The sequence below is a fragment of the Hordeum vulgare genome, chromosome 5H (assembly GCF_904849725.1).
Source record: "Hordeum vulgare subsp. vulgare chromosome 5H, MorexV3_pseudomolecules_assembly, whole genome shotgun sequence".
Lineage (NCBI taxonomy): Eukaryota > Viridiplantae > Streptophyta > Magnoliopsida > Poales > Poaceae > Hordeum > Hordeum vulgare.
This window is the reverse complement of record NC_058522.1, coordinates 21713038-21785126: the sequence shown is the minus strand read 5'-3', so window position 1 is coordinate 21785126 and position 72089 is coordinate 21713038.

Here is a 72089-nt window from a genome sequence, read left to right as displayed (position 1 = left end):
GGACCACGCTGCACAACACCGTGGAGAATGTCACCGAGCATCAAGCCGTGTGCGCCTTCATGGCAGGCACTCGATATAGGGAGCACATACTCAAGTTTGGCCGACTGGGGGACCTGTCCCTCAGTCGTGCCATGGAGATCACTAATCGATATGCAAACGACAAAGAAGAAGACCGCCTCCGTAGCGGCAAGGGACGAGCCGGTGATGGCCCTCACTCGGGGGGTAACGCGTGGAAGAAGTAGAAGCAGAAAGCCGATACATCATGCAAGGCCGAAGTTGCTGTTGTCATAGGGCAAGGCCAAAACAAATCCAATCAAAATAAAAAGAAGGATTGGGCAGCGAAGAAGAAAACCGAGCCGAAGAGTGACCTCTTGGACCAGCCGTGCCAGATCCACACCAAGAGGGACGATGACGGGAATCCCATCTATCCCAAGCATTCTGCTCGAGACTGTCTCCTGCTTCGGCAAGAGATGGGTGGAAAACCCTCCGGGGAAAAGGACAACAATGATGACCAGGAGGATGCCTATGGGTATCCGAATGTCGAGAAGGTCCTCATGATCTTCGTCGATGTTGAGAGCAAGAGCCGATTGAAGGTCATCGACCGGGAGGTAAACATGGTAGTTCCGACTGTCACAAAGAATCTCGATTGGAGAAGAAGCCCGCCGCATTTGATTAGTCCGAGCATCCGGCCAACATCGCCACCCCTGGGCGGCAGGCGTTGGTTGTCGATCCGACTATCAATGGGGTCCTCACTCCCCGCTGATTTGCATTGGTTTCCCTCCAAGCTTAAAGGGTGATGTAGCATAATGACGACAAGTATTTCACGTAGTTATGAAACCAAGGTATGAATCCAGTAAGAAGATCCACAACACTATGTAAGAGGTACCTCCACACAAATAACAAATCCTCGCAACCCAACGCGTGTAGGGGTTGTCAATCCCTCGTGGGTAAGGTAAAAGATAGATTGATAGATGCAAATAAAAGTGATAGCAAATAAAACACAACAAGGTATTTTTGGGTTTTTTCATATTATAGAACTGAAAAAGAGCAATTAAAAAAGAAACACAGATAGCAAAGTAGAGATTGCAAATAGATGATATGAAATAGACCCGGGGGCGTAGGTTTGACTAGTGGATTCTCTCGAGAAAATAGAAAATGGTGGGTAGACAAATTATTGTTGGGCAATTGATAGAAGAGCAAATAATTATGACGATATTCAAGACAATGATCATGTATATAGGCATCACATCCAAGCAAGACAAGTAGACCGACTTCTGCCTGCATCTACTTCTATTACTCTACACATCGACCGCTATCCAACATGCATCTAGTGTATTGAGTTCATGGAGAATCGGAGTAATGCCTTAAGAACGATGATATGTTGTAGACAAGACCTATTCATGTAGGAATAGACCCAATCGGTTTATCCTTGATAGCAACGATACATGCGTGTCATGCCTCTTTCTGTCACTCAGATTGAACACCGCAAGATCGAACCCATCACAAAGCACCTCTTCCATTGCAAGATAAAAGTTCAAGTTGGTTAGAAAAAACCAAATATCATAGAGGAAATACGAGTCTATAAAAATCAGTGAATATAATTTCATAGATCTGATCATAAACTCACAATTCATCGGATCCCAACAAACACACCGCAAAAGAATGAGTTACATCATATGGATCTCTAAGAGACCATTGTATTGAGAAGAAAAACGAGAGAGAAAGAGCCATCTAGCTACTGCCTATGGACTCGTAGGTCTGATATGAACTACTCACACATCATCGAAGGACCACCAATGAGTATGATGAACCCCTTCGTGATCGTGTTCCTCTCCGGAACAGGCTCTAGATTGGATTTTGTGGCTTCTAGAACTTGCGGCGGCTAAAATGGTTATTCATCGACTCCTCTAGGGTTTTTGGAATACTGTTTTATTTATAGAGCTCAGAGGTGGTGGAGGAGGCGCCCAAGACCCCCACTAGACACCAGGCCACTGGGCGCGGCCTGGTGCCTAGTGGGCTGCCTAGGCCTCGTCTCGTGATCATCCTTGGCTCCCAAGTTTCCTTCTGGTCCAAAAAATCTTCGTAAAGTTTCGTAGCATTTGGACTTCATATGATATTGATTTTCAGTGAAGGAAAAAACAACAAAAATAGCAACTAGCACTAGGCACTATGTCAATAGATTAGTCCCAAAAAATGATTTAAAGTTTCTATAAACTGATCATAAAACATCCAAGAATGATAATATAACACGATGGAACAATAAAAAGTATAGATACGTTGGAGATGTATCAGGTCTGACTACGTAAGGTCCTCATGGATGGCGCCAGTGGCCTCAACATCGTTTATGTTGACACGCTGAAGGCGAATGACATCCCGTTGTCCAACTAAGCAAGAGCAACATGCATTTCCATGGGGTCATTGCCGAGAAGAACGACGAGTCACTCGGCCAGATCTCCCTCAACGTCGTATTCGGTGGCAAATAAATTACAAAAAGAAGCGACTGACCTTTGAGGTGGTGGACTTCCAAAGCGCTTATCACGCCATCCTGGGTAGGCCCGCCTACGCACATTTCATGGCGAGATCATTTTACGTGTACCTTAAGCTCAAGATGCCAGGACCAAGAGGCGTGATTACGGTGACCCACAATCAGAAGATCGCCAAGGGGTGCCTCTAGCAGGGCTCCAGAATTGCCAACGAGCAAGTCCTTGCAGTCGAGATGGATACAAGAGGACAGTGGACGCTGCTGATTTGCTCAAGTCGAAGCGGCCGGCTACTGAGTCCATTTTTCGGTCAGCTGGAGAGAACAAGCAGGGGCACATTCACCCCAATGACCCGAGTGCCTCGGCGACAAAAATCTCCACATGACTGAGTGAAAAATAGGAAGCCGAGCTCATCCAGTTCCTCCGTGAGAACTTGCACATGTTTGCATGGAAGCCGTCTCACATGCAGGGTGGTCCTAGGGAGCTGGCTGAGCACCGCCTCCGAATGGACTCCAAGGTCAAGCCCGTCAAGGAACACTTGCGTCATTCGTCCCTGGAAAAACGCAAGGCGGTTGGCGAGGAGATCACTTGGCCCCTAGTTGTTGAGTTCATTCGCAAGGTTTACCACTCTGAGTTGCTCGCGAATGTGGTCATGGTGCCCAAGAAGAACAATTCACTCCGAATGTGTGCTGACTTCAAGCATCTCAATCGGGTCCGCCCGAAAGATCATTTCTCCCTACCTCGCATAGATCAGATTCTAGACTCTACTTCCCGATGTGAACACATGCCATTCCTGGATGCGTACTATGGGTACCACCAGATCCGAATGTATGGGTGCGATGAAATAAAAATGGCATTCATCACCCCATTCGGGTGTTTCTGCTACATCACTATGCCATTCGGTCTCAAAAACATCGGGACTACTTTCGAGCGTATGATCTAGAAGTGCTTGCAAAAGAAAATCAGTCGGAACATGGAGGCTAACATGGATGACTTCATGGTCAAGTCTAGGAATGGTTCCGGCCTCCTAAATGACCTCATCGAAACCTTCGTGAACCTGCGCTGCTACGGGATCAAACTCAACCCAACCAAGTGCACCTTCGGCGTATGAGTCGACGGGTTACTCAGTTTGCTCGTTTCCGAACGAGGCATCGATGATAACCCTGACAAAATCGGCGCTATAGTCTAAATGAGACACTAGAGCACATACATGATGTGCAAAGGCTTACAGGTTTCCTTGAGGCCCTGACCCGTTTCATCTCAAGACTCGGTGAAATGGCATTGCCTCTTTAGCGACTGATGAAAAAAATCTGATAGGTTCGAGTGGACCAGTAAAGCGCAAATCGCATTCGATCAACTCAAGGCTTTGCTCTCCACCCAGCCAGTGTTAGGTGCTCCGGGCAGCCAGGAGCCATTACTCTTGTACATTGCATCCACTAGCCAAGTGGTTAGCAACATTCTCACAGTGGAGCGTGAGGAAGCATGCAAGGCATACAAGGTTCAAAGACCCATCTATTATATCGCAGAAGTCTTGACACCCTCCAAACAAAGGTATCCGCATTACCAAAAGTTGGTCTATGGTATCTACCTAACCATGAAAAAGGTGCTTTATTACTTCCAAGATCACTCGGTCACAGTTATCAGCGATGCTCCCCTATCAAAAATCCTGCATAACAGAGACACCACTGGTCGAGTGGCCAAATGGGAAATTGAGCTCCTCCCGTTGGACATCAAATTTGAAGCCAAAAAGAGAACAAGTCTCAGGCCCTAGTAGACTTCTTGGAGGAATGGTTAGAGCAGGAACTGTCGGCCCCTAGTGTCCCCGAGCATTGGTATATGTTCTTTGATGGATCCAAGATGCTTCACGGTTCACGGGTTGGAGTCGTTCTTGTTTCCCCCAGGGGAGACAGACTGAGCTACGTGCTCCAGATCCACTTCGATTCATCTAATAATGAGGCTGAGTACGAAGCCCTCCTGTAGAGGCTCTATATGGCCATATCACTCGGTATCCGAGGTTTGATGGTGTACGGTGACTCGGATCTCGTTGTTAATCACGTGATGAAGGAGTGGGACATTTGGAATCCCTCTATGACTGGTTATTGTAATGTAGTTAGGAAGCTGGAGAAGAATTTCAAAGGCTTGGAGTTGCACCATGTGCCCCGAGCCAAGAACCAGGCAGCGAACAACCTAGCCAAGATCGGATCCACTCGCGAGCCGTTCCAAAGGACGTGTTCCTTGAACACTTGCGCACCCCTTCAGTTAAAGAGGATCCTTTCATAGAGGATCCCGCACAAATAGTCGATCCTGCAATTCCGACTGCGATTGACGTCCCGACAGTGATTAACCTAGTCCACAAGATGTTGGTAATCACTCCTGAATGGACCCAACCTTATCCGGTGTACTTGCTCCGACAAGAACTCCCAGAAGACAAAGAGGAAGCCCACCAAATAGTTCGACTGTCTAAAGCTTTCAAAGTATTGGGAGACAGACTATACAAGAAAAATGCTACAAGAGTCAGTCAGAAATGCCTTTCCCCGGAGGAAGGGCTCCAAATCTTGCACGAGATTCACTCGGGGACCTGTGGCCACCATGCATCCTCTCGAACACTGGTTGCTAAGGCCTTTCGAGCGGGTTTTTATTGGCCCCGAGCCAATGAGGCAATGATACGTCTCCGTCGTATCTACTTTTTTGAACTCTTTTGCCCTTGTTTTGGACTCTAATTTGCATGATTTGAATGGAACTAACCCGGACTGACGCTATTTTTAGCAGAATTGCCATGGTGTTGTTTTTGTGCAGAAATAAAAGTTCTCGGAATGTCCTGAAAATTTACGGAGATTTTTTCTGGAATAAAAGAAAAATACCTGCGCAAAGATCCACTGGAGGGGGCGTGCCAGTAGGCCACAAGCCCACAGGCCGCGGTCACCCGCCTAGGCCGCGCGATGCAGGCTTGTGGGGCCCACGTGGCACCACCGCCCCCAAACTCAGCTCTATATCTTCCGTTTCGCCTGGAAAAAAAAAATCAGAGAGAAGGTTTCATCGCGTTTTGCGATACGGAGGCGCCGCCACATCTTGTTCTTCATCTGGAGGGCAGATCTAGAGTCCGTTTCGGGCTCCGGAGGGGGGAAATCGTCGCCATCGTCATCATCAACCTTTCTCCATCGACAATTCCATGATGCTCTTCATCGTTCGTGAGTAATCTCATCGTAGGCTTGCTGGACGGTGATGAGTTGGATGAGATCTATCATGTAATCGAGTTAGTTCTTGACGGGGATTGATTCCTAGTATCCACTATGTTCTAGATTGATGTTGCTACTACTTGGCTATGCTTAATGCTTGTCACTAGGGCCCGAGTGCCATGATTTCAGATCTGAACCTATTATGTTGTCACCAATATATGTGTGTTTTAGATCCTATCTTGCAAGTTGTAGTCACCTACTATGTGTTATGACCCGGCAACCCCGGAGTGACAATAGCCGGAACCACTCCCGGAGATGACCATAGTATGAGGAGTTCATGTGTTCACCGCGTGTTAATGCGTTGGTCCGGTTCTTTTAAAAAAGGAGAACCTTAATATCCCGTAGTTTCCATTAGGACCCCGCTGCCACAGGAGGGATGGACAATAGATGTCATGCAAGTTCTTTTCCCTAAGAACGTATGACTAAATACGGAATACATGCCTACATTAGATTGATGAACGGGAGCTAGTCACATATCTCTCCGTGTTATAGCTGTTACATGATGAATCACATCCGTCATACTCATCTATCACCGATCCACTGCCTACGAGTCTTTTACTACTGGTCCTCGCTACGCTACTTTGTCTAGGCTTGTCCCTTGCTACAAAAGGGATTGGGCCACTTTGCTGCTACTGTTGCTACTGCTATCACTTTGCTGCTACTGTTGCTACTGCTGTTACTTTGCTGCTGCTCCTACTGTTGTTCCTTGCTACTCCGCTGTTACTCATTGCAAGATCTTTTCCGACACTGTTGTCGGGGAAGAATAGTTGCTCATCAACGTACCTTTTTCTGGCGCCATTGATACAACAGTTAGGAATAGTCTGCCGTCAACACATCGTTTCTCGCACCGTTGCTATCATACTACTTTGCTACTGATACTTTGCTTGCAGACACTAATCTTTCAGGTGTGGTTGAATCTGACACACTCAGCTGCTAATACTTGAGAATATTCTTTCGCTTCTCCTTAGCGAACCAACAAATTTGGGTTGAATACTCTACCCTCGAAAACTGTTGCGATCCCATACGCTTGTGGGTCATCAAGGCTTTTTCTAGCGCCGTTGCTGGGGAAGCACATCTATATTCTCTGAGTCACTTGGGATTGACGTCTGCTGATCACTATGAGGAATCTGAAAGATCCAAGAACTAAAATCCTGCCTTCCACTAGGAGGAGAGGTAAGGAATTGCCATCTAGCTCTACACTTGATTCACCTTCAGTTTTGAGTAAGTTTGCAACTTCGCCTCCTGCTAGAAATCTTGATATGTCACCTGTGCTTGATGATGTTACTTCTGCTGTCCATAATGCTATGCTTGATACTATGCCTGATGATGCTATGCTTGATACTATGCCTGATGATGCTATGCTTGATACTATGACTGATGATGCTATGCTAGATACTATGCCTAATGATGCTATGCCTGATACTACTTTGCCACTTGGTGCAATCCTTGATGCACATATTGCTAGAGTTGCTGCTAGATGTGATGATGCTTCTGAAACTGCTGATACTATTGAAGTAGAACCTGCTACTATGCCTGATATTGCCTGTTATGCCTGATACGCGCTATGTTATGGAGGGAGAAATTACTGCGCAAGTGGAAAGAAAAATCTATGAACACTAGGATGAAATACGACCCGAAGTTTGCCACTTTGCCTATCTTTGTGACCGATAAGGATTATGAATTCTCCGTCGACCCTGAGTTAATAACTCTGGTCGAATCTGACCCTTTTCACGGTTATGAGTCTGAAACGGTTGTAGCCCATCTTACCAAACTGCACGATATAGCCACCCTATTCACTAGTGAGGAAAAGATCCGCCACTACTATATGCTCAAGCTGTTTCCTTTCTCGCTAAAGGATGATGCTAAGACTTGGTTCACTTCTCTTGCTCGAGGTTGTGTGCGTAACCCCCAGGATATGGTCTACTACTTCTCTAAAAAATATTTCCCTGCCCATAAGAAGCAAGCTGCTTTGCAGGAAATATACAACTTTGCTCAAGCTGAGGAAGAGAGTCTCCCACAAGCTTGGGGAGGCTCATCCAGCTACTGTGCTTTGCCTGATCACCCTCTTGAGAAGAATGAAATACCTGATATCTTCTACAATGGACTTACCGATGCTTCCAAAGACCATCTAGATAGTTGTGCCGATAGTGTTTTTAGGGAATGAACTGTAGAACAAGCTGAGATTCTACTGAATAACATCTTGTGCAATGAGAATGCTTGGACTATTCCCGAACCACCTCCTAAGCCAACTCCGAAGAAAAGAGGTATTCTATTCCTCAGTCCTGAAGATATGCAAGAAGCCAAGAAATCTATGCGAGAGAAAGGCATTAAATCTGAAGATGTCAAAAATCTACCACATATCGAAGAGATCCATGGTCTCGATAACCCGATACAGGTAGTAGAAGTAAATTCTCTGCGTAGGTTTGATGAGAGTGATATTCCTTTTGATAAACCTGCTAGCCTATGCATGCATGAATTTGATAACTTCGTTGCCAAACAAAAGAGTTTCAATGATTATGTTAGCAGACAATTGGAAAAGAATGCTCGTATGCTTAGTCATTTAAGTGCTTGTGTGGACAGAAACGTCAATGATCTTAAGCTTCTGAGTAAACATGCTTCTATGGTTACTAATCAAGTAGAACAAGTACTTAAAGCTCAGAATGACTTGCTCAATGAGTTGAATGACAATTCTATCAGAGTCGTCACTAGAGGCGGAAGAATGACCCAGGAACCTCTGCATCCTGAGGGTCATCCGAAGAGAATTGAACAAGATTCTCAAGGAGTTAGCACAGATGCACCTAGTCATCCTAGAAAGAAGAAGAAAGATGATAGGAACCTGCACGCTAGCTACCCTGTTGCTGCTACACCTGAGAGTCCAAACGATGCCTCTGTCTCTGATGCTAAAACACAATCTGGTGATGAACATGAGCCCAATGATAATATCAATAGTGATGTTCATGAACATGCTCAACCTAGCAATGATAAGGATGTGGAGATTGAACCAAGTGTTGATCTTGATAACCCACAGCCTAAGAATAGAAGATACGATAAGAATGACTTCACTGCTAGGAAGCACGGTAAAGAAAGGGAGCCATGGGTTCAAAAACCTATGCCCTTCCCTCCCAAACCATCCAAGAAAAAAGATGATGAGGATTTTGAGCGCTTCGTTGAAATGATCAGACCTGTCTTTCTGCAAATGCGTTTGACGGATATGCTCAAGATGTCTCTGTATGCTAAGTACATGAAAGATATTGTGACTAATAAGAGGAGGATACCTGATCTTGAGATCTCCGACATGCTTGCCAATTATACCTTCAAGGGTGGAACTCCCAATAAACTAGGTGATCCCGGTGTGCCCACTATACCTTGCTCCATTAAAGGTAACTACGTGAGAACTGCTTTATGCGATCTTGGAGCCGGTGTTAGTGTTATGCGTCTCTCTCTTTATCGTAGACTTGAACTGGATAAGTTGACACCCACTGAAATCTCTCTCCAAATGGCCGACAAATCAACTGCTTTCCCTATCGGCATTTGCGAGGATGTGCCTGTTGTGGTTGCTAATACCACCATCTTAACAGACTTTGTTATCTTGGATATTCCCGAGGACGATGCCATGGCTGTCATCCTCGGAAGACCCGTTTTAAACACTGCAGGGGCTGTTATAGATTGCAACAAAGGCAATGTTACTTTCCATGTCAACGGTAATGAGCATACGGTGCACTTTCCGAAGAAACAATATCGAGTACATTGCATCAATGCTATCGAAAAAACTTCATCGATTCTTATTGGGAGCTTTGAATGCCCTATTCCTCGTGTCAAGATGGAGTATGACTTGCTTGTTGGGCAAATTCACATCCCCATTGAGGTGACCTAGTGACTATCCGTAAATTCTCCATTCTCTTTTGCGATTCGAAAAGGTTTGTCGAGGAGACTTGATCAACCTCATCGGTGGATTTTCTTTGAATGACCATGAGATGGATGAATCGAGGAGTCACAAACCTCCGTTCCAAGCTTTCACTTTAGGTTGCTCAGAAGAAAAATGATAGATTTAGTTTAGTTTTCCCTGTTTTCTGTTTTAGCGTCCGGTAGAAAAGTACCCCGAAAATCAAAGTTCTCAGAACGCCGTGAAAATCAAGTATGATTTTTTCTGGATTTTTTGAAAAATTCTGGGACAAAGAGTCTGTCTGGGGGCCACACCAGTGGGACACAAGCCCTAGGAGCGCAGGCAACCCCTTGGCCGCGCCACCCAGGCTTGTGGGGCCCACATGCACCCCCTCCACTCATTATTGCTCTCATCCGCTTCTCCTACCTCCAGAAAAAATCGTTTCGCAGCTCAAACCCGTGTTCTTGCTCCTCTTGCTGGGATTTTCGATCTCTTTGCTCAAATCACCATTCTCCGAACTGTTTTGGGGAAATTACTCCTTGGTAAGTGACTCCTCCATTGGTCCAATTAGTTTTTGCTCTAGTGCCTTATACTCCGCCTATTTTTGCTGCCTTGGTGACCATGTTCTTGAGCTTTGCATGCTGATTCTAGCTGGTCCCAAGTAGTTTTGATGCGTAATATGGTCTCTAGGCACTTGTGGGAGTAGTTGCTATGAGTTTAGTTGAGCCTTGTTCCCTTTTTTCTTAGAATCACTAAAAATTTCAGAAATTTTCAGAGATAGAAAAGGGAAAAGATGAGGAGGTTCTTAAGAGGCTCGTCAAGCCGTGACCCCAAGGATGATGGGAGTGAGAAGAAGCCCAAGTATCTGGCCCCTCGAGTCGCAGGAGTTCGAGCGTGTGAGTGGCCAAGCGACGTGTTCTTACGCGCCGCTGGAATTTGTGAGGACTTTTATCACTTGGTGGAAAACGCGGGCCTTACCGCCTTCGTTGAAGATAAGTGTCCGCAATACCTCCTCCTCACTAATATCTTCGTACAAAGCTTTAACTTCTATCCGAGGAAGAATCCTCCTATGGTTGAGTTCAAACTTTATGATATCCCCCAGCGCATGTCGCTCTAGGATTTTTGCAATGTTTGCAAATTGCCTTACGTTGGGGATATTCATGAACCTCGTTCACGGGACCAGGAAGCTTTCATCGGTACTATTGTTGTAGGAGAAGAGAGAGGAGTGTCTTGCGCTAGAGCTGCTAGCATACATTTTCCCGTGCTTCGGTACTTCTCATTATTTGTGGGAAAATGTTTGATTGGCCGTGGGAAAGCCGGGTCACTTAGTTCCCCAGATCTTGCGGTCTTGCGCGAAGCCCTTTATAACGATAAAATTTATAGCTTGGGCGCTATAGTAGCTCAACGGTTGAACCTAAACCATTCTAAGGGTGTTGTCTATGGAGGTATCTACGCTACTCGTCATGCTAGACACTTTGAGATACCTATTAGACTGGAGGAGGAAGAAGAGATTCTTCTTCCCGAGAGATATCTAGATTACGATAGCATGGTTCGCCATGACTTTCTTGATAGAGATATAAATAGAAGGATGTTTTATAACCTGGTATTTAGTCAGGGTACTCGTGAGACTATTACTTTGCGTGCTCCTTCTTTGTTCAATCTTAATGCAGGCAGGTACACTATTATTCCCTCGGACATCTATGCATATTGGGGCTTGGCCCAACCACAGGTGCCCGTGCCCGAGCCGCCAGTCGAGTACCAGACGCCAGTTTATCAATGGGAGCAAGAGGAGCTCACACAGCAGTGGCATCCTCAGTCCACTCCGGAGTACCCCGGAGCTGGTTATTTCCCTCCTTGGGAGTAGACCAACTTAGGCCAAAAGCCTAAGCTTGGGGGAGTACGTGTTCTCACCAACTTTACATTCTTGCTTATGCTTTCACTTTGTTAGCCGGTGTTCACACTTTGCCACTGTATCATCCATGCTAGTTTATTTTCTTTTTCTCGTTTTCTTTTCGTGTGTGTGTCTAGTTTGAGAAAACCCAAAAATATTTCCTTTTTCTTCTTTTGCTTGTTGGGAGCTTTCCCGTGTAGATAGTTTTCTTTTTCGTTGGGTCAAGGTAGAAGATATTGGTTACACTGTTTAGTGACTCTTGCATGCATACCTGTTTAGCTTTCAAAGAGCCATATTACTTTGTCTTCTCCTTTGTGTTTGCCTGCAGATTCCAGCTTTAGTCCAATGCATGAGCACTCTTATTATTGTTCACATCGTTCGGTCGTGCAAGTGAAAGGCAATAATGACGATATATGATGAAGTGACTGAGCCTGGAAAAGCTGGTATGAACTTGATCTATTTTGTTTTTGTAAGTATGACTAGCTCATCATGCCTGATTCAGCTTTGTTGTGAGAGAAACATGTTTGCAATGACAACTTAGAGATCATAGTTGCTTATGCCATGCTTACTTAGCTAGGACCTTATAATGGTTTGTCTTGGTTGCCAACATGAATGTTGAGATGACTATGATGTAGTATGATAGGATGGTATCCTCCTTTGAATGTTTCAAGTGGCTTGACTTGGCGCATGTTCATGCATGTAGTTGAAACAAAATCAACATAGCCTCTATGATGTTCTGTTGGAAATATGCCCTAGAGGCAATAATAAATTAGTTATTATTATATTTCTTTGTTCATGATAATCGTTTATTATCCATGCTATAATTGTATTGATTGGAAACACAGTGCATGTGTGGATACATAGACAAAACACTGTCCCTGGTAAGCCTCTAGTTGACTAGCTCGTTGATCAAAGATGGTCAAGGTTTCCTGACCATAGGCAAGTGTTGTCACTTGATAACGGGATCACATCATTAGGAGAATCATGTGATGGACTAGACCCAAACTAATAGACGTAGCATGTTGATCGTGTCATTTTGTTGCTACTGTTTTCTGCGTGTCAAGTATTTGTTCCTATGACCATGAGATCATATAACTCACTGACACTGGAGGAATGCTTTGTGTGTATCAAACGTTGCAACGTAACTGGGTGACTATAAAGATGCTCTACAGGTATCTTCGAAGGTGTTCGTTGAGTTAGTATGGATCAAGACTGGGATTTGTCACTCCGTATGACGGAGAGGTATCTCGGGGCCCACTCGGTAATACAACATCACACACAAGCCTTGCAAGCAATGTGACTTAGTGTAAGTTGCGGGATCTTGTAGTACGGAACGAGTAAAGAGACTTGCCGGTAAACGAGATTGAAATAGGTATGCGGATACTGACGATCGAATCTCAGGCAAGTAACATACCGAAGGACAAAGGGAATGACATACGGGATTATATGAATCCTTGGCACTGAGGTTCAAACGATAAGATATTCATAGAATATGTAGGATCCAATATGGGCATCCAGGTCCCGCTATTGGATATTGACCGAGGAGTCTCTCGGGTCATGTCTACATAGTTCTCGAACCCGCAGGGTCTGCACACTTAAGGTTCGACGTTGTTTTATGCGTATTTGAGTTATATGGTTGCTTACCGAATGTTGTTCGGAGTCCCGGATGAGATCACGGACGTCACGAGGGTTTCCGGAATGGTCCGGTAACGAAGATTGATATATAGGATGACCTCATTTGGTTACCGGAAGGTTTTTGTGCATTACCGGAAAAGTTTCGGGCTCATCGGTAGTGTACTGGGAGTGCCGGGAGGGGTGCCGGGGACCATCAGGAGGGGTGTCACGCCCCAAGGGGTCTCATGGGCTATGGGAAGAGATAAACCAGCCCCTAGTGGGCTGGAATAAGTTCCCACTAAGGCCCATAAGGTTTGAGAAGGAAAAAACACAAGGTGGAAATAGTTTCCAAGTGGGAAGGTGGAATCCTACTCCAAGTAGGATTGGAGTAGGACTCCTCCACCTCCAATTTCGGCCAAACCTTTAGGTTTTGAGGCTGCCTCCTCCCCTCCCTCCCTCCTATATATAGTGGGGTTTTAGGGCTGATTTGAGACAACTTTTGCCACGGCAGCCCAACCACATACCTGCACGGTTTTACCTCTAGATCGCGTTTCTGCGGAGCTCGGGCGGAGCCCTGCTGAGATTAGATCACCACCAACCTCCGGAGCGCCGTCACGCTGCCGGAGAACTCATCTACCTCTCCATCTCTCTTGCTGGATCAAGAAGGCCGAGATCATCATCGAGCTGTACGTGTGCTGAACGCGGAGGTGCCGTCCGTTCGGCACTAGATCGGAGCGGATCGTGGGACGGATCGCGGGACGGTTCGTGGGACGGTTCGCGGGGCGGATCGAGGGACATGAGGATGTTCCACTACATCAACCGTGTTTCTTAACGCTTCTGCTGTGCGATCTACAAGGGTACGTAGATCGGAAATCCCCTCTCGTAGATGGACATCACCATGATAGGTCTTCGTGCGCGTAGGAAATTTTTTGTTTCCCATGCGACGTTCGCCAACATGTTCATGTTCATGGTGATTTGTGTCCTACTCATGCTTGCACTCAATGTTAGTTACTCTCAATGCATTTTGATGACTGTTGTCGCTCTCTAGTTGGTCGCTTCCCAGTCTTTTGCTAGCCTTCGCTTGTACTAAGCGGGAATACTGCTTGTGCATCCACCTCCATAAACCCAAAGTTGTTCCATATGAGTCCACCATACCTACCTATGTGCGGTATCTACGTGCCTTTCCAAGTAAATTTGCCTGTGCCACTCTCTAAACCTTCCAGAAATAATCTGTTTTGCATGCCCGAACCGCTCATGTGGTGAAAGGGGGCTATTGGTATCTTCCATGCTAGGCGTGTTATCCTCGATATGTGTTTATTCACTATCATTCACGAGAAAGGGGCCGATAATTGGAATTCCCAGTTCCATGCTCAAATCGAAAAGATAATTGCAAACAAAACTCCCCCAGGATTGATGTTGGTATGGACGGTACCCGAGGATTCGGCTAGCCGTGGAGTGTGATTGATTGGTGGTGGGGGAGTCAAAACTTTACTTTTCTGTTTGGGAACCGCCTATAGCATGTGTAGCATGGAAGATGTTTAGAACTCTTAGTCATTGCGTTGACAATGAAAGCATGCCACCCAAAATTATTATCTCTGTTTTCAAAGCTTGAGCTCTGACACCTCTGCAAATCAATGCTTCCCTCTGCGAAGGGCCTGTCTATTTATGTTCCTGTTGAGTCATCCCCCTCGTACAAAAGCACCAATTAGAGAGCACCTTTGTCATTTTTATGCTTTGCTTTTAACTGTGTTGAGTATGACTGTGACTGGATCTTCATTGCCATGAATAACAATGTTTAGTTAGCCCTTGGTCTTTGAAGGTGCTCTGCATTTATGTTTTACGGTCTCAGAAAGAGCAAGCGAGATACAATCTACTCATACTACTTCATGTTGTTTTGATTGAAGTGTTGACGTATGAGGCTTATTATTATTTGCTTGCTAGTTGATTATGCCATTGATATGAGTCTACCGTGAGACCTAGATGTCATTTGCTTATGTGGTTTGCTTGTGATCTTGCTAAAACTCTGGATATGAGTTAGACATAGTTTCAACAACAAGATCAAACAGAGTTCGTCAAAGTTTTTCTGTTGTCTCTTTCAGTGTGTCAACTGAATTGCTTGAGGACAAGCAAGGCTTTAAGCTTGGGGGAGTTGATACGTCTCCGTCGTATCTACTTTTCCGAACTCTTTTGCCCTTGTTTTGGAGTCTAATTTGCATGATTTGAATGGAACTAACCCGGACTGCCGCTGTTTTCAGCAGAATTGCCATGGTGTTGTTTTTGTGTAGAAATAAAAGTTCTCAGAATGTCCTGAAAATTTATGGAGATTTTGTCTGGAATAAAAGAAAAATACCTGCGCAAAGATCCACACGAGGGGGCGTGCCAGTGGGCCACAAGCCCACAGGTCGCGGCCACCCCCCTAGGCCGCGCCGTGCAGGCTTGTGGGGCCCACGTGGCACCACCGCCCCCAAACTCAGCTCTATATCTTCCGTTTCGCCTGGAAAAAAAATCAGAGAGAAGGTTTCATCGCATTTTGTGATATGGAGGCGCCACCACATCATGTTCTCCATTTGGAGGGCAGATCTGGAGTCCGTTTCGGGTTCCGGAGAGGGGAAATCGTCGCCATCGTCATCATCAACCTTTCTCCATCGACAATTCCACGATGATCTTCATCGTTCGTGAGTAATCTCATCGTAGGCTTGCTGGACGGTGATGAGTTGGATGAGATCTATCATGTAATCGAGTTAGTTCTTGACGATGATTGATCCCTAATATCCACTATGTTCTAGATTGATGTTGCTACTACTTGGCTATGCTTAATGCTTGTCACTAGGGCCCGAGTGCCATGATTTCAGATCTGAACCTATTATGTTGTCGCCAATATATGTGTGTTTTAGATCCTATCTTTCAAGTTGTAGTCACCTACTATGTGTTATGACCCGGCAACCCTGGAGTGACAATAGCCGGAACCACTCCCGGAGATTACCATAGTATGAGGAGTTCATGTATTCACCGCGTGTTAATGCATTGGTTCGGTTCTTTACTAAAAGGAGAGCCTTAATATCCCGTAGTTTCCATTAGGACCCCGCTGTCACGGGAGGGATGGACAATAAATGTCATGCAAGTTCTTTCCCCTAAGCACGTATGACTACATACGGAATACATGCCTACATTAGATTGATGAACGGGAGCTAGTCACATATCTCTCCGTGTTATAGCTGTTACATGATGAATCACATCCGTCATACTCATCCATCACCGATCCACTGCCTACGAGTCTTTCACTACTGGTCCTCGTTACGTTACTTTGTCTAGGCTTGTCCCTTGCTACAAAAGGGATTGGGACACTTTGCTGCTACTGTTGCTACTGCTGTCACTTTGCTGCTACTGTTGCTACAGATGTTACATTGCTGCTGCTGCTACTGTTGTTCCTTGCTACTCCGCTGTTACTCGTTGCAAGATCTTTTCCGACACTGTTGTCGGGGAAGAATTGCTGTTCGTCAACGTACCTTTTTCTGGCGCAATTGATACAAGAGTTAGGAATAGTCTGCCATCAACAGATCGTTTCTGGCACCCTTGCTATCATACCACTTTGCTACTGATACTTTGCTTGCAGACACTAATCTTTCAGGTGTGGTTGAATCTGACACACTCAGTTGATAATACTTGAGAATATTATTTCGCTTCTCCTTGGCGAACCAATAAATTTGGGTTGAATACTCTACCCTCGAAAACTGCTGCGATCCCATACGCTTGTGGGTCATCAGGCAACAAGAGACTTGGGTGAGTGCTACGGCGACAGAAATCTTCTGTTGTCTCTTGAGCTTGCATTGGTTTTTACCTTGAAGAGGAAAGGGCGATGCAGCACAGGAGCAGTAAATATTTCCTTCAGTTTGAGAACCAAGGTATCAATCCAGTAGGAGAATCTCGTCAAGTCTAGTGTACCTGCACAAACACAAAAGAGCTTGCACCCAACGCTATAAAGGGGTTGTCAATCCCTTCAAGATTGATTGCAAAGTGAGATCTGAAGGCAGAAAGTGCAACGAAGTAAAAGAGTAAGGCTGAAAATATGGTGTGAAGTAGACCCCCGGGGCCATAGTTTTCACTAGAGGCTTCTCTCAAAATAGCAAATATTACGGTGGGTGAACAAATTACTGTTGAGCAATTGATAGAACCGCGCAAAGTCATGACGATATCTAAGGCAATGATCATACATATAGGCATCACGTCCGAGACAAGTAGACTGATACTTTCTGCATCTACTACTATTACTCCACACATCGACGGCTATCCAGCATGCATCTAGTGTATTGAGTTCATGACAAACAGAGTAACGCCTTAAGCAAGATGACATGATGTAGAGGGATAATCTCAAACCAATGATGAAAACCCCATCTTTTTACCCTTGATGGAAAGAACACGATGCATGCCTCGCTACCCCTTCTGTCACTAGGTGAGGTCACCGCACGGTATGAACCCAAAACCAAGCACTTCTCCCATTGCAAGAATCATAGATCAAGCTGGCCAAACAAAACCCACAACTCGAAGAGAATTACAAGGATATGAAATCATGCATATAAGAGATCATAAGAAACTCAAATAAGATTCATAGATAAACTGATCATAAATCCACAATTCATCAGATCTCGACAAACACACCGCAAAATAGGATTACAACGTATAGATCTCCATGAAGATCATGGAAAACTTTGTATTGAAGATCCAAGAGAGAGAAGAAGCTATCTAGCTACTAGCTATGGACCATCATGCATCATCGAAGAGGTCATGGTGTTGATGAAGAAGCCCTCCGTATTCGAATTCCCCCTCCAACAGGGCACCAGAACGTGCCCTAGATGGGATCTTGCGGAGAAATAAGCTTGCAGCGGTGGAAAAGTACTTTCGATGATCTCTTGATTTTTTCGGGGATTTTAGGGAATATATAGGCGGGAGACCTATGGCAGGGGAGCCACGGGGAGCTCACAAGCCTGCTAGGCCCCCCCTAGGCCGGGCCTGGTGGGCTTGTGACCTGCTCCGAGGTTCCTTGCCTTGGTTCTCAAGTCTCCTGCGCGTCTTCTGTTATGGAAAAAATCATTCCGCAGGTTTTATTCCGCTTGGACTCCGTTTAAAATCCTCCTCTGAAAAGGGTCAAAAACATGGAAAAAACAGGAACTCGCACTTGGCACCGAGTTAATAAGTTAGTCCCAAAAAAGATATAAAAGGCATACAAAATGTCCAAAGTTTGACAAGATAATACCATGAAACCATCAAAAATTATAGATACGTTGGAGACGTATCAAGCATCGCCAAGCTTAACTCCTGCTCGTCCTCGAGTAGGGAAGTGATAAAGACTGAATTTTTGATGTGGAATGCTACCTAGCATAGTTGTCCTTTGCAACTTATTTTATGTGACATGAATGTTCAGATCCGTAAGATTCAAAACAATAGTTTGCTATTGACATGAAAACAATAATACTTCAAGAAAACTAGCAAAGTAATCATGAACTTTCAAAATAACAAGGCCAGAGAAAGTTATCCCTACAAAATCATATAGTCTGGCTATGCTCCATCATCCTCACACAACTAATGTAAATCATGCACAACCCCGTTATTCGCCAAGTAATTGTTTTCGCACTCTTACTTTCTTCAAACTTTTTATAACTATCACACAATACATGAGCGTGAGCTATGGATATAGCACTATAGGTGGAATAGAGTGTGGTGGTGGTTGGGAGACAAAAAAGGAGGAGATGGTCACATTGACTCGGCGTATCAAAGGTCTATGGAGATGCCCATTAATAGATATCAATGTGAATGAGTAGGGATTACCATACAAATGATGCACTAGAGCTATAAGTATGTGAAAGCTCAAAAGGAGAACTAGTGGGTGTGCATGCAACTTGCTTGCTCACGAAGACCTAGGGCAATTTTGAGGAAGCCCATCATTGGAATATACAAGCCAAGTTGTATAATGAAGATTCCCACTAGCATATGGTGGTGACGAAACGAGAGGCTCTCAATCATGAAGAACATGGTGCTATTATGAAGCAAAAGTGTGGAAAAAGATAGTAGCATTGTCCCTTCTCTCTTTTTCTCTCTTTTTTTATTTGGGCTCTTGGGCCTCTTTTTTCTCTTTTTTTTATTTGGGCTCTTTAGACTTTTTTTATTTCCTCACATGGGACAATGCTCTAACAATTATGATCATCACACTTTTATTTACTCACATCTCAAAAGCTCAGAATGATGATGACTCTATAGGAAATGCCTCCGGCAGTGTACCGGGATGTGCAACGATCTAGCTTGGCGTATGACGTTGAAACATCTCGCTAGCTATCTTACGATCATGCAATGGCAATATGAGAGTGATGACACAAGTCACGAGACGAAACGGTGGGAGTTGAATGGCAATATATCTCGGAATGGCTATGAAAATGCCATAGTAGGTAGGTATCATGGCGGTTTTGCGGAAGGCATATGGTGGGTTTGTGTACCGGCGAAAATTGCGTGGCACTAGAGAGGCTAGCAATGGTGGAAGGTGAAAGTGCATCTATACCATGGACTGACATTAGTCATGAAGAACTCATATACTTGTTGCGAAACTTTTTATTAGTAATCAAAACAAAGTGCTAAACGCATACTCCTAGGGGAAGGGTTGGTAGGTGTTAACCATCGCACGATCCCGACCTCAACACAAAGGATGACAATCAATAGATCAATTATGCTCCGACTTCCTAACATAGCGGTTCACCATACGTGCATGCTATGGGAATCACTAACTTCAACACAAGTATTTCTAGATTCACAACACCCTACTAACATAAATCTTAATATTACCAAATCCATATCTCAAAACTAATTGAGAGGAATCAAGACTTCTCTTTCTACTCAATGCACATGAAGATGGAGGTTTTTGTATCCTCTTTGGGTACCTATCACCTTTGGGACTACTTTCATAGCATAAGCCAACTACCAAGTCACGCACCGCCGTGCTCTAAAATATCTAAGTGAAGCACATAGAGCAAAATTATCTAGCTCAAAAGATATAAGTGAAGCACGATGAGCATTCTAGCAAAATCACGATGAGTGCAATACTATCTCAAAAGGTTTGCAGCAAGGATGATTGTGACACAACAAAAAGAAATGACTCCTAAGATACAAGACGCTCCAAGCAAAACACATATCATGTGGTGAATAAAAATATAGCCCCAAGTAATGTTACCGATGGATTGAAGACGAAAGAGGGGATGCCTTCCCGGGGCATCCCCAGGCTTAGGCTTTTTGGTGTCCTTGAATTTGGCTTGGGATTCCTTGGGCATCCCCAAGCTTGAGCTCTTTCCACTCCTTATCTCTTTGTCCATGAGAACATCACCCAAAACTTGAAAACTTCACAACACAAAACTTAAACAGAAACTCGTGATAACATTAGCACAAGAAAACAAACTACCACTTCTTAGGTACTGTAGCAATCTTGATTTCTATTTATATTGGTGTTAGGTTACTGTATTCTCACTTTTACATGGCTAGTACCCCCCGATACTATCCATAGTTTCATCAAAACAAGCAACCAACTCAACAAAAACAGAATCTGTCAAAAACAAACCAGTCTGTAGCAATCTGTATACTTCGTATACTTCTGGTACCTAAAAAATTCTGAAAAATTACTAATGCCTGAGAAAAAGGCATATCAACCAGCAGCAAAAAGAATCAACTCAAAAGCACTTTATGAATAAAAATGAAAAATAATCTCGTGAGCGAAAAGTTTCTGTCTTTTTCCAGCAGGATCAAACAACCATCACCAAGACTAGTCATAAAGGTTTTGCGTGGCTCAAACACAAAAAGAAACACAAAAGACACTATCATGACAGAATTATGATGGTGTGGACACAACAAAACATAAAGCAAAAAGCAAAGATAAATTCATTGGGTTGCCTCCCAACAAGCGCTATTGTTTAACGCCCTTAGCTAGGCATTGATAATTCAATGATGCTCACATAAAAGACAAGAATTGAAGCACAACGAGAGCATCATAAAGCATGTGAAATTCACATCTAAGTCTAACATACTTCCTATGCATAAGCATTTTATAGGAAAACATATTGTCAAGACAACCAATAGTTACCATATGCAAGGAAGAAAAAAGAGACAATAACAATCTCAACATAATGAGAGGTCATTTGGTAACATGAAGGTTTCTACCACAATATTTTCCTCTCTGATAGCAATTACATGTGGGATCATAATCAAATTCAACAATATAGCTATCACAAAGGATATTCTTTTCATGATCCACATGCATGCAAAGTTGACGATCTTCAAAAATAGTGGGATTATCATCAACTAAAGTCATGACTTCTCCAAACCCACTTCCAATATTATTGCAAACATCATAATCATTATGAGGGTTAAACAAATTTTCAAGATCATAAGAAAAATTATCACCCCGATCACGATCATTGCAACAAGTAGTGGACATAGCAAAACTAGCATCCCCAAGCTTAGGGTTTTGCATATTTTTAGCATGATTGAAACTAATAGGATTTATAGTGAAACAATTGCAATCATGCTTTTCATTCAAGGAGCCCTCGTGAATCACTTCATAAATTTCTTCATCACGATTTTCAGATTCACGCATCTCAAGCAAAACTCCATAGAGAAAGTCAAGTGCACTCAACTCACTAGCAATTGGATCAACATAATTCGATCTCTTAAAGAGATTAGCAAGTGGATGAGGATCCATATCAATAGATTTTCAGCAAGCAAAGATGCAAGCATATTGAAGGCACATGGCAACACAAGCGAACAGAAAGCAAGCGAAAGAAAAGGGCGAACGAAAAAGGCAAACAAAAAAGGCAAATGTTTTTTTTTGTAAGTTTTTGTTTTTTTCAGAAGTGGGGGAGAGGAAAATGAGAGGCAAAAAAATTAAATGCAAGAGATGAGTTTGCGACACTTACTTGGATGAGTTCTTGACTTGATCCTCCCCGGCAACGGCGCCAGAAATTCTTCTGCTACGGCGACAGAAATCTTCTGTCGTCTCTTGAGCTTGCGTTGGTTTTTCCCTTGAAGAGGAAAGGGCGATGCAGCATAGGAGCAGTAAGTATTTCCCTCAGTTTGAGAACCAACGTATCAATCCAGTAGGAGAATCTCGTCAAGTCCAGAGTACCTGCACAAACACAAAAGAGCTTGCACCCAACGCTATAAAGGGGTTGTCAATCCCTTCATGATTGATTGCAAAGTGAGATCTGAAGGCGGAAAGTGCAACGAAGTAAAAGAGTAAGGCTGAAAATATGGTGTGAAGTAGATCCCGGGGCCATAGTGTTCACTAGAGGCTTGTCTCAAAATAGCAAATATTACGGTGGGTGAACAAATTACTGTCGAGCAATTGATAGAACCGTGCAAAGTCATGACGATATCTAAGGCAATGATCATACATATAGGCATCACGTCCGAGACAAGTAGACCGATACTTTCTGCATCTACTACTATTACTCCACACATCGACCGCTATCCAGCATGCATCTAGTGTATTGAGTTCATGACGAACAGAGTAACGCCTTAAGCAAGATGACATGATGTAGAGGGATAATCTCAAACCAATGATGAAAACCCCATCTTTTTACCCTTGATGGCAACAACGCGATGCGTGCCTCGCTACCCCTTCTGTCACTGGGTGAGGTCACCGCATGGTATGAACCCAAAACCAAGCACTTCTCCCATTGCAAGAATCATAGATCAAGCTGGCCAAACAAAACCCACAACTCGAAGAGAATTACAAGGATATGAAATCATGCATATAAGAGATCATAAGAAACTCAAATAAGAGTCATAGATAAACTGATCATAAATCCACAATTCATCGGATCTCGACAAACACACCGCAAAAGAAGATTACATCGTATAGATCTCCATGAAAATCATGTAGAACTTTGTATTGAAGATCCAAGAGAGAGAAGAAGCTATCTAGCTACTAGCTATGGACCCGTAGGTCTATGGTGAACTACTCACGCATCATCGGAGAGGTCATGGTGTTGATGAAGAAGCCCTCCATATCCGAATCCCCCTCCGGCAGGGCACCAGAACGTGCCCGAGATGGGATCTTGCGGAGACAGAAGCTTGCGGCGGCGGAAAAGTACTTTCGATGATCTCTTGATTTTTTCGGGGATTTTAGGGAATATATATGCAGAAGATCTAGTGCAGGGGAGCCACGGGGAGCTCACAAGCCTGCTAGGCCCGCCCCCCTAGGCCGGGCCTGGTGGGCTTGTGACCTCCTCCGAGGTTCCCTGCCTTGGTTCTCAAGTCTCGTGCGCGTCTTCTGTTATGGAAAAAATCATTCCGCAGGTTTTATTCCGTTTGGACTCCGTTAAGATGCTCCTCTGAAAAGGGTCAAAACACGGAAAAAACAGGAACTGGCACTTGGCACTAACTTAATAAGTTAGTCCCAAAAAAGATATAAAAGGCACACAAAACGTCCAAAGTTTGACAAGATAATAACATGAAACCATAAAAAATTATAGATACGTTTGAGATGTATCAGTGAGCTATGTGTTTGATACGTACTTTTTGCATCATGGTTTTATGTTGATATTTATCGCTTTATGGGATGTTATTACACTTCACGGTACAATACTTATGCCTTTTCTCTCTTATTTTGCAAGGTGTACATGAAGAGGGAGAATGCCGGCAGTTGGAATTCTGGCATGAAAAAGGAGCAAGTTTGTGATACCTATTCTGCGCATCTCCAAAAGTCGTGAAAATCAACGAGGAATTATTTTGGAATTTATAAAAAATACTGGGCCGAAGAAGTACCAGAGGGGAGCCAGCAAGAGGCCACAAGCCTGCTAGGCGCGACCTGCCCCCCTGGCCGCGCCTAGGGGGGCTTGTGGGCTCCCTGCTGGCCCTCTGGCTCCCCTCTTTTGCTATAAGGAGGGTTTCGTTCCAAAAAAATCAGGAGGAGGCTTTCGGGAGGAATCGCCGCCGCCACGAGACGGAACTTGAGCAGAACCAATCTAGAGCTCCGGCAGGGTCGTCCTGCCGAGGAAACTTCCTTCCCGGAGGGGGGAAATCGTCGCCATCGTCATCACCAACACTCCTCTCATCGGAGGGGACTCATCACCATCAACATCTTCATCAGCACCATCTCATCTCCAAACCCCAGTTCATCTCTTGTAACCAATCTAAGTCTCGCGACTCGAATTGGTACTTGTAAGGTTGCTAGTAGTCTTAATTACTCTTTGTAGTTGATGCTAGTTGGATTACTTGGTGGAAGATTATATGTTCAGATCCTTGATTCTATTCAATACCTCTCTGGTCATGAATATTATTATGCTTTGTGAGTAGTTACTTTTGTTCCCGAGGACATGGGATAAGTCATGCTATAAGTAGTCATGTGAATTTGGTATTCGTTCGATATTTTGATGCGTTGTATGTTGTTTTTCCTCTAGTGGTGTTATGTGAACGTCGACTACATAACACTTCACCATTATTTGGGCCTAGAGGAAGGCATTGGGAAGTAGTAAGTAGATGATGGGTTGCTAGAGTGACAGAAGCTTAAACCCTAGTTTATGCGTTGCTTCGTAAGGGGCTGATTTGGATCCACTAGTTTAATGCTATGGTTAGACTTTGTCTTAATTATTCTTTCGTAGATGCGGATGCTTGCGAGAGGGGTTAATCATAAGTGGGATGTTTGTCCAAGTAAGGGAAGCACCCAAGCATCGGTCCACCCACATATCAAACTATCAAAGTAGCGAACGCGAATCATATGAACATGATGAAAACTAGCTTGACTGAAATTCCCGTGTGTCCTCGGGAGTGCTTTACCTCCTATAAGAGTTTGTCCACACGATATTTCAGATTCGGAGTTCCACACGATATTATCACCGAAAACGGTTCCAATTTCGACTCGGACGAATTTTGCAAGTTCTGCTACTCCGGGGGCACTCTAGTTAATTACGACTCCATGGCTCACTGATAACCCACAAGTATATGGGATCACAATAGTTTTCGAGGGTAGAGTATTCAACCCAAATTTATAGATTCGGCACAAGGGGAGCCAAAGAATATTTGCAGGTATTAGCAACTGAGTTGTCAATTCAACCACGAGATTTAGTATCTGGAGTACAGTGATCAGTAGCATAGTAATATGATGGTTTTGATAGCAATGGTAACAATAGCAATAGTAATGGTAATAGTGATAGCAGTTTTGTAGCAGTTGTAAGAGCAGTAGCAACAGAACTAGCTAAGGATTTTCACCCAATAGGGGTAATAAGAAGGGACATTTCATCGGAATGAGAAATTTTACAAAAGGTGAAGGAAGAAAACACTTTATTCCTCAAATCATTCGGATTCATTACAAAAAGGAAGAGATATGTTCTATGTATAGAACTTGCGGGGCACATCTGTGTTCCAGGTTCTAGGCCCTTCTGCCCCATTCTCGAAGTTGTAAAGCCGATAAGCAGCATTGTGCACGACTTTGGAGATCGCATAGGGTCCTAGCCACGGAGGTGCCAGCTTGTGGGGCTTTTGCTGGTCCAGTCGGAGGACCAGGACGCCCTCCCGAAAGGCTCGCCCTCTAACTTATTTATCATGGTAGTGCCTCACAACTTGTAGGTACAACGTAGACCGAATGAGGGCTAAGTCCCCCTCTTCTTCCTAGAGATCCAGACTATCCTGACACGCTGCCTCGGCATCAACTTCATTGTATTGCTCCACTCGGGGGGGGGGGGGATTGTGAGGTACGTCACTGTAACGCCCCGGACACACCCGCCGGCGGTCGTTACTCCTGGCGGGATCTAGACTGGCCCCACATATCAATACTAGTCTTTTCTACGTCCTTTGTCCTCACTCATGCGCACCCGGGATGAACTTCCCGGTCGGTCACCCATCCTAGAACTACTCCAAACCGAGCATGTTTAACTTGGGAGTTCTGTTTGAATGGGCTCCCGGAAAAGAAGGAATTCCTTATTGATATGAGTAGTCTATCATCCCTAATAAGCCAGGCTATCACATACACCACCACTCAGAGGAACCAACGTCCTCGTCGGGCCACAGGAGCGTTCCCTCTTGGTACAAACGTTTGTGCATCCAGTCCAGTACATGTACCATGCCGTTGTAACGCCCCGGACACACCCGCCGACGGTCGTTACTCCTGGCGGGATCTAGACTCGCCCCACATATCAATACTAGTCTTTTCTGCGCACTTTGTCCTCACTCATGCGCACCCGGGGCCGAGCATGCTTAACTTGGGAGTTCTGTTTGAATGGGCTCCCGAAAAAGAAGGAATTCCTTATTGATATGAGTAGTCTATCATCCCTAATAAGCCAGGCTATCACAGTCACTCGGCAAAACAGCTTCAGACCCATACACCATGAAGAAAGGGGTACACCTGGTGGAACGATTGAGAGTGGTTCGCATGCCCCACGGGACAGACGACCGTTCTTCAACCCAAGCTCATGTAGTGTGTTGTAGGTCCCTCATCAATCAGGGCTTCAATCCTTGCAATTTCATACCATTCGCCTGCTCTGCTTATTCATTCGACTGCGAGTGAGTGATACATCTCCATGTATCTACTTTTCCTAACGCTTTTGCTCTTGTTTTGGACTCTAATTTGCATGATTTCAATGAAGCTCACCCGGACTGACGTTGTTTTCTGTAGAACTACCATGGTGTTGTTTTTGTGCAGAAATAAAGGTTCTAGGAATGGAATGGATCTTTTTGGAGATTTTTTATGGAATAAAAAAATACTGGAACCAAGACCCACCGGAGGGGAGGCCCTAGGCGTCCACTAGGCACCAGGGCACGCGAGCCCCCTGGCACGCCCTGGTGGCTAGTGGGGCCCACGGGGATCCACTAACCCTAATTCTAGCACTATAAAATCCAAAGTACAGATAGTGGGAGCCCAAGGCTCACTCAAAGTTTAATGTGTTTTTCTGAGCATCACTCATAGGACGAAGGAACTACAACTTCCACAAATGGGTTAAGGTCAATCCCATCCGCAATCCGAGTGGCAGCCTCCATGAAGTCCGCAAACTTGGCGTTCTTCCTCTTGGCGACCTTCAGGTTCTTTAGCTTCTCTTCGTCCACTACCTTGCAATGGACGCGGACGAGCGAGAGGTCGATGTCGGCTCCGCTTGAGCTGTTGATTTCTTCCAAGAGTGCACTCGGCTGGGAACTCCCTTCACTCGATAAATGATGGCTCGCGCATCCTTGGAGAACTCCTCGCCAGGAGCGACCTCTTGGTCCATCTCCAAGATGGCCAATTCAAGCCACTTGAAGTAGACCAACACATAGTCGATGCGGTCCTCTTGTCGGAGAAGATCCAGAGGCACACAGTCTCTAAGGAAGGACACCCCTCTTTGGATTTAGCTCCTTTTCGATCTTCTCACTCTCTTTGTTGATGTCAGCACAAAATGTTGAACACAAGTGAAGGAGGAAGGACATCAAATACCACTCAAAAACTGAAAAGATATTGCAAGGAGTTACTCGGATCCGCAACATACCTTTGAGTGTTTCACTCATTTCCTTGCCAATGTTCTCGCCGAACTTCTCCAACTCAAGATTCTTGGCTGTGACCTTCTCAAACTTGCTCTCCCACTCGGTGTAATGCGTCTTTAGTGTTGGAAATATGCCCTAGAGGCAATAATAAAGTGGTTATTATTATATTTCCTAGTTCATGATAATTGTCTATTATTCATGCTATAATTGTATCAACCGGAAACCGTAATATATGTGTGAATACATAGTCCACAATGTGTCCCTAGTGAGCCCTAGTTGGCTAGCTCGTTGATCAATAGATGGTCATGGTTTCCTAATCATGGACATTGGATGTCATTGATAATGGAATCACATCATTAGGAGAATCATGTGATGGACAAGACCTAATCCTAAGCATAGCACAAGATCGTGTAGTTCGTCTGCTAAAGCTTTTCTAATGTCAAGTATCATTTCCTTAGACCATGAGATTGTGCAAATCCCAGATACCATAGGAGTGTTTTGGGTGTATCAAACATCACAACGTAACTAGGTGATTATAAAGGTGCACTACAGGTATCTCCGAAAGTATCTGTTGGGTTGGTACAAATCGAGACTGGGATTTGTTACTCCGTGTGATGGAGAGGTATCTCTGGGCCCACTCGGTAATGCATCATCATAGTGAGCTCAATGAGACTAAAGATTTAGCCACGGGATGATGTATTATGGAACGAGTAAAGAGACATATCGATAACGAGATTGAATAAGGTATGGGGATACCGACGATCGAATCTCGGGCAAGTGTCATACCCGTAGACAAATGGAATTGCATACGGGATTGATTGAATCCTCGACATCGTGGTTCATCCGATGAGATCATCGTGGAACATGTGGGAGCCAACATGGGTATCCAGATCCCTCTGTTGGTTATTGACCGGAGAGGTGTCTCGGTCATGTCTGCATGGTTCCCGAACCCGTAGGGTCTACCCACTTAAGGTTCGATGACGCTGAGTTGTAATGGGAATAGTATGTGGTTACTCAAGGTTGTTCGGAGTCACGTATGAGACCCCGGACATGATGAGGAGCTCCTAAATGGTCCGGAGGTAAAGATTCATATACAGGAAGTAAAGATTTGATCACTGAAAACATTTTGGGAATCGTCGGTATTGTACGGGGACGACCGGAAGGGTTCCGGGGGTCCACGGGAAGGGGCCACCAGCTCCGAAGGGCTACGTGGGACAAAAGTGGATGGGAACCAGCCCCTAGGTGGGCGGGTGCGCCACCCACCTTGGCCCAAGGCGCACAAGAGGGCAAGGGAGGGCTAACCCTAGGCGTGGGGGCTACCTTGGGTGGCCTAGGGCGCCGCCTCCTCCTCCTCTTGGACCGCCGCCCCTCCGATCTAAGGGTTGCTGCACCACCTAGGAAAACCCTAGGGGTGGCGCACCCTCCTCCTCCTCCCCCTATATATATGTGAGGGTTTGGGGCTGCTAGACACACAAGTTTCATGCTCCCTCGACGCAGCCCTACCTCTCCTCATCCTCGTTCTCCGTAGCGCTTGGTGAAGCCCTGCTGGAGTACCACACAGCTCCACCGTCACCACGTTGTCGTGCTGCCGGAGCTCTCCCTCAACTTCTCCTCTCACCTTTCTGGATCAAGGTGAAGGAGACGTCACCGGGCTGCACGTGTGTGGAACGCGGAGGCACCGTTGTTCGACGCTTAGATCAGAATCTTCTGCGATCTGAATCGCCACGAGTACGACTCCATCAACCGCGTTCATAGTAACGCTTCCTCTTAGTGATCTTCAAAGGTATGAAGATTCTCTACAACCTCTCTCATTGGAGGTTTCTCCTAGATAGACCAATGTATGACGTAGGATTTTTTTTGAATTACTACTACGTTCCCCAACAGTGGCATCCGAGCCAAGTTCTATGCGTAGATTCCATGCACGAGTAGAACACAAAAGTTATGGGCGATGATTTTTTCAATTGCTTGTCGTTACTAGTCCAATTTTTTTGGCGGTATTGTGGGATGAAGCGGCCCGGACCGACTTTACACGTACGCTTATGTGAGACTGGTTCCACCGCCTGACATGCACTTGTTGCATAAGGTGGTTAGTGGGTGTCTGTCTCTCCCACTTTAATTGAATTGGATTCGATGAAAAGGGTCCTCATGAAGGGTAAAGAGCATTGACATATCATAGTTGTGGCTGTCACGTAGGTAAGAAGCGTTCTTGCTAGAAACCCAAATCAGCCGCGTAAAACTTGCAACAACAATTATAGGACGTCTAACTTGCTTTTGCAGGGTATGTTATGTGATGTGGTATGGCCAAAAGGATGTGATGTTACATATGTGATGTATGAGATTGATCATGTTCTTGTAATAGGATTCACGACTTGCATGTCAATGAGTATGACAACCGGCAGGAGCCATAGGAGTTGTCTTAATTTATTGTATGAGATGCAACGCCATGCGATTACTTTACTTTATTGCTAACCGTTAGCCATAGTAGTAGAAGTAATAGTTGGGGAGACGACTTCATGGAGATACAATGATGGAGATCATGGTGTCATGCCGGTGACAACGATCACGCTGTGCACCAAAGATGGAGATCAAAGGAGCAAGATGATATTGCCATATCATGTCACTATATGATTGCATGTGATGTTTATCACGTTTTTCATCTTATTGCTTAGAACGACGGTAGCAAAGATAAGATGATCCTTCACTAAATTTCGAGATAAGTATTCCCCTAAGTGTGCACCGTTGCGAAGGATCGTCTCTCGAAGCACCACGTGATGATCGGGTGTGATAGATTCCAACGTTCGCATACAACGGGTGTAAGCCAAATTTACACACGCAAAACACTTAGGTTGACTCGACGAGCCTAGCATGTACAGACATGGCCTCAGAATACGAGAGACCGAAAGTTCGAACATGAGTCGTATGGATGATACGATCAGCATGGAGATGCTCACCATTGATAACTAATCCGTCTCACATGATGATCGGACACGGGCTAGTCGATGTGGATCATGTATCACATGGATGACGAGAGGGATGTCTATCTAAGTGGGATTTCATTGAATAATTTGATTATATGAACTTAATTATCATGAACTTAGTCTAAAAGTGTCTTTACAAATATTGTAGATCCAATGGCCAACACACATGTCAACTTCAATTTCAACGCGTTCCTAGAGAAAACCAAGTTGAAAGACGATGGTAGCAACTATGCGGACTAGGCCCGTAACTTAAAGCTCATCCTCATTGCTTCCAAGAAGGCATATGTCCTTGATGCACCGCTAGGTGACCCTCCCATTCCCGCGGCAGCCCGGGATGTTATGAATGCCTCGAAGTCGCGGAGTGATGACTACTCCCTAGTTCAGTGCGACATGCTTTAAAGTTTAGAACGAGGGCTTCAAAGGCGTTTTGGGCAAAATGGAGCATATGAGATGTTCCAAGAGCTAAAAATGGGTTTTCAAGCTCATGTCTGGGTCAAGAGATATGAGGTCTCCGACAAGTTCTTCAGTTGTAAGATGGAGGAGAATAGTTCTGTCAGTGAGCACATACTTAGAATGTCTGGGTTGCACAACCGCTTGACTCAGCTGGGAGTGGAACTTCCGGATAACACGGTTATTGACAGAATCCTCTAGTCGCTTCCACCTAGCTATAAGGGATTTGTGATGAACTACAACATGCAAGGGATGGAGAATACCATTGCCGAGTTGTATTCTATGCTCAAATGAGCAGAGGTAGAAATCAAGAAAGAACATCAAGTGTTGATGGTGAATAAGACCACCAGTTTCAAGAAAGTCAAGGTTAAAAAGAACTTCAAGAAGGATGACAAAGCAGTTGTCGCGCTGGGTAAACCATGTTGGGTAACGTAGCATAAATTCAAAAAAATTCCTACGCATATTCTCATCTTCCTATGGAGAGACCAGCAACAGGAGAGGGGTGAGTGCATCTTCATACCTTTGAAGATCGCTAAGCGGAAGCGTTGCTAGAACGCGGTTGATGGAGTCGTACTCGCGGCGATTCAGATCGCGGTGTGATTCCGATCTAGTGCCGAACCACGGCACCCCCGCGTTCAACACACGTGAAGCCCGGTGACATCTCCCGCACCTTGATCCAGCAAGGAGGAGGGAGAGGTTGGGGAAGATCTCTGGCAGCACGACGGCATGGTGTCGATGGAGAGACGAGGTCTCCCGGCACGGCTTCGCCAAGCACCGGCAGAGAGGAGGAGAAGGAAGAGCAGGGCTACGCTGAGGGAGAGGAAGATTGGTGTCTCCAACAACCCAAAGTGCCCACTATATATAGGGGGGGAGGGGCTGCGCCCCCTTGAGGGTTTCCCTCTCCTGGGAGGGGCGGCAGCCCTAGATGGGGAGGAGGTGCGGCGGCCAGGAGGGGAGGAGGGATGGCGCACCCTTCTGGTGGGCCTTAGGCCCACCTGTGCTAGGGTTTCCCCCTTCTCCCCTCTTCTTCCGCCTTGGGCTAAGTGTGGGGGGTGCACCAGCACACCTAGGGGCTGGTTCCCTCCCGCACTTGGCCCATCTAGCCTCCTGGGTTCGTTGCCCCCTTCCGGTGGACCCCCGGGGCCACTTCCGGTGGTGCCGGTGGTCCCGGTACGTTACCGATGACGCCCGAAACACTTTCGGTGTCCGAAACCATTCGTCCTATATATCAATCTTTACCTCCAGACCATTCCAGAGCTCCTCGTCACATCCGGGTTCTCATCCGGGACACCGAACAACTTTCAATAACCTCGTATAATAATTCCCTATAACCCTAGCGTCATCGAACCTTAAGTGTGTAGACCCTACGGGTTCGGGAGACAGGTAGACATGACCGAGACACCTTTCCGGCCAATAACCATCAGCGGGGTATGGATACCCATGGTGGCTCCCACTTGCTCTAGGATGATCTCAGCGGATGAACCACGATGTCAAGGATTCAATCAATCCTGTATACAATTCCCTTTGTCTGTCGGTATAGAACTTGCGCGGGATTCGATCGTCGGTATACCTATACCTTGTTCAATCTCGTTACCGGTAAGTCTCTTTACTCGATCCGTAGCACGTCATCATGTGACTAACTCCTTTAGTCACATTGAGCTCATCATGATGTTCTACCGAGTGGGCCCAAAGATACCTCTCCGTCACACGGAGTGACAAATCCCGATCTCGATTCGTACCAACCCAACAGACACTTTCAGAGGTACCCGTAGTGCACCTTTAGAGTCACCCAGTTACGTTGTGACATTTGATACACCCAAAGCACTCCTACGGTATCCGGGAGTTGCACAATCTCACGGTCGAAGGAAAAGACACTTGACACTAGAAAAGCTTTAGCATACGAATAATACGATCTAGTGCTACGCTTAGGATTGGGTCTTGTCCATCACATCATTCTCCCAATGATGTGATCCCGTTATCAATGACATCTAATGCCCATGACTAGGAAACCATGATCATCTATTGACTAACGAGCTAGCCAACTAGAGGCTTGCTAGGGACACATTGTGATCTATTTATTCCCACATGTATCATTGTTTCATGTTAATACAATTATAGCATGAATAATAGACGATTATCATGAACAAGGAAATATGATAATAACCATTTTATTATTACCTCTAGGGCATATTTCCAACAGTCTCCCACTTGCACTAGAGTCAATAATCTAGTTACATTGTGATGTATCGAACACCCATAGCATTATGGTGTTGATCATGTTTTGCTCGTGGAAGAGGCTTAGTCAACGGGTCTGCGACATTCAGATCCGTGTGTACATTCCAAATCTCTATTACTCCACTCTGGACAGAACTGATCTTCTCTTTATCTGCTGCCGTGGTCGGCGACTGAGTCTTACTCAATCTCATACCTTGCAAAACTGGCAAGAACCCTTTCTTTGAGTTTTCCATATTGAACTTCTTCAATATCTTTTCAAGGTATGTACTTTGCGAAAGACCTATGAGGCGTCTCGATCTATCTCTATAGATCTTGATGCCCAATATGTATGCAGCTTCTCCAAGGTCCTTCATTGAAAAACTCTTGTTCAAATAGGCCTTTATGCTCTCCAACATCTCTATATTATTCCCCATCAATAATATGTCATCGACATACAGTATGAGGAAAGCTATACAGCTCCCACTCACTTTCTTGTACAGACAGGCTTCTCCGTAAACCTGTATGAACCCAAACGCTTTAATCACCTCATTAAAGCAAATGTTCCAACTTCGAGATGCTTGCACCAGCCCATAGATGGAGCGCTGGAGCTTGCACACTTTGTTAGCACCCTTAGGGTCGACAAAACCTTCTGGTTGCATCATATACAACTCTTCCTTAAGGTTCCCGTTAAGGAACGTTGTTTTGACGTCCATTTGCCAAATTTCATAAAAGGCGGCAATTGCTAACATGATTCAGACTGATTTCAGCTTCGCTACGGGAGAGAAAGTCTCTTCACAGTCAATCCCTTGAATTTGTCGAAAACCCTTTGCGACAAGTCGAGCTTTGTAAACGGTTACATTACCGTTTGCATCAGTCTTCTTGTTGAAGATCTATTTATTTTCTATGGCTCGCCGGTCATCGGGCAAGTCCACCAAAGTCCATACTTTGTTCTCATACATGGATCCTATCTCGGATTTCATAGCTGCAAGCCATTTGTTGGAATCCAGGCCCGCCATCGCTTCTTCATAGTTCGAAGGTTCACCGTTGTCTAACAACATGATTTCCATTACAGGGTTGCCGTACCACTCTGGTGCGGAGCGTACCCTTGTGGACCTTCGCGGCTCAGTAGTAACTTGATCCGAAGCTTCATGATCATTATCATTAACTTCCTCTTCAGTTGGTGTAGGCGCCACAGGAACAACTTCCCGTGCTGCGCTACTTTCCTATTCGAGAGGGGGTGTAATTACCTCATCATGTTCTACCTTCCTCCCACTTAATTCTTTCGAGAGAAACTCTTTCTCTAGAAAGGATCCATTCTTGGCAACAAAGGTTTTACCTTCGGATCTAAGATAGAAGGTATACCCAATAGTTTCCTTAGGGTATCCTATGAATACGCATTTCTCCGCTTTGGGTTCGAGCTTTTCTGGTTGAAGTTTCTTCACATAAGCATCGCAGCCCCAAACTTTAAGAAACGACAACTTAGGTTTCTTGCCAAACCATAGTTCATACGGTGTCGTCTCAATGGATTTAGACGGTGCCCTATTTAAAGTGAATGATGCAGTTTCTAATGCGTATCCCCAAAATGATAGTGGTAAGTCGGTAAGAGACATCATAGATCGTACCATATCTAATAAAGTGCGATTACGACGTTCAGACACTCCGTTGCGTTGCGGTGTGCGAGGCGGTGTCAGTTTTGAAACGATTCCACACTTCCTTAGGTGTGTGCCAAACTCGTGACTCAAATATTCTCCTCCACGATCAGATCGTAGACACTTAATTTTTCTGTCACATTGATTCTCGACCTCACTCTTAAATTCCTTGAACTTTTCAAATGTCTCAGATTTGTGGTTCATCAAGTAGATATACCCATACCTACTCAAATCATCGGTGAGAGTGAGAACATAACGATAGCCACCGCGAGCTTCAACGTTCATTGGACCACACACATCAGCATGTATTATTTCCAATAAGTCGGTTGCTCTCTCCATTATTCCTGAGAATGGAGTCTTAGTCATCTTGCCCATGAGGCACGGTTCGCATGTGTCAAATGATTCAAAGTCAAAAGACTCTAATAGTCCATAAGTATGGAGCTTCTTCATGCGCTTAACGCCGATATGACCAAGGCGGCAGTGCCACAAGTATGTGGGACTATCATTATCAACTTTACATCTTTTGGTACTCACACTATGAATATGCGTAACATCATGATCGAGATTCATCAAGAATAAACCATTCACCAGCGGAGCATGACCATAAAACATATCACTCATATAAAATAGAACAACCATTATTCTCTGACTTAAATGAGTAGCCGCCTCGCATTAAGCAAGAGCCTGATACAATATTCGTGCTCAAAGCTCGTACTAAATAACAATTATTAAGGTTCAAAACTAATCCCGACGGTAGATGTAGAGGTAGCGTGCCGACGGCGATCACATCGACCTTGGAGCCATTCCCGACGCGCATCGTCACCTCATCCTTGGCCAGTCTCCGCTTATTCCGCAGTTCCTACTTTGAGTTGCAAATGTGAGCAACAACACCGGTATCAAATACACAGGAGCTACTACGAGCGCTGGAAAGGTACACATCAATAAAATGTATATCACATATACCTTTAACGTTGTCGGCCTTCTTGTCCGCTAAGTATTTGGGGCAGTTCCGCTTCCAGTGACCCTTTCCCTTGCAATAGAAGCACTCAGTCTCAGGCTTGGGTCCATTCTTTTTCTTATTCCCGGCATCTGGCTTACCGGGCGCGGAAACGGCTTTGCCGTCTTTCTTGAAGTTCTTCTTACCCTTGCCCTTCTTGAAACTAGTGGTCTTGTTGACCATCAACACTTGATGCTCTTTCTTGATTTCTACTTCTGCACACTTGAGCATCGAGTACAACTCGGGAATGCTCTTCTCCATCCCTTGCATGTTGTAGTTCAGCAAAAAAACCTCTGTAGCTTGGTGGGAGAGACTGGAGGATTGTTTCAATTATGGCATAATCCGGAAGTTCGACTCCAAGTGAAGTCAGACGACCGTGTAACCCAGACATTTTGAGTATGTGCTCACTGACAGAACTGCTCTCCTCCATCTTACAGCTAAAGAACTTGTCGGAGACTTCATATCTCTTGACACGGGCATGAGCTTGAAAAACTAGCTTCAGCTCTTGGAACACCTCATATGCACCGTGTTGCTCAAAACGCCTTTGGAGCCCCGTTTCTAAACTGTATAACATGCCACACCTAACCAGAGAGTAGTCATCACTCCATGTTTGCCAGACGTTCAGAATGTCATGGGCTGCTGTGGGAGCGGGAGGGTCACCTAGCGGCGCATCAAGGACATAAGCCTTTTTAGCTGCTTCAAGGATGAGCTTCAAGTTGCGAACCCAGTCCGCATAGTTGCTACCATCATCTTTCAGCTTGTTTTTCTCTAGGAATGCGTTGAAATTGAGGTTGACGTTGGCCATCTACAATATTTATAAAGACAACTTTTAGACTAAGTTCATGAAAATTAAGTTCATTTAATCAAATTAAGTATGAACTCCCACTCAAATCGACATCCCTCTAGTCATCTAAGTGAGACATGATCCATGTTGACTAACCCGTGTCCGATCATCATGTGAGACGAACTAGTCACCATGGTGAGCAACTTCATGCTGATCGTATTCAACCATACGACTCATGTTCGACCTTTCGGTCTCTTGTATTCGAGGTCATGTCTATACATGCACAGCTCGTCGAGTCAACCTAGGTGTTTCGCGTGTGTAAATCCGGCTTACACCTGTTGTATGCGAACGTTAGAATCTATCACACCCGATCATCACGTGGTGCTTCGAGACAACGATCCTTCGCAACGGTGCACACTTAGGGGAATACATTCTCAAAATTTTAAGAGGGATCATCTTATTATGCTACCGTCGATCTAAGCAATAAGATGAAAAACATGATAAACATCACAATGCAATCATATAGTGACATGATATGGCCATTATCATCTTTGCTCTTTCGATCTCCATCTTCAGGCATCACATGATCATCATTGTCACCGGCGTGACACCATGATCTCCATCATCATGATCTCCATCATCGTGTCTCCGTGAAGTCGTCACGCCAACTACTACTATCACTACTGCTATGGCTAACCGTTAGCAAGGAAGTAAAAGTAGTAAGCACATGGCGTTGCATCTCATACAATAAATTAAGACAACTCCTTTGGCTCCTGCCGGTTGTCATACTCATCGACATGCAAGTCGTGAAACCTATTACAATAACATGATCATCTCATACATCATACATGCAACATCACAACTTTGGCCATATCACATCACATGTCAAACCCTGCAAAAACAAGTTAGATGTCCTCTAATTGTTGTTGCAAGTTTTACGTGGCTGATTTGGGTTTCTAGCAAGAACGCCTTCTTACCTACGTGACAGCCACAACGATGATATGCCAAAGCTATTTACCCTTCGTAAGGACCCTTTTCATCAAATCCAATCCGACTAGAGTGGGAGAGACAGACACCCTCTAGCCACCTTTATGCACGGTGTGCATGTCTGTCGGTGGAACCAGTCTCACGTAAGCGTACGTGTAAGGTCGGTCCGGGACGCTTCATCCCACAATAACGAAGGAAAAGAATAAGACTAGTAGCGGCAAGAAATTGACAAATCATCGCCCACAACCTTTTGTGTTCTACTCGTGCATAGAATCTACGCATAGAAAACCTGGCTCTGATACCACTATTGGGTATCGTAGCATAAATTCAAAACAAAGCCTACGCATATTCAGATCTTCCTATGGAGAGACCAGCAATGAGAGAGGGGTGAGTGCATCTTCATACCTTTGAAGATCGCTAAGCGGAAGCGTTGCTAGAACGCGGTTGATGGAGTCGTACTCGCGGCGATTCAGATCGCGGTGTGATTCCGATCTAGTGCCGAACCACGGCACCTCCGCGTTGAACACACGTGCAACCCGGTGACGTCTCCCGCACCTTGATCCAGCAAGGAGGAGGGAGAGGTTGGGGAAGATCTCCGGCAGCACGACGTCGTGGTGTCGATGGAGAGACGAGGTCTCCCGGCAGGGCTTCGCCAAGCACCGGCACAGATCAGGAGAAGAAAGAGCTGGGCTGCGCCGAGGGAGAGGAAGATTGGTGTCTCCAACAGCCCAAAGTGCCCACTATATATAGGGGGAGGGAGGACCTGCGCCCCCTTGAGGGTTTCCCTCTCCTGGGAGGGGCGGCAGCCCTAGATGGGGAGGAGGTGCGGCAGCGAGGAGGGGAGGAGGGGTGGCGCACCCTTCTGGTGGGCCTTAGGCCCACCTGCGCTAGGGTTCCCCCTTCTCCCCTCTTCTTGCGCCTTGGGCTGAGTGTGGGGGGCGCACCAGCCCACCTAGGGGCTGCTTCCCTCCCGCACTTGGCCCATCTAGCCTCCCGGGGTCTTTGCCCCCTTTCGGTGGACCCCCGGGGCCACTTCCGGTGGTCCCGGTGGTCCTAGTACGTTACTGATGACACTCGAAACACTTCCGGTGTCCGAAACCATCCGTCCTATATATCAATCTTTACCTCCGGACCATTCCGGAGCTCCTCTGACTTCCGGGATCTCATCCGGGACTCTGAAAAACTCTCGATAACCTCGTATAACAATTCCCTATAACCCTAGCGTCATCGAACCTTAAGTGTGTAGACCCTACGGGTTTGGGAGACAGGTAGACATGACCTAGACACATCTCCGGCCAATAAACATCAGCGGAGTCTGTATACCCATGGTGGCTCCCACTTGCTCCACGATGATCTCATCGGATGAACCACGATGTCAAGGATTCAATCAATCCCGTATACAATTCCCTTTGTGTGTCGGTATAGAACTTGCCCGAGATTCGATCGTCGGGATACCTATACCTTGTTCAATCTCGTTACCGGTAAGTCTCTTTACTCGATCCGTAGCACGTCATCGTGTGACTAACTCCTTTAGTCACATTGAGCTCATGATGATGTTCTACCGAGTGGGCCCAGAGATACCTCTCCGTCACACGGAGTGACAAATCCTGTTCTCGATTCGTACCAACCCAACAGACACTTTCAGAAGTACCCGTAGTGCACCTTTATAGTCACCCAGTTACGTTGTGACGTTTGATACACCCAAAGCACTCCTATGATATCCGGCAGTTGCACAATATCACGGTCGAAGGAAAAGACACTTGACACTAGAAAAGCTTTAGCATACGAACAATACGATCTAGTGCTACGCTTAGGATTGGGTCTTGTCCATCACATCATTCTCCCAATGATGTGATCCCGTTATCAATGACATCTAATGCCCATGACCAGGAAACCATGATCATCTATTGACTAACGAGCTAGCCAACTAGAGCCTTGCTAGGGACACATTGTGATCTATTTATTCACACATGTATCACTTTTCCTGTTAATACAATTATAGCATGAACAATAGACGATTATCATGAACAAGGAAATATGATAATAACCATTTTATTATTTCCTCTAGGGCATATTTCCAACAAATTATTTGCCGGGAAGAAGCCAAAGAAAGGACCCAAGCCTGAGACTGTGTGCTATTGTTGCAAGGGAACGAGTCACTGGAAGCGGAATTACCCCAAGTACTTAGTAGATAAGAAGGCTGGCAACGCCAAAGGTATATATGATATACATGTTATTGATGTATACCTTCCCAGAGCTCATAGTAGCTCTTGGGTATTTGATACCGGTGCTGTTGCTCACATTTGCAACTCACAACAGGAACTACGGAATAAGCGGAGACTCGCAAAGGACGAGGTGACGATGCACGTCGGGAATGGTTCCAAGTTCGATGTTATCATCGTCGGCACACTACCTCTACATCTACCTTCGGGATTAGTTTTAAACCTTAATAATTGTTATTTAGTCGTAGCTTTGAGCATGAACATTGTATCGGGATCTTGCTTGATGCGAGATGCTACTCATTTAAATCTCAGAATAATGGTTGTTCCATTTATATGAGTGATATGTTTTATGGTCATGCACCGCTGGTCAATGGTTTATTCCTGATGAATCTCGAACGTGATGTTACACATATTCATAGTGTGAGTACCAAAAGATGTAAGGTTGATAATGATAGTCCCACATACTTTTGGCACGACCGCCTTGGTCATACCGGTGTTAAGCGCATGAAGAAACTCCATACAGATGGACTTTTGGAGTCTCTTGATTTTGAATCATTTGACACATGTGAACCATGCCTCATGGGCAAGATGACCAAGACTCCGTTCTCCGAAACAATGGAGCGAGTGACCAACCTGTTGGAAATAATACATACTGATGTATGCAGTCCCATGAGCATTGATCCTCGCGGTAGCTATCGTTATGTTCTCACCCTCACCGATGACTTAAGAAGATATGGGTATGTCTACTTAATGAAACACAAGTCTAAAACATTTGAAAGGTTCATGGAATTTCAGAGTGAGGTAGAGAATCAACGTGAGAAGAAAATAAAGTTCCTACAATCTGATCGTGGAGGAGAATATTTGAGTCACGAGTTTGGCATGCACTTAAGAAAACGTGGAATTGTTTCACAACTCACGCCGCCTAGCACACCACAACGTAATGGTGTGTATGAACATCGTAATCGCACTTTACTGGATATGGTGCGATCTATGATGTCTCTTAGTGACTTACCGTTGTCATTTTGGGGATATGCATTGGAAACTGCCGCATTCACTTTAAATAGGGCACCGTCTAAGTCCGTTGAGATGACACCATATGAATAATGGTTTGGTAAGAAACATAAGCTGTTGTTTCTAAAAGTTTGGGGCTGTGATGCTTATGTGAAGAAACTTCAACCTGAGAAGCTCGAACCCAAACCAGAAAAATGCGTCTTCATAGGATACCCTAAGGAAACTATTGGTCATACCTTCTATCTTAGATCCGAAGACAAAATCTTTGTTGCCAAGAACGGATCCTTTCTAGATGAAGAATTTCTCTCGAAAGAAGTAAGTGGGAGGAAAGTAGAACTTGATGAGGTAATCGTACCTCCTCTCGAACCGGAGAGTAGCGCAGCACAAGAAAATGTTTCTGAGGTGCCTGTACTGGCTAGAGAAGAAGTTAATGATGATGATCATGAAACTTCAGATCAAGTTGCTACTGAACCTCGAAGGTCCACAAGGACACGTTCCGTACGAGAGTGGTATGACAACCCTGTCATGGAAATCATGTTGTTGGACAACAGTGAACCTTCAAACTATGAAGAAGCGATGGCAGGCCCGGATTCCAACAAATGGCACGAAGCCATGAAATCCGAGATAGGATCCATGTAAGAGAACAAAGTATGGACTTTGGTGGACTTGCCCGATGATGGGTGAGCCACAGAAAATAAATGGATCTTTAAGAAGAAGACTGACACGAATGGTAATGTGACCATCTATAAGGCTCGACTTGTCGCTATGGGTTATCGACAAGTTCAAGGAATTGACTACGATGAGACTTCCTCACCTGTAGTGATGCTTAAGTCGGTCTGAATCATGTTTGCGGTTGCCGCATTTTATAATTATAAAATCAGGCAAATGGACGTCAAAATGGCATTCCTGAACGGCTTTCTTAAGGAAGAAGTGTATATGATATAGCCGGAAGGTTTTGTCGATCCTAATAATGCTAACAAGGTATGCAAGCTCCAGCGCTCCATCTATGGGCTGGTGCAAGCATCTCGGAGTTGGAACATTCGCTTTGATGAGGTGATCAAAGCGTTTGGGTTTGTACAGACTTATGGAGAAGCCTGTATTTACAAGAAAGTGAGTGGGAGCTCTGTAGCATTTCTCATATTATATGTGGATGCCATATTGTTGACGGGAAATGATATAGATCTTTTGGAAAGCATAAAGGCCTATTTGAATAAGAGTTTTTCAATGAAGGACCTTGCAGAAGTTGCCTACATATTAGGCAGCAAGATCTATAGAGATAGATCGAGACGCCTCATAGGTCTTTCACAAAGCACATACCTTGACAATATATTGAAGAAGTTTAATATGGATAAGGCCAAGAAGGGGTTCTTGCCTGTATTACAAGGTGTGAGGTTGAGCACAGCTCAACGACCGACCACAACAGAAGATAGAGAAAATATGAGTACCGTCCCCTATGCTTCAGCCATAGGCTCTATCATGTATGCCATGTTGTGCACCAGACCTGATGTGAACCTTGCCATAAGTTTGGTAGGGAGGTACCAAAGTGATCCATGAGTGGATCACTGGACATCGGTCAAGAATATCCTTAAGTACCTAAAAAGGACTACAGGAATGTTTCTCGTTGATGGAGGTGCCGAAGAGCTCGTCGTAAAGGGTTACGTCGATCCTAGCTTTGACACAGATCCGTATGACTCCAAGTCACAAACCAGATACATGTATATTTTGAATGGTGGGGCAGTTAGCTGGTGCAGTTGCAAGCAAAGCGTCGTGGCGGCATCTACATGTGAAGCGGAGTACATAGCTGCTTCCCAGTGCGTCGGGCCGATGACTCTCTTTTGTGACAACATTGGTGCTATTGCCATTGCCAAGGAGCCCAGGTTTCACAAGAAGACCAAGCACATCAAGCGCCCCTTCAACTCCATTCGTGGATACATCCAGGATGGAGATATAGATATTTGTAAAGTACATACGGATCTGAATGTTGCAGATCCGTTGACTAAACCTCTTCCACGAGCAAAACATGATCAACACCAGAACTCTATGGGTGTTCGATTCATCACAATGTAACTGGATTATTGACTCTAGTGCAAGTGGGAGACTATTGGAAATATGCCCTAGAGGCAATAATAAAGTGGTTATTATTATATTTCCTAGTTCATGATAATTGTCTATTATTCATGCTATAATTGTATTAACCGGAAACCGTAATACATGTGTGAATACATAGACCAAAATGTGTCCCTAGTGAGCCTCTAGTTGGCTAGCTCGTTGATCAATAGATGGTCATGGTTTCCTGATCATGGAAATTGGATGTCATTGATAACGGGGTCACATCATTAGGAGAATGATGTGATGGACAAGACGCAATCCTAAGCATTGCACAAGATCGTGTAGTTCGCCTGCTAAAGCTTTTCTAATGTCAAGTATCATTTCCTTAGACCATGAGATTGTGCAACTCCGGGATACTGTAGGAGTGCTTTGGGTGTATCAAATGTCACAACGTAACTGGGTGATTATAAAGGTGCACTACATATATCTCCAAAAGTGTCTGTTGGGTTGGTACGAATCGAGACTGGGACTTGTCACTCCGTGTGACGGACAGGTATCTCTGGGGCCGCTCGATAATGCATCATCATAATGACCTCAATGTGACTAAGGAGTTAGCCACGAGATGATGTATTACGGAACGAGTAAAGAGACTTGCCGATAACGAGATTGAACAAGGTATGGGGATACTGACGATCCTATCTCAGGCAAGTGTCATACCGGTTGACAAAGGGAATTGCATACGGGATTGATTGAATCCCCGACATCGTGGTTCATCCGAAGAGATCATCGTGGAACATGTGGGAGCCAACATGGGTATCCAGGTCCCACTGTTGGTTATTGAATGCAGAGGTGTCTCGGTCATGTGTGCATGGTTCCAGAACCCGTAGGGTCTACACACTTAAGGTTCGATGACGGTAGAGTTATAATGGGAATATTATGTGGTTACCGAAGGTTTTTCGGAGACCCGTATGAGATCCCGGACGTCACGAGGAGCTCCGAAATGGTCCGGAGGTAAAGATTCATCTACTACAGACCCTCGTGATCACAAAGATACAAAGTATGGCAGTACTCCCGAACAATCTGCACCAGTACTGGGGACATCGGGGTTATCTCGCCACTAATAGTATTGAAGCAATTATGAACATCCTTCGTCCTGAGATACTAAGAAATCTGAATGATAATGATGTGCTCGAGAATCCCTTGGAGCTCAATTCCCCGGAAGAAATCAAGTCAGACAGGAGGCACCAAGACAGAACTCCGTCACATCCGCATCATATAGATTCCAAAAATATCCGCGTGATCCTAAAAAAATATTTGAGTGAGAAGAGGAGTAGAATTAAAATATTACGTCAAGATTCCTCACCAGAGCATAGAAGAGGAGAAAAAAGAAACCTACTCTCTGATATATAACTAGACTCAAAGTAGTTTTTCACTAGACTCGACTCGGCCAAGTTCGATCAATCAAGGGGGCTCCTAGGTCGGTACTTCTCTGATGCCAACTTGTCACACGACGAGATGTGCTTATATCCCTGACGAGGCCCTCGTGCCAAATTGAGGATAGGATCGCATCTTGGGCGTGACACCTTTGGAGTAACATCCAATCATGGACATCTCATCTTTCATGTATAAAATGAACTAGTGTTGCTCTAATATTACATTTCGAATGTAAACATTCAAAATTAAATTATAATGTAAATAATATGCAACTTTAAGTAGCTGAGACTACAATTTTGTTTAGGGCAACTTGGAATTAGCAAATGCCAATTAAGAAGATATGCAACTAGTTTTAAAATGTAAATATATATTACTTCTTATGGCTGGTAAGTCGTACTATAAAAAGCTTCTTGAAGAAAAGGAAATATTGCTCATTAGGGGAGGAGGGAGTATATATACGTGGCCGGCTGTAGAGCAGTGATGTTGGGGAAGGGGAACGACGGCGTCAGTGCAGGGCAGGCGCAGGGAGAAGCGGCGGGGGGGAGGGGACGGCAGTGTCGGGGCAGGGGAGGGGCGCGGGGAGCGGCGACGTCAGGGCAGGGCACGCGTCCGGGCAGAGGGGCAGGGCATGGTGAGAGCGTCGATCGCGAGGTCCGGCGGCCTGGCGGCGTCGAGGTGGTCATCGGCACCGTCGGGGAGAGGAGGAGATCGAAGATGGGGATTGAAAACTTTCTAACTCCTGTCGTTGCTTATATACACAACAGTTTAGTCTAGGTTTGTGGCTTCAACCCGGACTAAAGGCCCCCCCTTTAGTCCCGGTTGGAGCCATCAACCGGGACTAAAGGGTTGGGCTCCCATCCTTTTGGCTGGTGAATTTCACCTTTAGTCCTGGTTTGTGGCTTCAAACGAGACTAAAGGGAGCCTTTAGTCCCAGTTGGAGCCACCAACCGGGACTAAAGGGTTGGGCTCCCGCCCTTTCGGCTCATCAATTTCACATTTTGTCCTGGTTGGTGGCACCAACCGGGACTAAAGGGGGGCCTTTAATCCTGGTTGGAGCCACCAACTAGGACTAAAGGCATGTTCCTGGCACTGCGTCGGACGATGGAAGTTTAGTCCCACCTCGCCAAGCGAGGGCCGCTCGCATCGGTTTATAAGCCCCGTTGCGGCTGCCAACTCGAGCTCCTCTCTAAAGCACGCAGTACATGCCTACTCATATTGGGCCTATTTGCCCCGCGGGCATGCATCATGGCCCATGTATAGTTGGGTTTCTAGTCGTATGCATGCCGTGGAGACCTAGTAGGCGGTTTTTTTAATTTTGCATATGTTATGTCAATTTTTTGACCTTCTTCATATCACATTCTAATTATTATACATATTCACTTATATATAATGCACATGATTATCAAAGTAAATCATTAAAATATATGAAATTCTAAAAATATACTTTATGAATTTTTTTGCTATTAAAGTTTTTATACAAAAATACTTTATGAAAATTCTTTTTGCTATTAGTTTTTAACAACAAATACTTTATGAACATTTTAGTTGCATCAATTTTGTACAATTTTAAGTTAATATTATTTTGGTCATAATAGAGTTTTATAAAAGCTTTTTAGTTGATTCTTTTTTCTATTAGAGTTTTATAAAAGCTTTTTAGTTGATTATTTTAATGATTTTCTGAGCTAAATGACCCTAAAATTGAAAAGCACTACAAATAAACTCTGAAAAGGTTGAAACTTGGCATGGTATCATAATTTCACCTCCATAGCATGTGCTAGAAACTTGAGAGGGTTACGACAAAGACTGGATGCACTTCGTGTACAAACTTGACAATCTCTTTCGAAATATCACGGTTTCACACAAAAACTGATCTATTACGAAGGGATCTAATTTTTAAAATTATTTTAACTCCAGATTTTTAACCCTTCTAAAAAATTGAAACCATTCAAAGCCACATCATCAATCTTCAACCCTTTTTTGACTTCATTTGCTATTTTTCATGCATTTAATGATTTTTTGAGCTAAATGACCCTGAAATTGAAAAACACTACAGATGAACTCTCAAAAGGTTGAAAATTGGCATGGTATCATAATTTCACCCACACAACATGTGCTAAAAAGTTGAGAGCGTTACGGCAAAAATTAGATGCACTTCATGTACAAACTGGACAATCTCTTTCGAAGTATGAGGGTTTCAAACGATATTCATCTCTTACAATGGGATTTCATTTTATTTAAATTATTTTAACTCTAGACTTTTTGTGCGTTCAATATGCACCATTCAAAGCCACATCATCAATTTTTAACCCTTTTCTCACTTCATTTGCTATTTTCATGCATTTAATGATTGTTTTTGAGCTAAATGACCCTAAAATTGAAAAGCACTAAAAATGAACTATGAAAAGGTTGAAACTTGGCATGGTATCATAATTTCACCACATAGATTGTGCTAAAAATTTGAGAGGGTTATTGCAAAAATTGGATACACTTCGTGTACAAACTGGATAATCTCTCTCGAAGAATAAGGGTTTCGGACAAAAACTCATCTATTACAAAGGGATTTCATTTTTTGACATGTAACTGCAGTGATATAGTAGATCAAAGCTTGGATAATCTTATTGCTTATTGCCCCATAACCATGGATAATCGTCACTGTTTAATAGGATGCTTTGGCCAGCCTTCACTTTGATGGGAGGAATTTCATGAAACTTTTCATAATCTTTTGACATGTATGTCTTGTCCTCCACTCCCATGATGTTTCTTTTCCCTCAAAGAACTATCTTGCGCTTTGGCTCATCGTATGATGTATTCTGTTCTATATCTTTTATTTTAGTCGGTTTGGTAGACATGTCCTTCACATAGAAAATCTGCACCAGATCATTCGCTAGGATGAATGGTTCGTCTGTGTATCCAAGATTGTTGAGATCTACTGTTGTCATTCCGTATTGCGGGTCTACATGTACCCCGCCTCCTGACATATTGACCCATTTGCATCTAAACAAAGGGACCTTAAAATCGCGTCCATAGTCAAGTTCCCATATGTCCAATTTGTAACCATAATATGTGTCATTTGCCCTGCTGATGTTTGCTGCATCAAAGCGGACACCATTATTTTGGTTGGTGCTCTTTTTATCTTGGGTGATTGTGTAAAATATATTCCCATTTATCTCGTACCCTTGGAAAGTTAATATAGTTGAAGATGGTGTCCTGGACAACAAGTACATGTCATCTCCAACAATGTTGTTACCCATGAGATGTGTTTGCAACCAACCGCTGAAAGTCCCGATGTGTTCATGTGTAATCCATTCGTCACATTGCTATGGGTGTTTGGAGCGTACAATATTCTTGTGTTCATTGTTATACGGGGTCACCAAGGTAGAATTCTGTAGAACTGTGTAGTGTGCTTGCGCCCAAGAATGCTCGTCCCTACATATTATTAAGTTTGGTCCTAGTGTGCCTTTTCCACACAGTCTCCCCTCATGCTGCGATTGAGGGACACCAATCGTCTTAATGTCAGGAATAAATTCAACACAAAACCCAATGACCTCCTCTCTTTCATGGCCCTTGGAGATGCTTCCTTCTGACCTAGCACGGTTACATACATATTTATTTTAAGACTCCCATGAATCTCTCAAAGGGGAACATATTGTGTAGAAATACAAGACCCAGAGTGGCAATCTCGTCGACTAGGTGAACTAGGACATGCGTCATAATATTGAATAAGGATGGTGGGAACACCAACTCGAAACTAACAAGACATTGTACCAAATCATTCTGTAACCTTGGTAGGATTTGTGGATCGATTACCATTTGCGAAATTGAGCTGAGGAATGCACATAGCTTCACAATAGCGAATCGAACATTTTTTGGTGGAAGCCCCCTCAATGCAACTGGAAGCACATGCTTCATAATCACGTGACAATCATGAGACTTTAGGTTATGGAATTTTTTCTCTCCCATATTTATTAATCCCTTTATATTCGATGAGAAGACACACGAGACCTTGGTACTGAGGAGGCATTCAAAAAATAATTCCTTCTCTGCCTTCGTAAGAGCGTAGCTGGCAAGACCTTGATACTGCTTTGGATGCATGCCATCTTTTTTGTTCATACGTTCCTGGTCCTCCCGTGCCTCCAGTGTATCTTTTGTATTCCCATACATGACCAAGAAGCCTAGCAGGTTCATGCAAACATTCTTCATCACGTGCATCACGTCGATTGCAGAGCGGACCTCTAGGGATGTCCAATAAGCTAGGTCCCAAAATATAGATTTCTTCTTCCACATGGGTGTGTGTCCCTCATCATCATTCAGAACATACTGTCCGGTAGGACCCTTTCCAAAGAACATGATCCTTGACCATATCAAATATAATATCACCTGTATGGAGGACATGCTTCTTTCGGTGATCTGCCTCACCTTCGAAATGCTTGCCTTTATTTCTTAAGTGATGCCTTTTCGGAAGAAATCAACGATGTCCCAGGTACACATTCTTCTTACATTTGTCCAAATATATAATTTCAGTCTCATCTAAATAGTGTGTGCATGCATTGTATCCCTTGTTTGTATGTCCTGAAAGGTTACTAAGAGCAAGCCAATCATTGGTGGTTACAAACAGCGAGGCTCGTAGGTCAAATTCCTGCTGTTTGTGCTCATCCCACACAAATACACCTTTTTTATCCCACATTTGTAGAAGTTCTTCAAGTAATGGCCTTAGGTACACATCAAAGTCGTTGCTGGGTTGCTTAGGGCCTTGGATGAGCATTGACATCATAATGAACTTCTGCTTCATGCACAACCAAGGAGGAAGGTTATATATGCATAGAGTTACATACCACGTGCTATGATTGATATTATGCTCCACAAAAGGATTAATGTCATCTGCACTTAAACCAAACCATACATTCCTTGCGTCATCTGCAAAGTCCCACCACTTTCTCTCGATTTTTCTCCACTGCGACCGTCAACGGGTACTCTCAACATCTCGTCTTTCTTACAGCCTTCTCTGTGCCATCGCAACAACTTGGCAAGCTCTTTTGTTTCTAAACATATGTTTCAACTGTGGTATTATTTTCCACATCACCTTGGCAGGAACCATCTTCCTGGGATGCTGGCCCTCAACATCACCAGGATCATCTCGTATGATCTTATACCGCAATCCATCGCATACTAGGCATGCATTCAAATTCTCGCACTCCTCACTGCGGTAGAGGATGTCGTCATTAGGGCATTCATGTATCTTCTGCACCTCTAATCCTAGAGGGCAGAGAACCTTCTTTGCTTCGTACATACTACCAGGCAATTCGCTATCCTTTGGAAGCGTGTTCTTCATTATTTTCAGTACCTTCTAAAATCCCTTGTCAGATACACAATTCTCTGCGTTCCATTGCAGCAATTTCAGTGTGGTACCAAGATTTGTGTTGCCATCCTCGCAATTTGGGTACAACCCTTTTTTCTGATCCTCTAACATGAGATCGAACTTCAACATCTCTGTTTCACTTTCGCATTCTCTCTGTGCATCAACAATTACATGTCGAAGATCATCATCAGCGGGCACATCTGGTGCCTCTTGATCTTTAGCTTCCCTCGTTGCAGTATCACTGTATTCAGGGAACATAGGATCCGGATAGTTGTCATCATCCACTTCTTCTTCATTGTCTTCCAACATAACCCCTCTTTCTCCATGCTTGGTCCAAACATTATAGTGTGGCATGAAACCCTTCTCAAGCAGGTGCAAGTGAAGGGTTTTCGAGGAAGAGTAATCCTTTGTATTCACACACACATTACATGGACAATATATAAAACCATTCTGCTTGTTTGCCTCAGCCACTTCGAGAAAATTATGCATACCGTCAATGTAGTCCGAGGTGCGACGGTCATGGTACATCCATTTTTGGTTCATCTATGTGCATTATATAATTAAGTATACCAAAAACCATTACACAACATGATGAATAGAGAAGTGACCAAATTAATACAAGTTCATCATCACATTAAAACCAAAGTATAATAGTGACCAAATGTTATTACTGGAAAAATAAATACATAAATTTATACATATAGTGCTCACAGAACAACACACAACTCTCTAGAACATCTAATTAAAACATACATTAAAACTAACACATAACAATGTAAAACATTTAAATGCAACAACAAATGCGATAAAAATCGCAACTAAAGTAACAATTGGTCCAACAACATAATGATACCAAGCCTCATTATCAAGGGCATATTTTCTAATCTTTCTAATCTTCAAGCACATTGCATCCATCTGGATCTTGTGATCGTCAAGGACATCGACAACATACAACTCCAATTTTATCTTCTCCTCTTCAATTTTTTCAATTTTTCTTTCAAGTAATTGTTTTGTTTTTCATCCAAATTCAACCTACCGACAAGAGGGTCGGTTGGAATTTCTGGTTCACATAACTCCTAGATAAAAAACATATATGTCACGTTGGTCGGCATAATTGTCATAAAAACTAAATGAAACAAATAGTTATAGAAGATAATATACCACATCCGAATCATAGACCGGACAAGTGCCGACGGGGGCGGATACCAAAACCATGGCACTATATAATAACAAATAATAATAAAAGTAAGAAAGTTATACAAGTAACTATCTAAATCATACAAGTAAAAAAATTCCTTTGAAAAAGAAGACAAGATAAAGAGGCTCACCACGATGGCGCCGGCGATGAGATCGACGCACACGATTGACGACGGTGAGGATGGGGGACGGGGACGGTATGACACCCTACACATGTGCAGACTCTAAGAAGTTAATTTGAGATCAAATTGTGCATCTAAATCACATGAACTCCCACATACACTCCTCCACTAAAACCCACCACTACTAGGAAAAGGGCTATAGATGATATAGATACTAATGGCGCACCACACAAGCAGTGCACCACTACTACATAGTAATGGCGCACCATGTGAGGTGTGCCATTAGTGTGGTGGATACTAATGGCGCACCACACTCTCGGTGCGCCACTACTATATTTTTTTATTTTTATTTTTTTTGCAAAACTACTAATGGCGCACCAGCACCTGGTGCGCCATTAGTAACCTGCTTACTAATGGCGCATCTGTTAGTAGTGCGCCACTACTATAATTTTTTTTGGTTTTTTTTTGCAAACTACTAATGGCGCACCAAAGCTAGTGCGCCATTAGTAACCAGTGTTACTAATGGCGCATCTGTTGGTGATGCGCCACTACTATTTTTTTTGCAGAACTACTAATGGCGCACCAGAGGAGGTGCGCCATTAGTAACCAGGGTTACTAATGACGCATATGTAGGTGGTGCGCCATTAGTAACCTGGGACCAGCTAGATATTTTGGACAACCACCTACCACACTCACTTTCCCCACTTTCATTCTCTCCACCTCCTCCTCCAAGCTTGTCTCGGGTGCCTCCTCCCCCGCTCCATCGCCGCCGACGACCCCCCGCACCCTCCCTCGCTCCACCGCCGCCGAGAACCCACCGCACCCTCCCCCGCTCCACCGTCGCCGCCAACCCCCCGCACCTTCCTCGGCCCGCTCCGCCGCCGCTGCCGACCCCCCGCACCCTCCCCCGCTCCACCGCCCCCGCCGACCCCACGCACCCTCCCCGACCCACTCCACCGCTGCCGCTGACCACCCGCACCCTCCCCCGCTCCACCGCCGCCGACGACCCCCCGCACCCTCCCCCGCTCCACCGCCGTCGCCGACCCCCAGCACCCTCCCCCGCTCCACCGCCGCCGCCGACCCCCCATACCCTCCTCGGCCCGCTCCACCGCCGCCGCCGACCCCCCGCACCCTCCCCCTCTCCACCGCCGCCGACGATCCCCGCACCCTCCCCCGCTCCACAGCCACCGACGACCCCCTGCACCCTCCCCGGCCCGCTCCACCGCCGCCGACGATCCCCACACCCTCCCCCACTCCACCGCCGCCGCCGACCCCCCGCACCCTCCCCTGTCTCCTCGCTCGGTTCCCCCGAACGGAATCGGTCGAGCGCACCACCCACCCCCTCCCTCCCCCCCGAGCGCCATTGCTATCCAAAAAAAAATATTACTAATGGCGCACCTCTCTGGGATGCGCCATTGCTATCAAAAAAAAGATTACTAATGGCGCACCTTTTTGAAATGCGACATTGCTATATAAAAAAAGATTACTAATGGCGCACTCCATGGGGATGCGCCATTGCTATAAAAAAATCTAATGGCGCACCCCCGAGCGGTGCGCCATTGCTAACCAGTTCTACTGCTTGTGTGGTTGGACGAGTGCGTTCCATCCATCGTCCTCATTTCCCCACCCCACCCTCCCTATCGGATCCCGCTGCGCGCAGATCCGCAAGCCCCGGCAATGGCTTCCATGCCGACGGACGGAGCATGCGAGCTGGGCGAGGCCAAGGGAAAGGGGAAGGAGGAGGGGGAGAAGAAGAAGGCGGGAGGAGGGGTGCTGGGGAGGATGTGGCGCGGGATCTTCGGCGGCCGCGAGGACTACGAGAAGCGCCTGCAGTACCTGTCCAAGGAGGAGGCCGCCGTGCACGCGCGGATGCGCCGCCGGACCCAGTTCTCCAATTTACTACGCGTGTGGATGCCATATCTGAGATGATCATGGTATGCTCTAGCGGTCGTGGATGCGCCTAAGTTTGGATTCGTGGTGATTCCATTTGTTCACTCTCGAAGATTTGGCTGCCTCAATGTTTTCTCGGTCAAACGTTGGGAGTTTTTCTTTTTCTTTCCGTGCTTCTGTGCGTGCGCGTACGCAGTCGTGTGCCAGGTTGTGAACATGCGATTGGGGTGTTATATTTTCCCCGGAGGTTAAAAGCGAACCAGCTTTGTTGGAACGAAGTAGACATAGTGCTTTGAAAGTTCGGGATCATCCATGCTGATTAGACATGGCGAGTTGGCCACATGGGCGGATACACTGCGTTTCTGGTTCATAGATTCTAGAGTAGATCTTCTTACTGGGAAGAGATGCGCAGATTTTGGCTATGATTGTTCTGTCAGATATTCATGTTCACAAGTCAATGCTATTTGTTCATTCCTTTCCTTTTGGAGTTATTACTGTGTACACCTGCCCAAAATGTTCAGTTGTGTGCTACTGTTTTCAAAGTAGAAATTGATGTATGTTTAATTATATGTTTAGATTGTCAATGCATAAGAAACCAATGTTGCACAATTTGTGTATTTCCAGGAACAATATTTATAATCTAGTTGCAGTTGGGTGTATTTGAGGTATCATTAGAACAACACTAAGTAGGATTGCTAAGAGGGTTTATTTTTTGAGTATCTGCTGAAAAGGAAACACTGGTTTCCTCTTATGCTGTGGTGAGAGTCTGTTTGGGGATTCACAGTTTGCCTCTGCGATCCTCTAGTTATGTGAATTATTGAGTGCTGCACTCCTATGGGTTACATTTATACTAGACTAGTAATGGCTATTTTTGTACTAAGTATCCAACAAACAATTTGTGCCTTCTTAATAGTTGGTCCTATTCTCAGGTTGTGGCTGTAGGTTATGCCATCATGATGACAAGAGACGAAGATCTCACTTGGCAAATGAGGGCAATACGAGTGCTGCCTACATTTGTTTTGCCCGCCATATTGTCTATGGTATATTCAGCAGTTGTAAACTTCACAAGGATGCGTAAGTATCTTGAAATCACTATCTGAATTCATAATTAGTGGTCCACATATTTGAACTATTTCTGCATTTTTTTAACCATTCTTAGTGAGTCCTGCATTGCTGCTGCCGTCCCATCATGTTTATATTTGTGTTGAATGTGACTTCTGTTACTATATCTTTGGCTTTAATATTGTGAAGTATGGAGCATTATGTTTTTTTTCTACAGATCAACAGTATGTTGTTATCTCGCACACTATTGTACTAGTTCACATATGCTAGTGTGAACTGTATTTTAAGTTTCTGGCTTGAATTGAAATAATTAAACTAATTTCCATTCTTCTAATTTCTGATAAGTATGCAATACGAAATAGTTTACAATATATGTATGCACTTGCACACATAGCATTTTCACTTCTTTGCACATTTTTTAGTTGTGGTGCTTCTAGTTTGACTCACTCAAGTCTTTTTACTTTCACTTGTGTGCGATCTTATCAGAGGAGATAGATTTCCTTTAGTTTTACCTATGTTCCCTAAAATGGTTATGCTTCTAGCAAAAAGATTGTTGTGGGGTTTGACTTCAGAGTTTGTAATATGTAGCTTGTGTTACAGAATTTATGTTTATGCTTTATAATACAAACTTTCATTTTAGCTGGAATGCTATTCTTTTCTTTTGACGTTCTGAAATTTGATGGCAGTCAAAGAGTGTGTCGAATTGCTTGGGACTTAGATACGTGTAAATAATATCTGCATGAAAGTGGTTGTTGTTCCCCTAGATCCTATTTATCCAAATAGAAACATGGTGTGATTAATTTAAGGGACACACACATAAACATCATTCTGTTGATGCACATAAATATCTGTTTGCTACAATGCACTACATGGTCAACCATAATTTCTTGCTGACACTGAAATCGGGTGTTGTAGTGTCTGTTTGCCACAGAGACATTCAATATTGGATTGAACATGCCTGCAAAGACTGTTGTGTTTACCAATGTACGTAAGTTTGACGGAGATCGATTCAGATGGTTGTCAAGTGGAGAGTACATTCAGATGAGTGGCCGTGCTGGTCGTCGAGGTATTGATCAGCGTGGTGTCTGCATATTGATGGTAGATGAGAAAATGGAACCCTCAACTGCCAAAATGATGCTGAAAGGAGGTGCTAATAGTTTGAACAGGTCTGTATCATGTATTATTTACTCCTACTTCTATCTAGAACAATAATACATACATCACAGCTGAATATTGTGAATGGAAAGACCATCTGGACAGAGAACTTTGACTGGTATACACTACTGTTGTTCGCCATATCTATTCTGATAACTTAGTGTCATCCATTCACGCTATACCAGTTCATTGCATCGTGCTGCTGCTTGCGTGTGCTACTGTTCTGTTGTGCCATGGATCGATGGGTGGTTGTGCTGAACTGCTGATGCTGTTGGCTGCTGTTCTCAAACATTGTCAGTTTTCCAACCAATTGATAGCCAATATCTTTGCTGTTCTGCATTGTGGTCAGTAGCTGATTGAAAGATGCTTGATACGTGTAGGTGAAAGTTTGGTTTCTGTTTCATTTTTTATACAAGTTTTCGGTGACAGGTTTGTCCCCTCTTAGTTGAAATTGGAAGTATTTATTTGCACTAGTCTGAAGTTCTATCACAACCTCCCAGTTTAAACTTTAAAGACTGAAAAAATCAATCGCAAGTTCCAGTAGATAGCATGCTTTGAAATTTTGGGACATGCAATTGAATGCTGGGGATGGAACACAGTCAATGTGGAGGGTAAATTTGCATCTATTGTGCCTTCTTAAGGCATGGGGTTATTTTTGAGTTCCATTCATTGTTTCAAAAATCATTCCTCCCCCTTGTAAATTCTAATCCCATGTTGGTCCCTGTTTTGTCCTAATGAAGCTCCGAGGTTGGCTGATTGCTGGGGTGAGAAGTTTGAGGAATTGTACAAGAAATATGAGAAAGAAGTAAGTTCAAAACTCTACCCATATACAACGACTTAGAAAGGAACACGCTTCAGTAATCCACTTTCTGGTTTCAGGGCAAAGCGAAAAAGATCATTCCAGCACAGACCCTCTGGTTTGACATTTTGAAGGCACAGATAGAAACTGGCACACCTTATATGCTCTATCTTATTGTTATGGGTTCAAGGCTACTTAAGGCATGGGGTCATTAACCAGCACACAAGGCAACATGACGGCAGCTCTCTTAAAAATAGATTAGTTAGGATTGCATCCCAAAGATATATAATTGATCAACTGTCTCAAAATGTAAGATATTTTTTGACATCGAGATTAATTAAGCAAGAAAACATGAGGGATACCATCCACTTTTCATACTCCCGTCCAGAGCACGTGCCCATCTTTCATACTATATCCTCCTTCTCCGTTGTGTGTCATGCCCTAAGTTTATACATCGAACGGTATCGCAGTATAATCTTCTTATATGAATACTGATTGTAATCTATAATTCTACATACTTCATATGAATCACATATCCAATTGGTAGTTTGATTTATTTGGTGTTGCAGCCATAATAGTTGATACTGGAGCTTAAATGCTTAGCTTGCAGAGTGAAAGAGCTATTGTACCATCAGTTTCATTTTCTCAACAATTTTGTTGATGATGTCTGGTTGCCTGGTTATTGGTTTGCATGCCTTCTATTTGAAGTCCTATCTGTCCCTTCTCGTCGTATGTAAATAAATTAGAGAGTGACTATTCTCTTTTTTTGTCTCTTAGAATTGTTGCTTCAGTTGTTGCATGAAAGATTGTTGACTTCTTATATCCAATTACATTGTGTTGTCCAGAGACAACTGGAACAACTCATGAGGACCCAGGAAGCTTTCACAAGACTAAGTCGTCGATCAATGAGCAGCTGCCCTTGGATTTTTGGACTATTGACTTGAGGGACGCTGCATTGGCTTTGGCAACAATCAGTGTTGAGGACATATCTGAAGAAGTTTTGAGCAACATATTCAGCAAATTCTGCATTGGAAAATGATGTCTTTCGGAATCATGCTGGTCCTCGATCATTTCCGACACTTTTGACCTTTCAGCAGCATATGCAGTGGCATAAAACGATCTGAACAAGCCTGGTAGGTATCGAAAGAACAAGCAATGAAATTGAACCCATTTTCTGGATGGGGTCAAAGATCTATAGGCTGGGATTACTGTTGTCACTGTCCTATAGATTTGGATTGTATCGTTGTGTATTATATTTGCTATGGAGCTATGTATGTGTGGATGCTATGGAACTATATGTATATATGGATGCTATGGAATTTTGGATGTATGGATGCTATGGAATTTTGATATATGGATCATGAAATTTGTTATGCAACTTTGCATATATGTTATGTGTTGTGGATCAGTAAAACTATTGGGCACATATTATGTATTATATATATATGTTATGTGCTGTTTAATTTGTGGTTTTGAAACAAAACATATATATGCCAGAAAGCAGATACTAATAGAGCACCATGGGCTATACTAATGGCGCACTTCCTGGTGCGCCATTAGTATATATGCCCTGGGAGGCATACTAATGGAGCACCATGGGCTATACTAATGGCGCACTGCCTGGTGCGACATTAGTATACCAGATACTAATGGCGCATCATGAGTGGTGCGCCATTAGTATACCAGATACTAATGGCGCACCGTGAGCAATACTAATGGCGCACTGCGTGGTGCGCCATTAGTATACCAGATACTAATGGCGCACCATGAGCAATACTAATGGCGCACTGCCTGGTGTGCCATTAGTATACCAGATACTAATGGCGCACTTGTGGTGCACCATTAGTAAAAAAATCTAATGGCGTGATGCTAGTGGCGCACCTATAGTGCGCCATTAGTAGCCAAAATAGGTGCGCCATTAGCAAGCCTTTTCCTAGTAGTGCACAAACCAATCTACTTCGAGAGCATTTGAAATGAGCTAAACTAGCAGTGAGAGATGAAATAATGAAGTTCTAACCTTTTAGAACACTTGTGTAGTTGGTGCACCGCTAAACCTAGACAAATCTTGGAGAAATGTAGCTTGGAGGTCGAGCTTGGAGAGGAGCAAGATTAAGTGTGGCTTCGGCATTTCATCAAACACATCATATGCATAGGAGGTGAGAACAGAGTAGCACACACCTCCCACCCTTCCACGGCCAAAAAAAAGATGAGATGGGGGGCGACTGTCACACCCAAGATGTGACCCTATCCTCAATTTGGCACGAGGGCCTCGTCAGGGATAGAAGCGCATCTCGTCTGTCGCAAGAATGGATATCGTTACAAGTACGTATACTGAAAAGAAGAGATATATATATATATATAGACTTGTCTTACACTCGCCACAAGCTACATCAGAGTCACAACAGTACAATACATAATCAACATGAAGAAGAGCAGGGTCCGACTACGGATGAAAACAAACGAGAAAAGAAGAACGACGTCCATCCTTCATATCCCAGGCTGCCGGCCTGGAACCCATTCTAGACCGATGATGATGAAGAAGAAGAAGCAACACCAAATGAACAATCAACGAGCTCGCATCAAGTAACCTTTACATGTACCTGCAACTGGTGTTGTAGTAAACCGTGAGCCACAGGGGACTCAGCAATCTCATTTCCAACGGTATCAAGACTAGCAAAGCTTAATAGGTGAGGCAAGTTTAAGTGGTAAGGTTGTGATACGTCCATTTTGCATCATGCTTTCATGTTGATATTTATTGCTTTTTGGGCTGTTATATTACTTGTGGTACCATATTTATGCCTTTTCTCTCTTATTTTGCAAGGTTTATTTGAAGAGGGAGAATTCAGGCAGCTGGAATTCTGGACTGGAAAAGGAGCAAATCCTAGTCCACTATTCTGCACATCTCCAAATGCCCTGAAAAGTTATGTGGATTCTTTCTGGATTATATAAAAGATACTCGGCGAAAGAACTACCGGAGGGGGGCCACCAGGGCTCCACAAGACCCCACTCCGCCACCACCCCCTGGTGGCGCAGGGCAAGCTTGTGAGCTGCCTGGAGGCCCACTAGCTCCCCCCTTTTGCTATATGAAGGGTTTTGGTCTGGAAAAAATCAATAGGGAGCTTTTTCGTGGTTTCGCCGCCGCCACGAGGCGGAAATTGAGCAGATCCAATCTAGAGCTCCGGCAGGACGATCCTGCCGGGGAAACTTCCCTCCCGGAGGAGGAAATCGTTGCCATCGCCATCACCAACACTCCTCTCGTCGGAGGGGAGGCATCTCCATCAACATCTTCATCAGCACCATCTCCTCTCCAATCCCTAGTTCATCTCTTGTAACCAATCTTCGTCTCGCAACTCCGATTGGTACTTGTAAGGTTGCTAGTAGTGTTGATTACTCTTTGTAGTTGATGCTAGTTGGATTACTTGGTGGAAGAGTTTATGTTCAGATCCTTGATGCTATTCATTACACCTCTGGTCATGATTATGATTATGTCTTGTGAGTAGTTACTTTTGTTCCTGAGGAAATGGGATAACTCATGTTAACAATAGTCATGTGAATTTGATAATCGTTCGGTATTTTGATATGTTGTATGTTGTTTTTCCTCTAGTGGTGTTATGTGAACGTCGACTACATAACACTTCACCATATTTGGGCCTAGAGGAAGGCATTGGGAAGTAGTAAGTAGATGATGGGTTGCTGGAGTGACAGAAGCTTAAACCCCAGTCTATGCGTTGCTTCGTGAGGGGCTGATTTGGATCCACTAGTTTAATGCTATGGTTAGACTTCGTCTTAATTCTTATTTTGTAGTTGCGGATGCTTGCGAGAGAGGTTAATCATAAGTGGGATGCTTTTCCAAGTAAGGGCAGTACCCAAGCACCGGTCCACCCACATATCAAACTATCAAAGTAACAAACGCGAATCATATGAACATGATGAAACTAGCATGACAGAAATCCCCGTGTGTCCTCGGGAGCGTTTTTCCTCCTATAAGACTTTGTTCAGGCTTGTCCCTTGCTACAAAAGGGATTGGGCCACTTGCTTCACCGTTGCTACTACTTGTTACTTGTTACTTTTTGCTCGCTACGTTTCACCTCGCTACACAATCACTTGTTACCGCTACTTTCAGTGCTTGCAGTTATTACCTTGGTGAAATCCGTTTATCAGAGCCTTCTGCTCCTCGTTGGGTTCAACACTCTTACTTATCGGAAGGACTACGATTGATCCCCTATACTTGTGGGTCATCAAGACTCTTTTCTCACGCCGTTGCCGGGGAGTGAAGTGCCTTTGGTAAGTGGAAATTGGTAAGGAAACATTTATATACTGTGCTGAAATTTATTGTCACTTGTCACTATGGAAACTGTTCCTTTGAGGAGTTTGTTCGGCGTATCTTCACCACGAACGGATGCACGGGGAGTTGCTCCTCAACCTGAGGTACCTACTGAAAATATATTTTATGAAATTCCTTTGGGTATGCTTGAGAAACTGCTGGTAATCCTTTCACAGGAGATGGATCTTCACATCCAGACTTGCATCTAATCTATGTAGATGAAGTTTGTGGTTTATTTAAGCTTGCAGGTTTGCCCGAGGATGAGGTAAAGAAGAAAGTCTTTCCTTTATCTTTGAAGGATAAGTCATTGACATGGTATAGGCTATGTGATGATACTAGATCATGGGGCTACAATCAGTTGAAATTGGAATTTCATCAAAAGTTCTATCCTTTGCATTTAGTACATCGCGATCCGGACTTTATTTATAACTTTTGGCCTCGTGACAGGGAAAGCGTAGCTCAAGCTTGGGGGAGGCTTAAATCAATGCTATATTCATGCCCCAATCATGAGCTCTCGAGAGAAATCATCACTCAAAACTTTTATGCTGGGCTTTCTCATGAAGATCGTACCATGCTTGACACTTCTTGTGCCGGTTCTTTTATGAAGAAGGATATTGATCACAAGTGGAATTTATTGGAGAGAATCAAACGCAACTCTGAAGATTGGGAACTGGAGGAAGGTAAGGAGTCAGGTATGAATTTCCAATTTGATTGCGTTAAATCTTTTGTTGAGACAAACACTTCTAGAGATTTTAGCGCTAAGTATGGACTTGACTCTGAGATAGTAGCTTCTCTATGTGAATCTTTTGCTGCTCATGTTGATCTTCCCAAAGAGAAGTGGTTTAAATATCATCCTCCTGTAGAAAGCAACATAGCCAAAAACAATCTAGTTGAGGACAAATTCATTGCTTTTAGTGATCCTGTTGTTCCTTGTGCTTACACTGAGAAACCACCATACCCTGCTAGGATAAAGGATTATTCTAAAGCTCCAACTGTGATACGTAGGGGTTACATTAGACCACTTGCACCCCCTGAGGAGATTAGAGTTGAACCTAGTGTTGCTATTATCAAAGATCTCTTAGCCGAAGACATAGATGGGCATGTTATCAAATTCTGTGAGGACTCCGCTAGAATTGCTAAACCTCACGCGAAAGACAAACACGGACCTGTAGTTGGCCTGCCCGTTGTTTCTGTTAAGATAGGAGATCACTATTACCATGGTTTATGTGATATGGGATCTAGTGTTAGTGCAATACCCCGTTCTCTATATGATGAAATCAAAGATGAGATTGCACCTGCTGAGTTAGAAACCATTGATGTCACTATTACGCTAGCTAATAGAGACACTATCTGCCCTCTAGGAATTGTGAGAGACGTAGAAGTCCTGTGTGGTAAGACGAAGTATCCTACTGATTTCCTCATCCTTGGTACTACACAAGATAGCTTTTGTCCCATCATATTCGGTAGACCCTTTCTCAACACTGTCAATGCTCACATTGATTGCATTAAGCAGATTGTCACAGTAAGTTTCGAGGGTGTGTCTCATGAATTTAACTTCTCCAAGTTTGGAAGACAAACCCAGGAAAGAGAGTCGTCTGGTAGGGATGAAATCATTGCTCTTGCCTCTATTGCCGTACCTCCTACGGATCCTTTAGAGCAATATCTGCTTGAGCATGAAAATGATATGCATATGGAGGAGAGAGATGAGATAGATAAAATTGTCTTAGAACAATATCCTATTCTCAAGAATAATCTGCCAGTTGAACTGCTTGGGGATCCTCCTCCACCAAAGGGTGATCCTGTGTTCGAGCTTAAACAGTTGTCTGATACTCTTAAGTATGCCTATCTTGATGAGAAGGAGATATATCCTGTCATTATTAGTGCTCTCCTCTCAGAGCATGAAGAGAAGAAGTTACAAAAAACTCTGAGGAAGCACCGCGCTGCTATTGGATATACTCTTGATGGTCTTAAGGGTATTAGTCCTACTCTATGTCAGCACAAGATTAAAACCGATCCTGACTATAAACCAGTTGCTGATCGTCAAAGGAGATTAAATCCTAAGATGAAAGAGGTCGTTAGAAAAGAAATATTAAAGCTTCTGGAAGCAGGAATCATTTATCCTGTTGCTCATAGTGATTGGGTAAGTCCAGTACATTGCGTACCTAAGAAGGGAGGTATCACCGTCGTTCCTAATGATAAGGATGAACTAATCCCACAAAGGATTATTACCGGCTATAGAATAGTGATAGACTTCCAGAAACTAAACAAGGCAACCAGGAAAGATCATTATACTTTGTTGTTCATCGACCAAATGCTAGAAAGGCTATCAAAGCACACACATTTCTGCTTTCTAGACGGTTATTCAGGTTTCTCGCAGATACCTGTTGCACAATCTGATCAAGAGAAAACCACTTTCACCTGCCCTTTCGGTACCTTTGCCTATAGACGTATGCCTTTTGGCTTATGTAATGCACCTGCCACCTTCCAAAGATGTATGATGGCTATATTCTCCGACTTTTGTGAAAAGATCGTCGAGGTTTTCATGGATGACTTCTCCATTTACAGGTCTTTCTTTGATGATTGCCTCAGCAACCTTGATTGAGTCTTACAGAGATGCGAAGAAACCAACCTCATCTTGAATTGGGAGAAGTGTCACTTTATGGTTAATGAAGGTATCGTCTTAGGACACAAAATCTCTGAAAGAGGCATTGAAGTTGATAAGGCTAAGGTTGATGCAATTAAGAAAATGCCTTGCCCCACAAATATCAGAGGTATACGAAGTTTCCTAGGTCATGTTGGTTTCTATAGAAGGTTCATTAAAGACTTCTCTAAGATTTCTAGGCCTCTTACCAACCTCTTGCAGAAGGATGTTCCTTTTTTTTTGATGAGGATTGTGAGGAAGCCTTTGAAATACTTAAGAAGGCTTTGATAACCGCACCTATTGTTCAACCACCTGACTGGAACTTGCCCTTTGAAATCATGTGTGACACTAGTGATGAGGCTATTGGTGTTGTTCTAGGACAAAGAGTTGACAAGAAGTTGAATGTCATTCACTACGCTAGTAAAACTCTAGAAAATGCTCAAAGAAACTATGCCACTACGGAGAAGGAATTTTTAACAGTCGTGTTTGCATGTGAAAAGTTCAGATCTTACATAGTTGACTCCAAAGTCACTATTCACTCTGATCATGCTGCTATTAAGTACCTCATGGAGAAGAAGGACGCTAAGCCTAGGCTGATCAGATGGGTTCTCCTGCTACAGGAATTTGATTTGCACGTCGTTGACCGAAAGGGTGATGATAACCCTGTAGCAGATAACTTGTCTAGGCTAGAGAATGTCCTTGATGACCCACTATCAATTGATGACAGCTTTCCTGATGAGCCATTAAATGTCATCTGCACTTCTCTTAGTGCACCGTGGTATGCCGATTATGCAAACTATATTGTAGCCAAACACATACCACCCAGTTTCACCTATCAACAAAAGAAGAAATTCTTCTTTGATTTGAGACACTACTTTTGGGATGATCCTCACCTTTATAAGGAAGGAGTAGATGGTGTTATTAGACGTTGTGTGCCTAACCATTAACAGGGACAGATCCTGCAGAAGTGTCATTCCGAAGCCTACGGAGGACACCATGCTGGAGATAGAACTGCCCATAAGGTATTGCAATCAGGTTTCTATTGGCCCACTCTCTTCAAGGATGCTCGTAAGTTTTTCTTGTCTTGTGACGAATGCCAAAGAATAGGGAACATCAGTAAGCGTCAGGAAATGCCTATGAACTATTCACTTGTCACTGAACCATTTGATGTCTGGGGCTTTGATTATATGGGACCCTTCCCGAGTTCCAATGGGTACACTCACATCTTAGTTGCTGTGGATTACGTTACTAAATGGGTAGAAGCTATCCCCACTAAATGCTGATCACCACACCTCTATTAAGATTCTTAAAGAAGTCATATTCCCAAGATTTGGAGTCCCTAGATACTTGATGACTGATGGCGGTTCACACTTCATTCATGGTGTTTTCCGCAAGATGCTAGCTAAGTATGATGTCAACCATGGAGTTGCATCTCCTTATCATCCTCAGTCTAGTGGTCAAGTGGAGTTGATTAATAGGGAGATCAAGTTGATCCTACAAAAGACCGTCAATAGATCTCGAAAGAACTGGTCTAGCAAACTTGACGATGCACTATGGGCTTATAGGTCTGCTTATAAGAATCCCATGGGCATGTTATCGTATTAAATGGTTTACGGTAAGGCCTGTCATTTACCTCTTGAGCTGGAACACAAAGCTTATTGGGCAATAAAAGAGCTCATCTTTGATTTCAAACTTGCTGGTGAGAAGCGGTTGTTTGATATCAGCTCGTTAGATGAATGGAGAGCCCAGGCATACGAGAATGCCAGGTTGTTCAAGGAAAAGGTTAAGAGATGGCACGACAAACGAATACAGAAACGAGAGTTCAATGTAGGTGATTATGTCTTGCTATACAATTCTCGTTTGAGATTCTTTGCAGGCAAGCTTCTCTCTAAATGGGAAGGTCCCTATGTTGTCGAGGAAGTATATCGTTCTGGTGCCATCAAAATCAATAACACGGAAGGAAATTTTCCTAGAGTGGTAAATGGGCAAAGAATCAAGAATTACATCTCTGGTACTCCAATAAATGTTGAGACCAATATCATCAATGTCATAACTCCAGAGGAGTACATAAGGGATGTTTATCAGCCTGTTTCAGACCTTGAAAACAAAGATGTATCTGTTTCGGTAAGAAACTGGACTCCGATAGTTTTCCAATAGGAAATTTCTTCCATTTTGGAATTTTTGGAAAATTAGAAAAATAAAAAGCAGTCCGGAGAGCGAACGAGGTGTCCACAAGCCCTGCCACCGCCTCCTACCCCCTGGTGGCGGAGGGCAAGCTTGTGGGCACCTCGCCTCCCGGACTCCGTTTTCTTGCGGAGGACTCCTTCTGGCCCAGAAAAAATCAATATATAGTCGCCCGAAGGTTTTGATCTCCGTATCGCGTAGTTTTCCTTTGTTTTCGTTTCGAGCCTGTTTTTGTGACAGATCTAGATCATCATGACTTCCCCAAACGCTCCTAAGGACAAGATCTTCGAGAAGGTCATCAATCCCTACCTCACGGAAGTGCTGAAACACCCTCAATCTATCAAGATGAGCGAGGGGATGTTGCACATCTGTGATGTTGAGGGGCCTAAGAAGACCGGAAGCGTGGAGACGAGGCTCGAAGCAATGGAGCAACAAGTATTCAAGTGCCAAGGGATGGTGGAGCGTGGACTCAACGCCAACAACACGATGATCCCGGAGTTCACTAGAAATCACAAGATGGATGCCATTGATATTGGGAAACACCTCTCCAGGCTCTACGATAGGGTTGACCAACTTCAGGGCCAGATCTATGACCTGCAGAATCAAAACTGTGAGTATGAGTAAATATTTAAATCAATAAGGTTGGCTACAAATTTGAGGATTCCAGCGACTCGTTCATCCTGCCATGATGGAGCACCTATGCCTTGGAAGACGGAGGATAAGACTACTCCGACAACAACACCACCACCACCAAAGGAAGACAACTAAGCATTGGTATGGGCAATCCCCCTGGCTTCTGCCAAGCTTGGGGGAGTTGCCCTGGTATCGTATCACCTTTATATCTTTTGCTTTTACCTTTGTTTTAGTTCTTTCCTTTTCATTTTTTATTTCTTCTCTTAGAGGAATAAGTCTTTAGTTTTTAGTTTGAGTCTTTTGCTTTTGTCTCTCCCCCGATGTATTCGAGCTTACGAGCTATATAATAAAGAGTGTCTTAGTTAAGGGTTTTTCTTTGTGCCATGATCAATAGTATGAAAAAAACAATAGCATGAAAGATCATGAGACGATCTTATGGAAAGTGATAGCTTCACATATGACATGTATGATGATTGAAACTTGTTGAGAATAAATCAACATAGACCTCAATCATTGTTGTAATTAATAAGAAGTAATAAGGAAAGATAGGTTCACATATAAATATATCATCTTTGACACTTTTTGCAATTGTCAGCACTCACCAAACTATTACATGCCTAGGAGTAGATGTTGGACAAGGAAGACAACATAATGAATTGTGTTTGCTTGGTTCCAAACAATGTTATATGATTAGATATCCCTTAGCATGTGACGATTGCTTCCACCTCATATTAGCCAAAACTCCCGCACCAAGTAGAGATACTACTTGTGCATCCATAAACCTCCAACCCAGTTTTGCCATCAGAGTCCACCATACCTACCTATGGATTGAATAAGATCCTTCAAGTAACTTGTCATCGGAGCAAGCAATAAAAATTGTTCTCTAATATGTGTGATCTATTAGTGTGTGGAAAATAAGCTTTGTACGAACCTGTGATGAGGAAGACATAAAAGCGACAGACTGCATAATAAAGTTCTTTATCACAGGAGGCAATATAAAGTGACGTTCCTCCGCACTAAGAGGACACGCATTCAAACCTCAAAAGCGCATGACAACCTCTGCTTCCCTCTGCGAAGGGCCTATCTTGTACCTTTACTTTTTACCCTTGTATGAGTCATGGTGATCTTCACCAATTCCCTTTTTGCCTTTCTCCTGGCTACCGTCACAAGTTTGGGAAAGATCTATATTCATATATCAACTTGGAGTTGAGTACTTATGATTTATTGTTGTTGACTTTACCATTGAGGTAAATGGTTGGGAGGCAAAACTATAAGCCCCTATCTTCCTCCGTGTCCAGCTGAAACTTTGACACCATGAGTACCGCGTGAGTTGTAACAATTGTGGAAAACAAAAGAGATGATTGAGTATGTGGGTTTGCCTTACAAGCTCTTATTTGACTCTTTCTGATGTTGTGATAAATTGCAATTGCTTCAATGACTATGGACTATTGTTGGTTACTTCTTGGTAAGGTTTTTGCTTCATGCTTTGCTTTGTGAAGGAATTGTTACTTTCCCATAAGAATCTTTATGATGTATTACCGTCCTATGTGTGATCATGATGCCCTCATGTCCGTATTATGTTTTTTCGACACCTTCGTCCCTCAACATGTGGACATGTTTACGGAACTTGGTTTTTCCTTGAGGACAAGCGAGGTCTAAGCTTGGGGGAGTTGATACGTCCATTTTGCATCATGCTTTCATGTTGATATTTATTGCTTTTTGGGCTGTTATATTACTTGTGGTACCATGTTTATGCCTTTTCTCTCTTATTTTGCAAGGTTTATTTGAAGAGGGAGAATTCAGGCAGCTGGAATTCTGGACTGGAAAAGGAGCAAATCCTAGTCCACTATACTGCACATCTCCAAATGTCCTGAAACGTTACGTGGATTTTTTCTGGATTATATAAAAAATACTAGGCGAAAGAACTACCGGAGGGGGGCCACCAGGGCTCCACAAGCCCCCACTCCACCACCACCCCCCTGGTGGCGCAGGGCAAGCTTGTGGGCTGCCTGGCGGCCCACTAGCTCCCCCCTTTTGCTATATGAAGGGTTTTGGTCTGGAAAAAATCAATAGGGAGCTTTTTCGTGGTTTCGCCGCCGCCACGAGGCGGAAATTGAGCAGATCCAATCTAGAGCTCCGGCAGGACGATCCTGCTGGGGAAACTTCCCTCCCGGAGGGGGAAATCGTCGCCATCGTCATCACCAACACTCCTCTCGTCGGAGGGGAGGCATCTTCATCAACATCTTCATCAGCACCATCTCCTCTCCAATCCCTAGTTCATCTCTTGTAACCAATCTTCGTCTCGCAACTCCGATTGGTACTTGTAAGGTTGCTAGTTGAAAGTGCGTTATATCGAATAGAGGGGGGTGAATAGGAGATTTTTAGAATTTCATCACTGAGGAAATTACTTTTGAGGAAATTCCTCACTGATGACTAACTTATAGCGGAAACAGTAAAGGATCAGAAGTGCAAAGTTTCACAACAGCAGTTTTTCAGAGTGAAGAATGTGAAAACAGATTGCAAAGTGAGCAGGCATGCAGAAAACAGATGAGAAACAACTAACGTGATGAATTTGGGGTTGAGAAAATTCGGAGAAAGTCTTCAGCAAATTCTTCAAACAGTCACAGTGAAAGTCATCAACACATAATACGGGAAAATAAAGAGTTGAGGAATTAGAACCCGTTCTCAGTGAAGACAGTCGTTGATGACCCAGTTCCAACTGTTGTGACAGTGGTACATCTGGTTTGGAGCGGCTTGGTATTGAAACCAAAAGACACCCAGTCCCGGGACACACAGTCCCTACCGTATTCTCCTTGAGCTAAGGACACATAGTCCTCGCCCAACACTCGTGGTAAGTCTTCAGGGCAAACTTCCAAACCCTCACAAACTTGGTCACCCAGCGATCCACAATTGACTGCTGGAAAGCTCTAGACCATGACGCCTAACTGTCTGGAGGATGCACAGTCCTCAAAGGTAAAAGGCTTCAGTCCCACACAGGAACAACTTCTTCAGTGATGCTCAATCACTAGGTTTGGTTTGTGGTTTCGGTGGGTTGTCTATTTCCTCACTGATGAATTACTCTCGAAGGCTCTGAGGAATTTGGGTTGCTCTTATGACAAGTGTCAGTTTCTAACGGAGCAGCCGACCATTTAGTGGTTGTGGGGGTGGCTATTTATAGCCTGGGAGCATCCTGACATGATTTGAGACTAATTCCCTTAAATAATATGACCGTTGGAGTGGATAAGACCATTGACTTGGCGTGGTTATCGGAACGGTCAGAACCCTCAACTGTGAGAGTCCTCATGTCACTCATGTTCCTCACTTGAGGCTTTTGATAGGATTAGGCTTGGGTTGGGCATCATGAGGAAATTCATTCCATAGTGTAACTTCGACCCCCTTTAACAGTACGGTGTTCCTATTACTCAAATGCGAAGAAGGTAAAACAGAAAGTGTAAATCTTCATGCTTCAAATTCTTCATTAATGATTTTCTTCAGGAACCACCGGACTTCTCAATATCAGTATCTTCATGAGGAATATCAATTTCATCGCAGATTCCTCGCGATTCATTTCTTCAGCTTCAGACCCATTTCTTCAACTGAAGACATATAATTTTAGGGGTCGATATTCTTCAAATATCTCAAACTCCTCAATGACTTATAGATCCTGTGTACACTCACAAACACATTAGATACTTAACCTATAAGTCTTCAAACCACCAAAATCACTAAGGGGCACTAGATGCACTTACAATCTCCACCTTTTGGGTGGTTGATGACAATTAGGTTAAGTCTTCAACAGGGATTAAAAATGTGAAGTGTAAATACTCATTTGAGGAATTTGAAAACAAGATTCAGAGAGACTCCCCCTGAAGATGTGCATATATTGAGGATTTTGCTTTTCACAGCAAATGCACATTGATGATTTATATCATGGAGATCTCCCCCTGAGTCTTGTAAATCATGCATACATATAACATATCATATGAAGAATATGAAGATGCATGATGGCAAATGGTATCTGACGAATTCCAGCATGCGTGCATTAAAACTTGAGGAATAAGCATGCGAAGAAAACGTTCAAAAGCGTCAGAGTACCATCGGGCTTAAGTTACAACTCATTACATAAAAACTTCAGAAGAGCCAAGAGTTTGTAACTTAAATATAGTTTATAAGCCCCAAAAATATCCCTCTTGAAGACTAACTCTCGAGTTTCTCCCCCTTTGTCATCAAGTGACAAAAAGGGACAAACTGAGGACTAATGCCCGTGAAGACTTCATTTCTTGGCGGTTGAGGAAGAGTCGTGATGCTTCTTGGGAGTAGTCTTCTTCCTTGGGCCGGTTGCAGTGTCGAGCTGTTCTTCATCAGATTCAGCAGTGCGGAATGAAGAAAAGGAGTTGTCTTCAAGGTCTGGCACTGGAATGGGCCTGAACTTCTTCTTGGGAGGCCACGACCAGTCAAAGTCTCGCTCAAAGTTCATTTCTCAAAGCTCAGTCTGAGTCTTCAGATGTGCAAGTGTAGCCCAGGTGCGATCGAAAACCTCATGCAGATAGTGATGGTTAATCTTCACAGAGTTCTGTGTTTGAGTGAGGGTTTTCACAATGGCACCAAACTGGCGTTTGACCCATTTGTGGTTGCGATCCACCTTCTGGTGAAGACTGAGGAGGAGCTCTCTGGTATTCAGCACGCAAAGAGGAACGGGGCTTGCTGGACGAGTCTCAGTATCATCCCATGAGGAATAAGCTTCTGGCTCTCTGAACTGGCCATCAAGGGGCCTACTGCCTTCTTCAATCACAGATTTTCCTTTGCCTTCAATGGAATCAAAAGTCTTCTTGTTGACCCGGATAGGAGGCATATAACCAACATGGTTTTGGCACTCAGCGAGAAAGTTGATGCCTGTCCTTGTCCTGATGAATCTCATGATCCATGGGGCATATATCTTGTGATCAAAAGGACACATAGCATTGTCGGCCAAAGTCCTCAAGAAGAAATCATGGATGTTGATAGGAATACCATGAATGATGTTGAAGAGGATATTCTTCATGAGGCCTACAACATCTTCTTCATCGTCATGGCTTTTGATCGGTGCGAGCACACTGCAGAGTATTCTGTAGACAGACCTGGGTGTGTACTTGAGCTCGTGGACGAGGAAGGTTGTTCTCGGAGATTTTCCTTCAGCCAAAGGCTTCATGAGGACTTCCATCATTCCATTTGGCAGCTCACGCTCACCATAAAGCTTCACAGCCTCATCTGAGGGAATTGGTACGGGCAGTTCTCTGAGGAGTTCAGTAGCAGGAGCCTTGTAGTGAGTGTTTTGGGTCATCCAATCAAACACCCATGTGTTAATGTCTTCAGGGTTTCCAGATATGTGAAGAGTGGCATAGAACTGAAGAATTAACTCGTTGTTCCAGTCAGATATGTCGGAGCACATTGGGAGTAAACCTACATCGTGGAGTACACTGAGGACTGGCTCCATGCAAGGTATTGCTTCAAGCTCAACATGAGGAATATGCCTGTGCTGGAATATCTTGTTTCGTCCACAAAGCATAGAGGCATAGTAGTTCATCTGAGTCCTTGTCCAAAACTTCAGATGCCTCATTTGAGGCTTGTCATAAGGGTTCTCTCCGATGAAGTACATGCGTTCTTCAAAGAAATTTTCTTTCTGAAACTTTGGACGCTTGGAGAATGGCTGCCGCTGAACTGGCTGAAGATTTTGCTGAGGAATAGGAGGGACAACCATAGCAGTCTCTGGGTTAAGCACAATGAATGCATTGTCTTGGGCGGGTGCATTTTCTTCAGCATTTTCCTCAGGGTGAGGAATTTCAGCAGCTGGTACTTTAGGCTGAGGGGATGGTGCTTGCTCTGGCTGAGCTTCAGGCTGAGAAATTTCTGCTTCTTTCTCAGTTGAAGGAGTTGGATCGGCCTGTTCCTCATCTTGAGGAGTCTGCACAGAGTGTTGAATTTCGTCACCTTGAGGATTTTCAGCTTGTTTTTCTTCAGCTGGCTTTGTGGTAGAGGCAGTTTCATCAGCTGGTGCAGCTGATGCTTGAACATTTTCTGTCTGGGGAATGAGAGGTTGAGGACTGTCGTCTATCTGAATTTCCTTGTCAGTGTGTTCCTCAGGGGCGACATCCTTCATTTCCTCATCTGCCTTCGTAGCTGGGTCATCAATGACGACCATCTCATAGGAAGGGGCGACATTGAGAGGCACCGGGTCCAGAGGAGCAGTTTCTTCAATTTCTTTGAGGCGCCTTGCCTCTGTTTCTTCCACTTCCGAGGAGGCTTTTCTCTTCTTGGCTTCCTTTTCAGCAGCCCTTGTTTTCTTAACGTCTGATGCAGACGGAATTATCTTCTTCACCTTTGAAGCTT